The 72,089-nt window shown below is 45.1% G+C and overlaps 1 protein-coding gene across 1 annotated transcript; it reads right to left on the reverse strand.

Annotated features, from left to right (window-relative positions):
* Positions 1-17,574: 17,574 nt before the first annotated feature.
* LOC137536203 (membrane-spanning 4-domains subfamily A member 8-like) lies at positions 17,575-54,005 on the reverse strand. Its single transcript, XM_068258301.1, has 6 exons — positions 53,683-54,005; positions 51,176-51,289; positions 49,530-49,586; positions 44,287-44,415; positions 33,495-33,617; positions 17,575-17,831 (listed from the first exon to the last, which is right to left on the reverse strand). Exons 1-6 carry the CDS (start codon positions 53,998-54,000, stop codon positions 17,724-17,726), a joined length of 849 nt encoding a protein of 282 aa, XP_068114402.1. The 5' UTR covers positions 54,001-54,005; the 3' UTR covers positions 17,575-17,723.
* Between the last annotated feature and the right edge of the window lie 18,084 nt (positions 54,006-72,089).

The following is a 72,089-nucleotide window of genomic DNA, read 5'->3' on the forward strand; positions in this document are numbered from 1 at the left end:
AATTGGGGTTTAGACTCCTTAATCGAGGGTACCCTCTCCCTCTTCTCATTGAGGCCTTCAATAAGGCTGATGGGAGGAGTCGGGAGGATATCCTGAAAAGAGGTAGAGGTAGAAGGAATAGAAATGTTTCATCTGGTGATCCCGATTTTTCCCGGACAGATTTAATCAAAAAGACCAATGCCGCTTTTGTTTTCGACTTCTCGCCAATGGCAGATAGAATCCGGAGTGCTATCTCCAGGAACTGGGTTGAACTGCGCAGTCGCCCAAATTGGGAGAAACGACTGGCGGAAAAAGCAATGGTAACATTTCGTCGAGCACCCACGATCGGTGACAAATTGGTAAGGAGCGAGTTTGGGGATCCTGGTGAACCTGACTGGCTAACCAATGCTAGACCCAATGGTAATTATCGTTGCCACAACTGCTGCCATTGCAATCAATTCTGGCCTTGTAAGAATATACAGCTGGGTGGATATACAATTCAGAGTAAAGACTGTATACACTGTGGGACTGATTTTTGTGTGTACGTTGTGTTCTGCCCATGTATGAGGTTTTATATCGGCAAAACCACTCGGCCCATTAAAACCCGATTCCAGGAACATTATAAATCGGTTGAAACCGGGAAAGGGGCCGGCAGACTTATTGCTCACGTTAGAGATGTCCATGCAGGAGAAGCGGATTGCCTCAGGTTCTGCGGCCTTAAAACGGTCCCATGTCCACATAGGGGGGGTTCCAGGAACCAATCACTGAAAAGGGCAGAAGCTAGACTAATCTCCCTGACAGATGCTTGTGGTAGAATGGACCTTAATAAAAGAAATGAACTTTGGTGTTTTCTGGATAAATATTGATTTATGTACAGCAGTCTACTCTCCTCCCATGATTACCATCTGTGTTCTATTAAGTCCTTTCTTTTATATATGCTGATATGGCCAGACGGTTGCGAGTGAATTCCGTCATTAACCCTTTCATTACAGGTCATTACGGTTTTTCTAGCAGCCTGCAGTAGATGGCTATATGAATTGAGTATTGCAATGCCAGCTGCAGGAGTATGTTAAATTGCCTGATTATTATATTGTTTGCATGCCTTCATCAATGATACTTAATAATCACTGTGCGTTTTTATATGTTTTTTAATCTCTCTATTTTTGTATTTCAGGTCCCCCGAAGCGTGCCTAGATTGCTAGGCAACGCTGTGCGGCGATTCCTCGTCCTCCACTGATACCGGCAGCCAATCCTAAATAGGAGGAAGTGATGTAAGCGGATTGCGTAACGTGTTTTGCGTGATGCTTGGGGAAACCCCATTGCACGCTCCCCGACAAGGGGGCGTGCCTCCTCCCATAGGCGGACTGAACGGCTCGGGGCGGCGCCAGATACTGGCGCGCGCTCGCCAGTGGGGGCTGATCGCAGCGTGGGGTAAGACCTATTGTCTTTATATACTATATATATCGTGTGTAGTTTCTTAAACTTTGTATTTGCTGCCTCTGAAGAAGCAGGTCATCCTGCGAAACGGCTGTTAGGCTGATGCATGTATGTCTTGAAGGTGTTGGGAGCATAGAATAAAGGTGACTTCTTTATGCACACTGGTGCCCGGAAGTTTTTCCTCCTCTTTTCAACATATGAGGAGGAGGAGGAGGAAAATTACTGGCAGTGGCACCTTTATTCTGTTGTGCTGTGACATCACCCTTTAACGAACTGTAAAGCATACTTGCCAGCTTGTTGTGCAAGTGCTGCATCCTTTCTGCCTTCTGGTAATTTGGTAACATATTCACCACTTTGTGCCTATACCGAGGGTCTAGTAGCGTTGCCACCCAGTACAGGTCATTCTCTCTGAATTTTTTTATACGGGGGTCAACAGGCTGGACAGCATGAAAGACCCCATCTGCACAAAGTTGGATGCCGACCTACTATCCATCTCCTCTTGCTCTTCCTCGGTGATGTCAGGTAAGTTCTCCTCCTCCCCCCAGCCAAGAACAATACCACGGGAAATGTGAGCAGCACAAGCCCCCTGCAACGCCTGCTGCGGTTGCTCTTCCACCTCTTCCTCAAAAAAACAAACACCTTCCTCATCTGACTCCTCTTCCCCAGACGACAACTCCTCCTCCTCCCACCTCCTGCCGCAGTGTTGATGACAAATCTGGTTCTGGTTGTGATGTTTCCAACAACTCTTCCTCCTGTTCCTGTTCATGCTCCTCTACAGCTTGATCCACCACTCTACGCATGGCATGCTCCAGGAAGAAAGCAAATGGGGTCAAGTTGCTGATGGCGCCTTCACTGTAACTCACCAGGTTTTCCACCTCCTCAAATGGACGCATGAGCCTGCAGGCATTACGCTTGAGTGTCCAGTACTTCGGCCAGAAAATGCCCGGCTCCCCAGACCTTGACCTTTGAGCGTAGCTGCACAGATAGTCATTGACAGCTTTCAGCTGTTGTAGCAGGAGGTCAAACATGAGGAGCATTGAATTCCAGCGAGTCGGGCTATCTCAAATCAAGCGCCTCACTGGCAAGTTGTTTCTCTGCTGAATATTGGCCAAGCACGCCATGGCCGTGTAGGAATGCCTGAAATGCCCACACACCTTCCTGGACTGCTTCAGGACATCCTGTAAGCCTGGGTACTTACACACAAAACTTTGGATTATTAGATGTGCCATGCAGGGTTGAGCAGAAACTACGCCTATGCGAATCTACGCATTATAGTTTCCGAAATACGCATCGCCGTACAATTTCGTATGTAGAAAACTACGCGTAGTAAAATACGCATAGTCATTCCGCCGAACTTTGCAGCTACATTTGCTATGCGTACTTACCTTGTATTATGCATAGCTTCGCACGAATAGTTTTTCTTGCGTAGTAACGCATAGACACATGCCGCTGGGCGTAAACTACGCGTACTTCGCACATTACGCTCTCCAACGTAGTTGAGTTGGCAAGCGTAGTTTCCGCAACAAGCGTAGCTTACCCCTATGCGTATTTTTGTACGCGTAGTTTCTTCAGTAATGATTCATTCGATTCAATACAAAAAGAACTGGTTACTATAGCTTAGAATGCATCCTGTGCGGACGTATAGCGCCGGCTCCCGCTGTCTCTCCCCACCTGCCTGCACCTGTCACCCCTCACCTAGGTTGACACCCGGTGCACCCATGGGTGTACCAGGTGCCAGGCTAGGTGAGGGTGACAGGCGAGGAGGTGGGGAGGACAGTGGGAGCCGGCGCTATGCGTCGGCAGGACGCATTCTAAGGTATAAAAACAAGGAACACCAAGAGCCCCAATAGTGTAATATGTACTGGTAAATGGTTACTAGATAGAGTAAATATTAATACTCACAAACCAGGGTTACCATTAGGCAACCACTGTAAAGGCAGGTGGGGAGATTTTCCTGACCCCACTCAGGAATAAGAAGCCGCTTTCTGTAGATGAGAAAAAGGGGGTTCAACCCTCCACCCAGGGTGGACTCAATATTATGCAGGAGAACAGAGGCGCCAAAAGGATAAAAGGAAGCTAAATGAGCTTAAAAACCAAATTCTTGGTAAATAGAGGAGGTAGTGGTGGACTTACCTCCTCCAAGTAGACACACAATGACTGTAGTAAAGACAGTCAATATATTTTATTTATGAACTCCAAATATGCAATGCGTTTCACAGGTTTGATCCCGCTTCATCAGGCAATAACAATGGAGCAATAGCTGTAAACAGAGATAATTGGCTCATAACCCATGTGTAGTCGTACAGTCATTAAATTGTATAAAAATAAAATATATATAAAAACTATAAATAAATATCAAACATCAGAAATAGGTATTAAAAAGTGGCGGTGATTGGGATAAAGACAGTGGAAAAGGTAATTGTGAACAGTGATGAGCAAAACTGTTAATATTCTTTTAACATAAAATCTTACAATAATAATGTTTAATTCAAATTTCAAGTAAAAAATTTTTGGAAAAAAATCCCGTTAACTTGCACGGTTTTTGCGTACATTGCACATATCCATGAAAAAAACACCGATCTTTTGGGCTAGAATAAAAATTATTGTTTTAGACGTTTTGCGTTAAAATATAGTTCTATACGTTTTCACAATAAAATATTGATCTTGTGTATTTTTGCGCTAAAAGCAAAGCGCAAAAATACACAAGATCAATATTTTATTGTGAAAACGTATAGAACTAAGCATTCTAAGGTACAGTATAGTTTTTTGCCGTGGGAGATCTTCAATCATCTTAATTGAAGATCGCAAGATTGGAACATACTGTATACGTTGGATCATTTACCAAGGATATGGGCGTAGGAACATTTTTTTTAAAGGTACAGGTAAGTATTTCTGGTTAATTTAGAATAATAAAATACTTTTCTCGTGGTTGTGTTTTTATTTCATTTAACCCTATGTGGAAATGGGTACTCATTTCTCCTGGGAGGGGGGTGGGCATCTGGGGTCCCCTTCTTAAAGGGGACTCCCAGATGCCACCATGAACCCCCCAGGGAGTCATCGCCCCACCTCCTCCTGGGGCACTGGAGGTGGGGAAGAGCCCCTTGTCCATGGATTGGACAAGGGCTCCGGGGGGAGGGGGAGGTTTGTCCGCCCCTCCCCGCCAGAGCCCCCCCCCCCCCCATACCATGGACCATGCGGGCTGGTATAGCTCAGGGTGCAAAGCCCAAGTCGGCCGGGGCTCTGCATTCTGGATATCCCAGCCTGCATGGGGGACAAGGGGTTACAAAGGCTCGGGAGGGGGGACCCCACGCCATTTTTTTCTAAATTTCCCACACTCAGAACATTCCTCCCCCCCCAAATTTTTTTTATTTTTTTTTAACCTCTTGAGGACTGCAGGGCTAAACCCCCCTAGTGACCAGGCCATTTTTAGTCAAATTGGCCACTGCAGCTTTAAGGCCAAGCTGCAGGGCCACACAACACACAGCACACAAGTGATCCCCCCCCCCCCCTTTTCTCCCCACCAACAGAGTTCTCTGTTGGTGGGGTCTGATCGCTCCCCCCATGTTTATTTTTTTTGTCATAAATATTATTGTTGCTGTATTTAAATAAAAAAACCCTGTTTCTTTAAATGCCCACCCTCCCTCCCTCCCTCCCCCCAGCCAGCCAATCATAGCGATCAGCTCTCATAGGCTTCACCCTATGAGAGCCGATCGCTCTCTTGTCCCCCAGGGGGACAGCCGTGTCACACGGGTGTCCCCAGTGCAGCGGTGCTGCTGATCGCAGCGCTGCACCATACAAATAGACGGCGATCACGCCATCTAACAGTCTCCCGAGCGGCAATAGCCGCTCGGAGACTGAAAGCGTGGCGGAGCTCCGCCCCCCAAGCAGGAGATGCGCGCGCAGCCTGCGCCCGATCTCCTGCAAAACAGAGCCCCAGGACTTTACGCCATTAGGCGGTCCTGGGGCTGCTGCCGCGGCCACGCCCATCAGTGTATTGAATTTTACTGTTGCTTATTGTTTAAAAAAAAGTACTTTCAGTGCCAGCTGTGAACAGTTGTGCCCATAAAAAAACACAGTTTATTGAATTTTACTGTTGCTTATTGTTTAAAAAACCCCCAGTACTTTCAGTGCCAGCTGGGAAAACTTGTGCCCATAAAAAACACAGTGTATTGAATTTTACTGTTGCTTATTGTTTAAAAAAACAGTACTTCCAGTGCCAGTTGTGAACAGTTGTAGTGTTGGGCGAACAGTGTTCGCCACTGTTCGGGTTCTGCAGAACATCACCCTGTTCGGGTGATGTTCGAGTTCGGCCGAACACCTGGTGGTGTTCGGCCAAACTGTTCGGGGTTCGCCCGAACTGCAGAATGCATGGCCGAACATGGCCGAACAGGGCCCCTGTTCGGCCGAACAGGGCCCTGTTCGGCCGAATACTGCCCCCCTATGCCCCCTATGGGGTCGCAGGCATAAGGGGGGAGCATGCCCCGATCGCGGGGGGGGTCGGAAATTCCCCCCACCCCCTCCGCTAGCGCTCCCCCCTCTGCCCGCTTCCCCATACAAAAAGTTTTAAACAAGTTCAATAGTACCTGGCTGGTGGCACTGGCTGGCAGTGGAGTGAGGAGGAGTCCGAGTAGCAGAGTGACGTTGAGGCCGGGCAGCGGGCGGTTCAGCGCTAGTACCCTTGTGGTACTTCCGCCCTTTCTCTGACCTCACGTCCTCTGCATACGAGGGTACGCATCACGCGTACCCTCGTATGCGTCATCACGCAGAGGACGTGAGGTCAGAGAAAGGGCGGAAGTACCACAAGGGTACTAGCGCTGAACCGCCCGCTGCCCGGCCTCAACGTCACTCTGCTACTCGGACTCCTCCTCCTCCTCACTCCACTGCCAGCCAGTGCCACCAGCCAGGTACTATTGAACTTGTTTCAAACTTTTTGTATGGAGAAGCGGGCAGAGGGGGGAGCGCTAGCGGAGGGGGTGGGGGGAATTTCCGACCCCCCCCGCGACCGGGGCATGCTCCCCCCTTATGCCTGCGACCCCATAGGGCCCCCAAAATGGGCATGTTCGGGGGTCCCATTGACTCCCATTGAGTTCGGCGTTCGGGCCGAACATGCCGAACATCTGGCCCATGTTCGGCCTGTTCGGCCCGAACCCGAACATCCAGGTGTTCGCCCAACACTAAACAGTTGTTCCCATAAAAACACAGTTTATTGAATTTTACTGTTGCTTATTGTTTAAAAAAAAGTACTTTCAGTGCTAGCTGGGAACAGTTGTGCACATAAAAAAACACAGTTTATTGAATTTTACTGTTGCTTATTGTTTAAAAAAAATTACTTTCAGTGCCAGCTGTGAACAGTTGTGCCCATTAAAAAACAGAGTTTATTGAATTTTACTGTTGCTCATTGTTTAAAATTTTTTTACTTTCAGTGCCAGCTGGGAACTGTTGTGCCCATAAAAAAACACAGTTTATTTAATTTCACTGTTATCATAAACAAGATAAAAAAACATAGTATGGTTCACCCCCGATATTTTGAAACCCAGCACTTCCACACAAAACAATACAATGGGGCTTTTTTGAACCAAAGTCCTTGTAATTTATTCTTTCTTTACAGTCTCTTCATATCGCATGACAAGATTCATGGGTACAAAGACCGAAATTCCACTTCACATACAAAGACTGCCTAACACGTGTTTTGCGGCTATCAGCCGCTTTCTCAGAGGCACATCGTATACAAACATTTATCTTACCCGAAAATTTGCAGTAGATGTCACAGCGATCTGAAGTTTCAAGAGGAGGCTGCACTCATGGACGATTAGACACCGCCACAGAGTGCAGCCTCCTCTTGAAACTTCAGATCGCTGTGACATTTACTGCAAATTTTCGGGTAAGATAAATGTTTGTATACGATGTGCCTCTGAGGAAGCGGCTGAAACACATGTCAGGCAGTCTTTGTATGTGAAGGGGAATTTCGGTCTTTGTACCCATGAATCTCCATAAATTACAAGAACTTTGGTTCAAAAAAGCCCCATTGTATTGTTTTGTGTGGAAGTGCTTAATTTTACTGTTGCTTATTGCTTAAAAAAAACCCAATACTTTCAGTGCCAGCTGGGAAAACTTGTGCTAATAAAAAAAATAGTTTATTGAATTTTACTGTTGCTTATTGTTAAAAAAAAAACAGTACTTTCAGTGCCAGCTGGGAAAACTTGTTCCCATAAAAAAAAGTTGATTTAATTTTTCTTTGTGACAAGTAACAACTACTATGAAGAAATCCAGTGAAAGAGGGAGGGGCAAAGTGGTGTTTCCCCTGACGGTTCACATAGAGGCCATGTTTGCGCACCAAAGAAGAAAACCTACTCAATACCACCCATCTTGTACTGGCAAAAAACAACCTTCAGTAACCCACAAGAATAGGACCAGGTAGTGAATTGGTTGACCTTTCAAGCGTCCAGCAGTGGGTTAAGCACCAGCCCATCCTTGTCAGGCACGAGGTCCTCTGCCAGTTACAAGGAGCCAGTGGGCACAAACGTGACACAACCGGCAGCTACACCATGCACACAATGGCCACATACCGACTCCGAGTCTGATCAGTTGTTCCACGACACAATGGGATATTTGCAGGAGCTATTCTGCCACCCAGATGTGCAACCTTGCATCTGTGAAAGGTCAATGGAACAGCCACAAATCTTGTGCCTGGATTCACAAGCAGTGGATGCTGAAAATGCACCAATTATTACTGAAAGGCAAAGCGAGGACGAAGACACCCAAATCTCGCAATGTGCGCAGGAATTTGAACCCCAGGAGGTCTGCCAAGATGAGGAAGAGATGGGATTGAGGTGAGCAGAGGTTGTTCTGAGGAGCTCTAGTCCAGTGCACACACATGAGATGGAAGAGGAGGTTACGGACGATGAGTTCACAGACCCAACATGGGAAGCAGGCCATCGCCGTTGGGAAAGTACTACAGAGGAGTCATCTGAAGAACCCACTGCTGCAAGAGTTTGCGTTGCGCCACAAAGTATTCAGGGAATATCGACCACAACAAGTGCACAAGTGAGACGCAAAAGAGGCATGCGCCAAACTCCCCAGCAAAGCAGTAGGTCTTTGAAAGTCTGGCCTTTTTTTGACGACAGCAGGGAGGATGTAACCTAGGTGTGCAGGACCACAATGAGCAGGGGAAAAATGTCAACAACCTCACCACCACCAGCATGCGCCGGCACATGGAAGCCAAACATCGCAATCTGTGGGCAGATCCAGCCCCCAGCAACACTGCCTCCGTTTTGGACACCAGACCCTCCTCAGCAGACCACCCATTACGTGTTGGACAACCATCAGTACTCAATGTCAGTCGCAGCAGTAGTGCTCTTGACTGTTCCCAGTCATCGACGTCAACAACCAACTGCCCTTCAGTGTGCGAGCCTACTGTTCAGTTGTCTGTCCCGGAGATGTTGGAGCACAGGAGAAAATGGCACTAACATCCAGCATTGCCAAATTCCTGGCCTGCGAAATGCTGGCATATAGAGTGGTGGAGACAGAGAGCTTCAAATCCATGATGTCGACGGCCATACCACGTTACGTGGTTCCCAGCTGCCACTACTTTGCGTGCTGTGCCGTGCCAGCATTACGGGAGCACGTGTTCGCAAACATCACCCGAAGCCTGAAAAATGCAGTTGCCTGCAAGGTTCACCTCACCATTGACACGTGGACGAGTGCGTTTGGCCAGGGTCGCTACATCTCCCTTACGGCGCACTTGGCGTACCTTGTGGAGCCTGGGACCGACTCCTCACCCGCTATGGCACAGGTTTTGCCAACACCTCCTCAAATAGCCGGACCTGAGTCCCTACGAGTTGATGACAGCACCTGGCTCCTTCTCCTCCACCGCCTCTCCAAACTCTACTTCATCCAACAGCGCTACCTCAGCAATAGGTGCGTGGAAGCGGTGCAGCACAGCTGTTGCCATGCATCAGCAGGCCTTATTAAAGCTGATCTGCCTTGGAGATAAGCAGCACACAGGTGCTGAAATTTGGAAGGGAATACAGGAACAGACCCAGTTGTGGCTGGCACCGCTGGACCTGGAACCAGGCCTGGTTGTGTGTGATAATGGGAGCAATCTCATTAGCTTGTTACAGTTGGTAAAGCTGAGACACATCCCTTGCCTGGCCCACGTTCTGAACCTAGTGGTTCAGTGGTACATTATTGTCAGAAACAACTGATCTGCTGCATGCTTGTTCAGGGTCTATCCCTGAACGTATTAGAGGCAGAGCATCTGCAGGACAACCAGGCAACTGGTATTGCTTAAAAGGAAATAAATATGGCAGCCTCCATGTCACTCTCACCTTGGGTTCTCTTTAAGCCTGCATTTTGTCCTCATGCAAGGCCTGGGTTGTGTCACAAAGCATGGCCTTGCTCTCCTGTACCTCCTCTTCCATCCTGTGTGCTGGGTTAGCGTTGCCGGTCCCATTGGTAGGACTGCTTTTCAGGAATATCTCATTTCCATTATATTTATCAATGCCTGGCGACAAAATGCATTGCTTTAAGCCTGCATTTTGTCCTTATGCAAGGCCTGGGTTGTGTCACAAAACGTGGCCTTGCTCTCCTGTACCTCTTCCTCCATCCTGTGTGCTGGATTAGCGTTGCCGGTCCCACTGGTACTAGGACAGCTTTTCATGATCTCATTTCTATAAAATGTATAAATGCATGGCGATAAACTGCATTGGCCTTAAGTGTGCAGTTTTTCCCCATACACGTATGCCTTTTTTGGGGAGTTTTATTTGCTGAAGTTTCCCTCATTTTGCAAGTTTTTTCAGGCCTGCAAAGCAGGCATGCTCAGGCCCCAATTGACTTCAATTAGGCTCGGTATTCGGCCGAATTTCCCGAACATCCGGACCATGTTCGGCCGAGCCGACCCGAGCCCGAATATCTGGGTGTTCAATCAACACTATTACAGACCTGTTAGCAATCAATCTCAGTAAACGGGGCATTTGGTCTGTCTGTCAGTGTGAAGTGGGCATAACCCTTACACTTACCTGATCCACGTGTACACACTCCAGACATTTTAAAGCAGCACTTTATTCCACAAATGTAGGAATGTAATGTGGTTTCTGCCCTTTATCGATTAAAACACGACTCTGCGCCAACTATGTAATTTTTGGTGGGACTTTTGCCATGGATCCCCCTCCGGAATGCCACAGTCCAGGTGTTAGGACCCTTGAAACACCTTTTCCATCATTTTTGTGGCCAGAAACTGTCCGTGTTGGTTTTAGAATCTGCCTGGCCATTAAAGTCTACGGAGGTTTACTGTTTCTTCTATTGCCCAAGGGGGAAGATGCTACTGTGCCTGCGCTGGATACTAAAAGTAAATATAGCCAGGTGCTGCAGGCACTACTGCGTCTGCGTGAATCTGATGACAAGCTGTTCGGGAAGCCAGCGCTGGATCGGGGCTGCACAGAAGGATCGGGGAAGTCTCATTAGGATCCAGGGGCTTCCCCCTCCCAAGGTAAGTGCCTTCCAGGGGCACTTTTTTTTAATTACAAATTCTCTTTAAAGTAACAGCCATGTGATGTATCTTCAGAGCTAAATGTAATGATTTTCCAGAAACCGCCGAACAGAATGCCACATGTGGCCGGAATTACAGACACTTTGATCACTATCAAAGCTGTATGCAACTTGGAACTGGCAAATCAAAATCAGCTGAAAGAAAATTCAATTGGCCAAATTCCAAGCTGCTTAGAATGTGCATTATATTTGCATGGAATGATTAGCATCTCACTGACCATCTCTAGTGAGTACATACCATTGCTATTTTACTAACATTTAACCTCTCTGGCAGTAACCCCAAGCTACGCTTGGGCTATGCGCCGGGAGCTCAATGCAGAGCAATGAAGCGCAGTGGGCATTTTTACTCACCTCCTGGGGGATCCAGATGCAGGCAGCCATTGTACTTCCTCTCCAAGGAGGCTCTGAATCACTATGGTGTGATCGCCGTCAGTGATCTCATTACAGAATTACAGCACCACCTGGAGGATGGAGGGAAAATTACAGTGTTGGAGCCCAGGGAGGTGAGCAAGTGCTGGGGCTGCTGCAGGCATTCTGGCGGCATGTAAAAGGATCTAAACAAAGATGTCAGCCTGCCCCCACTCATTTGTACACGATTTTGGCAGCTGGACTGAGCAACAGTGCATTTGTAAAGAAATAAATAACTGAGAACCCCCCATGAGGAGAAGTACTAGTCCAAAACCTGACAGATCTTTCAGATTGTCACTACCTAGTGTGACTTCAGCATAGGAAGAATAAAATAATGTCCTTTAACCACTACCCCTCCCGTGGGACAAGGTTCTATGTCCCTGAAAATCTCACCTGAGCTCCCAGGGACATAGATCCTCATCCTTGTCTGTGCACATCCCCCCCCCCCCCGGCTTGCAGTCTAAGTTGGCCACACACCATACAATTTTCATGAAATCTGGCTGTACAATCAATCATCAAGTGCTGTTATACTGCATGGATGTTGGCAAGATTGTATAAAAATTGTACAGGAAGATTACATGAAAATTGTATGGTGTGTGGCCACTTTTAGTGTTTACAAGCAACACAATAATTTCCTTGTAAAAATGACACTACCTGCCATTTCCTGTAGGCTGGAACACAGCCTTAGCTGCATTCTAACCAGACAGTAAAATGTGGGGAGACATCTAGGGGCCAAAAAAAAAAAAAAATATTACAATAAAAAAATAAATAGACATTTCCTATCCCTATAAAAAGCCCATTAACTAATTATGCTCCCTCTCTGCCCCCAAATACAGACAATTAAAAAAATAAATAAATAAAGAGACAGAATTTAAAAGACAATGCATAAATTCTTACGTAAGGTGTTCTACTGTTATTTTTTGAAAATAAGGGCTTACATTATTGTTAAAGTACCCAAAATCACATAATGGAAAAAATACACCTTTATTTCAAAGGACAAATGGGCAAATCAAAATCATGGGTTTTAATTAATTAATTTTTTCCATTTTTTGTATTATTCCCATTTCATTAAACAGACAGACAAGTGACAGCGCTCAAGGATGCACCTGAAATGTAAGCCAACAGAGGCAATGCAGAGCCCCTCTGGAACTAAATATAGTTGTGTAATTTAGTCCAGTTATTGGAGCTCTGCACATCAATGCAAATAAACCATTCAGGTATACATTTTGTTTGAAAGCGCTGCCATGTCTCCCACTGTGCATATTGAACGTAAGTATACTAGTGGCTAGCTGCACTCACTGCTTCACATTTACTTCCACATTTTTCGATTAGAATTAGCACATAATTTGCATCTGATTTGCAGTCAAGGCATGTATTTAGTTCCAGAGGGGCTCTGCATTGCCTCTGTTGGCTTACATTTCAGGTGCATCCTTGAGCACTGTCACTTGTTTGTCTGTTAGTTTTATGGAATGTGAATACCATTTATGATAAGCAGCACGAGGAATATTATGTTTTTATTATTAGATTAGTGTTAGGTCTTCTCCGAGGGGTACATCACCGCCGTGGGGAAGTCTATTAGGTAATAATTTGTGCACACATTATCACTGAAGCTAACACTCCCCTTTGCCTGTAGTGAGTGCTAGTTGTGTAATGTAGTTCAGTTATTGGAGCTCTGCACATCAATGCAAATAAGCCATTCACGTATATGTTTTGTTTGAAAGCGCTGCCATGTCTCCCACTGTGTATTATTCCCATTAAAATGCGTTTAGAAAAAAATAATTTTTAGCAAAAATTACCACCCATAGAAAGCCTAATTTGTGGGGAAAAAAAGTGTATAGATTATTTCAGTGTGATAAGTAGTGATAAATGTATTGGCAAATGAATGGACGCAGTGCTGAAATTTGAAAATTGCTCTGGTGTTTAAGGGGAAAAACCCTTAGAGGTGAAGTTGTTAAGCGAGTTGTTAAGCGTCTCACTATTTTCTGATATGCCCAAAAATCTTCGCGCTTAAGAGCAGACGGTTTATACATATTTCAGGGCAGATTAACTGCACAATTTATACTCAGAGCTGTTCATCCACCTCACCTAAGTTAACCAATGTCATAGTGAGGACATTGGTGATGAACTGCCTTAGAAATGTTACAGTAAAACGCTAGAACCAATCCAGTCTCTAAGTGAAGCTGACCTAGGAGATAGTTTGGTACTTTACTGGCATATAATCCCTGAACATTCTGACACTTGCACTTGTGCTGAAAATATTATATTTGTACACATTAAGTAGATCTGTACAGAGGGAAGGCTCTAGAACCCCATAAAGCTTTCTCATTCCTCTCTCCATGCCCACATTCTACCTCTGTCCCTCTGTTGAAAATATTTGAGGAGCAGTCCAAATACGTCTGGGCTTGCACATGTGCATTACGAATGTGTGTGCCCTTCTTCAGAACAGCCCAGTCCCTGAGTCCAAAGTCACACTGGACCCATTTTATGCTTTTATATATGTGTATTTATTCATTTATTTATTTGTGGATATGGCAACAGCTAAGTTTCTCAATCTCCCCCCCCCCCTCTTTTTTCCCTTCCACTCCAACCCTTCCCTCTCCCTACCTTATGTGTTTTGATGTATATTTGTGTGTGTATATGTATACATGTATATGTATACACACATGATAAGAATTTGTTTACCTATACCCCAGTATATTAACACTTAAGTAATACCACCATTATTATTATGTTTACCTTTGTATCCCTCCCATATCCTTTGAACTTTAAAGAGGAACTGCAGTGAAAATAATGTAATAAAAAAAGTGCTTAATTTTTACAATTATTATGTATAAATGATTTAGTCAGTGTTTGCTCATTGTAAAATCTTTCCTCTCCCAGATTCACATTCTGACATTTATTACATGGTGACATTGTTACTGTGGGCAGGTTATGTAGCTGTTTCTAGCTGTTCTGGCTGTTACAGACAGCTGTAAACAGCCATTTCCTGTCTGTGAACATTGTTACATTGTGGCAGTTTGCCCAGAGTACTGCGGTATTCAGAGCTTCTTGTGGGAGGGGTTTCAGCACAAAATCAGTCACACAGCGCCCCCTGATGGTCTGTTTGTTAAATGCATTCTATTTCTCATGTAAAAGGGGGTATCAGCTACTGATTGGGATAAAGTTCAATTCTTTGTTGGAGTTTCTCTTTAATACCATGCTATACACAGATCTATAGCACTATTACGGATGTAATGAATTATCTATTTATTTATACTAGGAATTTTATATTTGTGTGTATTGAATTCTTGTTGTTTCATATATGAGAGCATTGCCTGAGCCCTGAGCGTCTTGTACTCAAAGTTTTTAGGCACTGGCCTGAGACCCACGAAATGCATTGCCAAGTGCACATTAAAGTTCTTTGTATTATCTGCCTTTGTCATCATTGAGGTAAGCCAACTTACCCTTTCTATTTTAACTGTTTTTATGCAGTTTTATCATTGTCTGGGTGCCTCTTACCCCCCTTTGTGTCACACACCCTTCTTCAGGAGGGGTAGTCTTTTTGGTTAGGGCTTTCTACCTCTATGACCATCTAGAGCTATTTTGCACTGGACACCTGAGTGGAGTTGGGTTCGTGCATCTCCATCCACCTACAGTGGTTGGTTAACCGTCTGCAACCTCCCTTTGTAAGTACCCATTCTTCTTAACCATTTGCTTCAACTGTTTGGCATACTATTGGGGCTCCCGGTGTCTCTGTGTTTTTTGTTTTCACTCCAGGGTGCTCTCAGATCACCCTATATACCCCTTCTTCAGAAGCACTTCTGGACGCAAGTGCTTACAAAGCCTTTTGAGGAGCCCAGAAGGTGTGTAATTTGAACAGGGACAGCAGTGGAATAAGCGGATGGAGGGAGGACAGGTAAGGCTCTGTGGGACCAGAGCATCATCTCTATTTAAGTATCTAGCCTGAAACAAACAAGTAGGGATACTCATTTGGATTCCGCGGAATTGAAATTTCCATGTTTCGCTCAGAAATCTGCATTTTTGATTGGAACTCAGAAATTGGAAAAAGGAAATTGGAATTCTGCAGAAATCTAATTTACTGCAATTTTAACCCAATCACAGAAATTTTAGCATTAGACCCAGGGTCGGAATGGGACACTGGGGGCCCACCAAATAAATTTCAACCTGGGGCCCACACATCCCATGATTGCGGTGAAAGAAGGGCATGACCATGCGCCAGAAGGTGGGCATGGTCATGATGTATTATGGACAGGGCCAAATGTACATGATCTTAGCAGCATTGTAAATCAGAGACACTGCCGCCCAGCAAAACTTTGCATAGAGTCCCCTCCTTCAATATAAAGCAATGTCCTACTTTGCAGAGGTTGCGACTGCAGAGGTTGCGACCACATCAGGGCCCTTAGGCCAAAGGGGCCCCGGAGGGTCCTCCCTCAACTACAGTATTAGCTCTCTATTGGTCCTGTGCTGGTAATAATCACTTCTATAGATACTTTGAATAGTGGTAATCATTAACAAACTGTTCCCCATCCTCTTCTTGCACCTCTGACACTGTGGTTGTCCTTGGCAGGTTTTGGTGCACTGTATCAATTGTTATGTATAGAGTGCTTAGGGGGCCCCATTGTAAAACTTGCACCGGGGCCCACAGCTCCTTAGCTATGCAACTGCTCTCAGCATGAGTGATTACAGCACTGAGAAGAGAATTTTTGTGCTGCAGGCAGCAATTGGAGCTCTGTCAGACAGGGAGGGGGGGGCCCACCAGAGACCTGGAGGGGGGGCCCACCGAGGGAAAAACTGTACTACTGTGGCCCAGTCCAACCCTGATTAGACCAATCAGAGATTTTTTTCTGCAAAAAAACAGATTACCACGGTAATTTTAGACCAATCACAAGATTATGTTATTTCCGATTCTCCAATTTACGGAGGTTTTTTTTGTCATTTTTGCATTCTCTAATGCAAAAAAATGACAAATAAAATACTCTTTGGAAATCAGAAAGATTGAAAATCGGAAAACAAGATATCAGAAATTGGCATTGGCGGAAATCTGAATTTCCGCGTAATAGGAAATGGGCATTTTGGACCATCCCTAGAAATTAGTTTCCTAACTTCAGGTTTGCTTGAAGCATCAACTTAAGCCCTAAACCATGCACAGCTTAAAGATAAGCTGTGCTCTAAAATTCTTACAATGAAAAGCATACCATTCTATTCATTATGTTCTCCTGGGCCCCTCTGTGCTGTTTCTGCCACTCCCTGCTGCAATCCTGGCTTGTAATTGCGAGTTTTAGGCAGTGTTTACAAACAAAAGACATGGCTGCTAACCAGCATGTGATAGGCTCAGAGCAGCTCAGTCTGTGACTCATACAGAGCCTGGAGGGGGCTTGGAGAGGGTGTGTATAACTTCTATCCTATCACAAGCAGAGCAGCACATTCCTGCCTGAGACGACAAAGCTGACAAAGGAAAGAAGATTAGATTATGTAATAGAGATAATAAGCCACTGTGCAACTAGGAAAGGCTGCAGTAAGACAGACCACATTAGAACAGGTATAGGAACTTATAGGATAGAAGAAATAAGGCTGGACATTTTGTTACAGAGTCTCTTTAATATGAAAAAATATTTTTTTTTAATGTCCAAGGATAAGTTCACAATTTGTTAGACTGCAGCATTAACCATCCGTGATACAGGATCTGGCTAGGGTTACGGATCAAGTGCTATTAAAATAATTTATTTAATATAAGGATTAGGGTTGGTCATACCGAGTAGCTACGAGTACGTACCTACTCGGAATCAATATTTAAATGAGATTGTGCTGCTTGCGGCAGGGGGAGGGTTTAACTCACCCAATGCGAACGCCTTAGAAGATGCTCTCAATTTGCCTCCCACATCACATTCCCACATCACTCCCAAGCTTCCTTCTTCAACTCTAAAGAAGAAAGCATGGGAGGAACATGGGACAAGAATTGAGTGCATCCTCTAAGGCGGACACATTGGGTCAGTTAACCCCCCCCCCCCCCCCTCGACCATGGGCAGCCCGATCTCATTTAAATTTCTATTCCGAGTAGCTACATACTAGTAGCTACTCAGTATGATCAACCCTCCTGAGGATACTGAGGAGCATCTTAGCAAGCTCTGCCGCACAGGGCTATAGAACAATGATTGCCTGAAGTTGTGCATTACGTTTTTTTCTATAGCATGAACAACATGTTTTTTCCCCCAATGTTTTTTGAACATTATAATTGTACATGTGTTATTGTGATGCAATTATTATTATTATTATTAATTTGACACATAAGCTTTCATTTCAGGCAGGATTTATTATTTCCTTGTATGCTGTCAGCTTTTCCAGTTTTCTTCCTTCTACTTCCTCTCTCCTTGGACCACATAAGCAGGAGGCTGATTGGAAGCTGCTGGGAAAGCTTGGGGAGGAACTTGCAGCACCACATCATTCTGAATCACCATAATTTGCTAAAATATAATAGATAAGACAAAAAAATATATATTATAAAAATGTAACACAAGCCTTAAAGAGAATCTGTATTGTTAAAATCGCACAAAAGTAAGCATACCAGTGCGTTAGGGGACATCTCCTATTACCCTCTGTCACAATTTTGCCGCTCCCCGCCGCATTAAAAGTGGTTAAAAACAGTTTTAAAAAGTTTGTTTATAAACAAACAAAATGGCCACCAAAACAGGAAGTAGGTTGATGTACAGTATGTCCACACATAGAAAATACATCCATACACAAGCAGGCTGTATACAGCCTTCCTTTTGAATCTCAAGAGATCATTTGTGTGTTTCTTCCCCCCTGCATCATGCACTGAAGTTTCAGGCTGCTCTTTTCTTCCTGCAAACAGCTTTGCCCTTGTCTGTAATTCCTCACTATGTGAAAGCCCAGCCAGCTCAGAGGACGATTTATCCAGCTTGTAAAAGATAAGAGAGAAGCTGCTCTAATCTAAATAACACACAGGCAGTGTGCATAGAGGGGCCTGGAAGGGGGAGTTCACGGCAGAACCACAACACTGAAGAACTTGGCAGCCTTCCAGACACAGGCTGACAAGTCTGACAAGAGAGAGATAAGTTGATTTATTACAGAGATGGTGATAGTAGAACGTGCTGCAGTAAGCCAGAACACATTAGAATAGCTTTTGGAACTTGTAGGATGATAAAAAAACAGGATGCAATTTTTGTTACGGAGTCTCTTTAAAGAAAATCTGTAATGAAAAAACTTCCCCTGAGGGATACTCACCTTGGGTGGGAGAAGCCTCTAAATCCTATTGAGGCAAAAATCCTCCCAGAGTGGCGGCGATGTAAATATTTACCTCCGTGGCTCCAGCGCAGGTGCAGTATCCGCTCTCTGCACGGAGATAGGTGAAAAAAGCCGATCTCCGTCGGGCCGCTCTACTGCACAGGCGCAGTAGAGCGGACCCGATGGAGATTGGATATTTTCACCTATCTCCATGGGAAGAGCCACAACAGCGCCCTCGCTGGAGCCAGAAAAGGTAAATATTGTCGCCTGTGCGTTCCCTGGGCTGGAGTGAGACCACCGTGGGACAGAGGAGGATGGGGGAAGCCTCGACAGGGTCCAGAGGCTTCCCACTACTGAGGTGAGTACCCCCCCAGGGGAATTTTTTTTCAGTACAGGTTTTCTTTAAAGAGACTCAGAGAAGAGGAATTAGTTGTTTTTTTTTTTTACTTAACCATGGCTTCCTCCAGCCCCCATAAGAATGTATGTGCCCCTCGCTGTCCTCCTGCTGCCCTTTGTTCAGTCGCGGTGAGCCCTGGTAATTTGTGAGGAGCAGAAACTACGCCAGTGCAAATTTACGCATCGTAGTTCACATCTACGCATCGTAGTTCGTAGGTGAATTTTCAAAACTACGCTTACGAATTTACGCGTAGCAAAGTACCGCTGTAGCTTACACCCACTATGCGTAGTTAACATGTGTATTGTGTAGTGAACTACTAATGCGTTACTCGCATCTAATTTTCCGCATGCGATTGTATGCTTACAAATTTACACATTGGAAAGGGGAATGTACGCATAGAAGAGTTCCCAATAAAAGCATTTAAAGAGAACCAGAGACAAATAAATATCCTGTTTATACATACCTGGGGCTTCCTCCAGCTCCATAAGCCTGGATTGCTCCCACGCCGCCATCCACCGCTGCCTCTGTCCGCCGGTACCGGGTCCCGTCTTTTTGGCCAATCGACGCAAGCGCAGTGCGCTCCCTCCGTACTGTGCAGGTCAGGCACGTGCACAGGGGGGTGCTCTGGGTGCCCAGGCACCCCCCTTTTTTAAAATCCTCAAAAAAGGCCCCTCTCGACGCGTAAAATAAGCTCAGCCCCCGACCGTGATAAGCCCCGCCCACCCGTGGGAAGCTCTGCCCCCGTCTGGGGCACTTTCAAGTGAAGAGGCCCAGACAGGAATCCTAGTGTGGCATACTGACCTCTCCCTCCACCTAGGACCCATACTGACCTCTACCTCCCACAGCACCCATAGTGACCTCTCCCTCCACCTAGTACCCAGTGACCACTCCCTCCCCTTGCACTCACAGTGACCTCTCCCTCCACCTAGGACCCATACTGACCTCTCCCTACCCAGTACCCACAGTGATCTCTCCCTCCCCCAGCACCCACAGTGACCTCTCCCTCCACCTAGCACCCACAGAGACCTCTCCCTCCACCTAGCACCCACAGTGACCTCTCTGTTACCCAGCACCCACAGTGACCTCTCCCTCCATCTAGCACCCACAGTGACCTCTCCCTCCACCCAGCACCCACAGTGACCTCTCCCTTCACCTGGGACCCATAGTGACCTCTCCCTCCCCAGCACCCACAGTGACCTCTCCCTCCCCCAGCACCCACAGTGACCTCTCCCTCTACCTAGCACCCACAGTGACCTCTCCCTCCCCAGCTCTAACAGTGATCCTGCCCAGAGCCGGGACAAGGTCCTCCAGCACCCAAGGCTGAGACACCAAAGTGCGCCCCTCCATCCCTGCCACCCGAGCCATCAAACACTGATTGCTATTAGACTAAGAGGCACCACAGGGCCCACAACCTCCCCAACACCTTAATCTCTAGATATCTGGCTTGCAATCACTGCCATGTATCCCCTTTTCTTATTTCTTTCTGCTTCAAACACAATTAGGAATGACAGCTGAATGAATTCTGCGCCCCCTCCTACACTGCGCCCTGAGGCTGGAGCCTCTCCAGCCTATGCCTCAGCCCGGCCCTGATTCCTGCCTACGCCAGCACCCACACTGACCTATCCCTCCCCCAGCACCCACAGTGATTTTTCCCTCCCCCAGTGGCTACCCTCCTGTCCCCTGCAGCACCCACAGGGACCTCCCATCCCAAAAGCAGCACCTACAGTGACCTCTCCCATTGCCAGCGCCCACAGTGGCTTCTCCCAACACCCAGCATCCACTCCTTCCTCCAGTAACCACACTGACTTCTCCCAGCACCCACAGTGGCCTACCCTTCCCCCAGCACCCACACTGACCTTTACCTCCCTTAGCAGCAACTATGCCATTCATAGCAGCACCCATAGTGACCTCCCACCCCCTGCACCCACAATGACCTCTACCTCCCGAGACCCACAGTGATCTCCCTTTCCTCCAGCACCCATACTGACCTCTACTTTCCACAGCACCCACAGTTACTTCTCCCCCCATCACCCACAGTGACCTACCCTTCCCCCATCAACCACACTGACCTCGACCTCCCCTAGCAGCAACTATGCCATTCATAGCAGTACCCACAGTGACCTCCCACCCCCTGCACCCACAGCAATCCCACCAATATTCAGCACCCACATTACACTCAACCAGTAACCCCCACTATAGCAAGCACCCAGTACTTGCACCAAGCACCCTGCACCCAATACTCACATCTGGCCTCAATATTGCACTTAGTACTTGCATCAAACAGCCACATGACACCCAAAACCTGCACCCCTTCACCCTACAGCTGGCACCCAGTACTAACACCTACATGGCACAGTACTTGCACCCAGCTCTGACATGTCACTCACTACTCACACCTGCACACAGCCTCCAAATGGCACCCACTCACATAACCAGTACTAGCACCCGATGTACCTGCACTCAGAACCCACGTGACACACAACACCCACCCAGAGCTAGCACCCAGTGCAGGCATGGCACCAAGTATTTGCACCTATGTGATACCCAGTACCTGCACCCAACACCCACATGTTTCATCTGCAGTAGTTCCAGTTGCACTAAGCCTCCACTTAGTGCCCAGCACCCACACCAAGCGCTCACATATGACATCCAGTACTTGCACCCAGAACTCAAAAGGGACTGAGTACCTGCAATCAACACATGATGGTTGATACACACCCATACAGCCAGAATCCACATGACACCCTGTGCCAGCACCCAGAACCCACATGGCACCCAGGATCTGTCTTTAGCGCCCACATGACAACAAATATCCCACTAGCCAGCACCCATCACCCATATGCCACCATGTACTCACTCCCAGTACCCACTTGGCAGTCAGTATTTGCACCTAAGACCCACATACACCCATAATCAACACCCACATGGCATAGTACTCACACGTCACCAAGTTCCAAAGTCATTATATGCACCTAGTACCCGTCCATGGCCAGCAACCAAATAGCACCCAGTACCTATCCTTGGTCCAAACCCATATGAGACACAGTACTCTCCCATGGCACACATCCAGACCACGCATGGCACTCCCTACTCGCTCATGTCCAACACTCAAATGGCTCCCTGTACCAATTAGCACTCACATGGCACCCACTATTGTTTATCACCATCTGCTACTCATTCAGCACCCAATACTGCATAGCACCCACTGCAAATAAACACCCAATACAAACTGGACCTTGATACCCAAAGCAGCTTGACACAGACTTTACGTTGGCATCTCAGCACCCACTGCAACTTACCACAAAGTGAACCTTTGCGTCTTACCATCCACTGCATCTGGGCACCCACTGCACCTTGGCACATACTGCAGTTTTATCATCTACTAATGCTTAGCAGCCACTGCATATTGGTAACCACTTCTTTGCCTGAAAAGAGGCTTGGGTGCTGATCAAGAGGGACAGAGGTCCCAGTAATGAAAGATGAGTCCGTGCCTCTACAGTGGGCTCCACTGTGCCCACTCTAACCCACAGTGAGCACCTATCACTGCTGATTTGAGGGTGGTAGCACCAAAAGAGTTTAAAGGGGACACACAGTCTTCCTGATACTGCTATAAAGGTGTGTGTGTGTGTGGGGGGGGGGGGGGGGGGGCTGGGATAAGACTGTCTTATGCTTTATGGAGAGGGGGTGATACATACACAATTTAGCACAATTTATCGATGTCAAATTTGAGCACCACACCCTTGAGGATCCTCTGCATGGCCCTGCCCCTTCCTGCAGCACCCACACTGACCTCTACTTTTCCCATCAGCCACCCCTTCCCCTCATAGCTGGCACCCAGTACTCACACTCACATGACACGAAGTATCTGCACCCAGGCCTAAAATTGCACCCAGTACTCACACCTGCACACAGCTTCCACATGGTACCCACTATCTGCACCAAGTATCCACTTAACCCGTAACCGCACCCAAAGTACCTGCATTCAAAACCCATGTGATGCCCAAAGCCCACCCATAGCCAGCACCCAGTACAGGCATGGCGCCAAGTATTCGCACCCATATCACACCACCCGGTACCTGCACCCAGCACCCACATGACATCCAGTACATGCACCCAGATCTTACATGGCACTAAGTCTTGCAATCAACACCCACATGACACTCGATACCCAACTATAGCCAGAACCCACATGCCACCCATCATCTGCATTCAGCAGCATGACAATTAATACCCCCCTAGCCAGAAACGAGGAGGGGGGGCATGCGGGGGAAGGCATTGCCAGGCCCCTTTTTTAAATTTGAGCACCCCCCACTTAAGGACCCTCTGCACGGCCCTGGTGCAGGTGCATGCGTACAAAGCCAGAGGGAGCCCCTGCGCATGCGTACAACTGGTCGCGTCCAGTGGAAGTGATGGGACCCGGTACCGGCGATAGAGGCAGCGGAGAATGGCGGCGTGGGAGCGATCCAGGCTTATGGGGCTGGAGGAAGCCCCAGGTATGTATAACATCTTTTCTCATTTTTTACCCAGGCTTCGTCTCTGGTTCCCTTTAAAATTTACAGCATATGGGCATAAGCATCCGCATAAACTATGCTTTGCACTACGCATAATTGCGTATTTTAATGCGTAGTCTACGAAATGCATATGAAAGATATTTGATTTAGAATCTAGTGACATCAAATAGTAAAATTATACCTACACCTTACACCCCATTAAATAAAAAAACATAAAATACCCAATTAATTTACCCCATACCTCCCCTCCCATAGTTACTAAAATAAAACACTTTCATTAAAAAAAAAATTGACATTTAAAAAAAAATTGCGTAATAACTGGGACAAATGGGCAAATAAAATATGTGGGTTTTAATTATAGTATCATGTATTATTTTAAAACTAGATTAGCTGATAACTGAAAAATAATTATTTTTCCCATTTGTTCCCATGAAAATGCATTTAGAATAAAATAATTCTTAGCTAAATGTTCCACCACAAAAAAAGCCTAAGTGGTGGCAAAAAAACAAGATACAGATCATTTTGTTGTGACAAGTAGTGATAAAGTTATTGGCGAATGAAAGGGAGGAATGCTGAAATGTGAAAATTGCTGTGGTCCACAAGGGGAAAAACTCCTTAGTAGTGAACTTGTTGAAAGGCATTTTATTGGTAAGGTGGAAAAAATATAACCTTAGGAGCAAACTCAGGAGAAAAACTCAATTGCATATGGACCTACGGCCCTTATTCAATTCTCTTTTTCTCCTATGTTTGGTCCTAGGAGATACGTTTTCAGCTTCTATTTAAATTAATTTGTAGTACTATGCAACTAAAAAAGTACCAAAAAGAAGACAAAAAAGTATTCTCAAAATTATCATGAGTATTGTATTGTCTTGCTTGCTGGTGCCTTAAAATGCATTTTATTGATAAGGTATGAAAATATCACCTGGGAGAAAACTTAGGAGGGTAAGTTCAACTCATTTTCCCCCGACCCCCCCTACAGTAGTCCTTTAAATGCACGGAATTGAGCTGTTATTTTCTTCAATTTACTTTTGTGTCCACACTTTTTCTCCTAAGTTTTCTCCCAGGTGATATTTTCATACCTGATCAATAAAATGCATTTTAACCACTTGAGGACCCACCCTTTACCCCCCCCTTAAGGACCAGCGCTGGTTTAGGTGATCTGTGCTGGGTGGGCTGTGCAGCCCCCAGCACAGATCAAAGGGCACTCAGAGCGATCAGATCGCCCCCCTTTTTTCCCCACTAGGGGGATGATGTGCAGGGGGGGTCTGATCGCTCCTCCTGGCTGGCATTTTGCGGGGGGGGCACCTCAAAGCCCCCCTCCGCGGCGAAATCCTCCCCCTCCCTCTCCTACCTGCTCCCCCGGGAGATCTGGGCTGCACAGGACGCTATCCGTCCTGTGCAGCCAGTGACAGGACGTCCCCTGTCACATGGAGGCGATCCCCGGCCGCTGATTGGCCGGGGATCGCCGATCTGCCTTACGGCGCTGCTGCGCAGCAGCGCCGTACAAATGTAAACAAAGCGGATTATTTCCGCTTGTGTTTACATCTAGCCTGCGAGCCGCCATCGGCGGCCCGCAGGCTATTCACGGAGCCCCCCGCCGTGAATTGACAGGAAGCAGCCGCTCGTACGAGCGGCTGCTTCCTGATTAATTAGGCTGCAGCTGGCGACGCAGTACTGCGTCGCTGGTCCTGCAGCTGCCACTTTGCCGACGCACGTTATGAGTGTGCGGTCGGCAAGTGGTTAAGACACCAGCAAGCAAGACAATACAATACTCATGATAATTTTGAGAATACTTTTTTGCCTTCTTTTTGGTACTTTTTCAGTTGCATAGTACTACAAATTAATTTAAACAGAAACTGAAAATGTATCTCCTAGGAGAAAACTTAGGAGAAAAAGTGAATTGAATAAGGGCCTTAGGCCAATATACAATTGAGTTTTTCTCCTGAGTTTGCTCCTAAGGTTATATTTTTTTTTCAGTAGTCCTTTAAAGAATGTTAAAGTGGATCCGAGATAAAAGGCTCGTACACACGCTGTACTACAGGGAACGATGGGTCCATCAGACCCTCCCGCTGGGCAGGCGTTCCAGCGACAGTACTGCGTGTGTACAGTCTGTCAGGCAGACTGATAAGGCTGTTTCTGAACGATCCGTGCAGCGGATCGTTCAGAAACAGCCGTATCAGTCTGCAGACAGACTGTACACACGCTGTACTGTCACTGGAACGCCCGCCCAGCGGGAGAGTCTGACAGACCCGTCGTTCCAGCAAATCAAGCGTGTGTATGAGGCTTAACTTTTACTCATTGCATAATTGTGTTCCTTTCATTCCTCAAGCCAAATACTTTTTTGTTTTTGTTTTAATACTCTAATTCCCAATAAACTAAACAAGCCTCGCCCACAGCTTTTCAGAGTGCCTTAGCATTTTCATACAGTAGCAAGGGCTTACAGGAGCTCAGTTTGGGCAGGAGGAGGGGGGGGGTGTAACAATGTGACAAACAGAACATGGCTGCCCTCATTGTATAACAGGAATAAATAATCATAAACTTTTGAAACTTTTGCAGATAGATATGCTGTGTAAACTATCTAAACTTTAGATAACATATATTGACAAGTTAATTATTATAGTTAGGGTTTTTCATCTCAGATCCTCTTTAAACATAAATTATAGCTTGTTTTGTGCTCTAAATCTAGTACACATGGCAATGAATCATAGCACAGGAAGTGGACTCTCAGTGGCCTAATGTGCAACTGATTTGTCTGTTCTAGGAGAGTCCTCTGAATAAATTATTCTACAATCATTAATTGGGATGGTCAATGACATGCAAACTAGTTTTAGTTGATACAGGATTATGCAAATGTTGGATGTTAATTTGTGCAGTTTGAAAATGGACCTTGGTGGAATTTGCTTGTTAGATATTCAAGCTGCATAAATTTGTATACATCATTTGCATAACCACCTCAGAATTATTTGCATCCATCCCTAATGACTAACCAATCTCTACCAATATTAGGCAAATACTGCATACCTACCACAAATATGAATTTCTTCTAGGTTCCTTTCCATTGTTTTTTTATTAGTGCTCAGTTAGGCGTGACTTATCCTCCCCATGTGACTGTGATTTCACTCAGGCCCCTCCCCCAACCTTTGTTGCTTAAGGGCAAATATTTTTTAAACCTTGGCCAGGTTAGTGGGATTATTTCAATTCGCCAATATATTGCAGAGTATCCCAGCCACGGAGAACCTTTATAATTCAGGACAGCGATGTTGTGCACATGATGATTTTCTTTGACATATTTTTTTTTTAAATCCTAAATTATTAATATATCTATTTAAAATCAAAATTGATTTAAGAAACAACAAATGCAACAAAGCAGTGTGGGCAAAGGAGTGAATCCACTCAGTGGCGGACACAGCCAGCAGTGGGCCCCTGTGCAAAATTGTAATTGTGGGCCCCCTATGACCTGCGGCGCCGCGGCAAAATATGGTCGTGGCTACAACCTGCGGCGCGCAAAGCGCGCCGCGGCAAAAATTAGTGGATAGAACCTGCGGCGCGTAGCGCCGCGGCAAAAAAAATGGGCGTGGCAATGACCGGATGAGGGCGGAGCTAACTGTAACTTAAAGCGAACCCGGGGTGAGGGTTTATTTCCTTTTAAACAATACTAGTTGCCTGGCGGCCCTGCTGATCTATTTGGCTGCAGTAATAAACTGAATTACACCAGCAACAAGCATGCAGCTAATCTTCTCAGTTCTGACAATATTGTCAGAAACCCCTGACCTGCTGCATGCTTGTTCAGGGTCTATGGTTGAAAGAATAAGAGGCAGAGGACCAGCACGGCAGCCAGGCAACTGGTATTGCTTAAAAGGAGAGAAATATGGCAGCCTCAATATTATTCTCACCTCAGGTTCCCTTGAAAAGTGCAACGCAAAGACAGTGGGCCCAAGTTTTGGTGACCCTTTCCCCAGAAAATTCACATAATTGTGCAGGTTTTCTCAAGAAAATACACATATATGCCCAGAAAATACGTGCAATCATGTCGGCAGATATGCCCAGAAAATACGTGCAATCATGTCGGCAGATATGCCCAGAAAACATGTGCAATCAAGTCGGCAGATATGCCCAGAAAATACGTGCAATCAAGTCGGCAGATATGCCCAGAAAATACGTGCAATGAAGTCGGCAGATATGCCCAGAAAATACGTGCAAACAAGTCGGCGGATATGCCCAGAAAATACATGCAATCAAGTCGGCAGATATGCCCAGAAAATACGTGCAAACAAGTCGGCAGATATGCCCAGAAAATACGTGCAATCATGTCGGCAGATATGCCCAGAAAATACATGCAATCATGTCGGCAGATTTGCGAAGAAAATACATGCAATCATGTGGCAGACCTGCCCAGAACATACACCTGCTAATATAAATAAAACAAAAACATTTACTCACCTGCAGCAGCAGACCTCCTGTCCCAGCCTCCATCCGGCGCGCAGCTCCCATGGGTGGTTGGGTGGATAGGTAGCCTAGTGGGTGGGTGAGTGGGTGGGTGGGTTGGTAGCCTGGTGGGTGGGTGGGTGAGTGGGTGGGTTGGTAGCCTGGTGGGTGGGTGGGTAGGTAGCCTGGTGGGTGGGTGGGTAGGTAGCCGGGTGGGTAGGTAGCCTGGTGGGTGGGTGGGTAACTAGCCCGGTAGGTAGGTAGGTAGCCCGGTGGGTGGGTAGGTAGGTAGCCTGGTGGGTGCGTGGGTAGCCGGGTGGGTGGGTTGGTAACTAGCCCGGTAGGTAGCCGGGTGGGTGGTTAGGTAGGTAGCCGGGTGGGTGGTTAGGTAGGAAGCCTGGTGGGTGGGTAGCCGGGTGGGTGGGTAGGTAGGTAGCTGGGTGGGTGGTTAGGTAGGTAGCCGGGTGGGTAGGTAGGAAGCCTGGTGGGTGGGTAGGTAGCCGGGTGGGTAGGTAGGTAGCCGGGTGGGTAGGTAGGAAGCCTGGTGGGTGGGTAGGTAGCCTGGTGGGTGGGTAGGTAGGTAGCCTGGTGGGTGGGTAGGTAGCCTGGTGGGTAGGTAGGTAGCCGGGTGGGTAGGTAGGAAGCCTGGTGGGTGGGTAGGTAGCCTGGTGGGTGGGTAGGTAGGTAGCCTGGTGGGTGGGTAGGTAGCCTGGTGGGTGGGTTGGTAACTAGCCCGGTAGGTAGCCGGGTGGGTGGTTAGGTAGGTAGCCAGGTGGGTGGTTAGGTAGGTAGCCGGGTGGGTGGTTAGGTAGGTAGCCGGGTAGCCGGGTGGGTGGGTAGGTAGCCTGGTGGGTGGGTTGGTAACTAGCCCGGTAGGTAGCCGGGTGGGTGGTTAGGTAGGTAGCCGGGTGGGTGGTTAGGTAGGTAGCCGGGTGGGTGGTTAGGTAGGTAGCCGGGTAGGTAGGTAGGTAGCCGGGTGGGTAGGTAGCCGGGTGGGTAGGTAGCCGGGTGGGTGGTTAGGTAGTTGGGTGGGTGGTTAGGTAGGAAGCCTGGTGGGTGGGTAGGTAGCCGGGTGGGTAGGTAGCCGGGTGGGTGGTTAGGTAGTTGGGTGGGTGGTTAGGTAGGAAGCCTGGTGGGTGGGTAGGTAGCCGGGTGGGTAGGTAGGAAGCCTGGTGGGTGGTTAGGTAGTCGGGTGGGTAGGTAGGAAGCCTGGTGGGTGGGTAGGTAGGTAGCCGGGTGGGTAGGTGGTTAGGTAGCCGGGTGGGTAGCTATCCGGGTGGGGGGCCCGACTCCTATCCTCCCTCCCTCCCTTCCTTCCTCACCTCGGGGGGCCCCCTCCCGATATGCGCGGCGGGAGAGCGAGCGGCAAATGCAGGAAGTCTTCAGGGCTCTCCAGGCATCCGCTAGAGGCCCAGCCGCTGAGTCTCCAATATGTCTCCAACTGGAGACATATTGGAGACCAAGCGGCTGGGCCTCTAGCGGATGCCTGGAGAGCCCTTCCTGCATTTGCCGCTCGCTCGCTCTCCCGCCGCGCATATCGGGAGGGGGCCCCCCGAGGTGAGGGAGGGAGGAAGGATAGGAGTCGGGGGGCCCCCCGGGAATAAAATAATAAAAAAAAAAAATATATAAAAAAAAAAAAAAAATACTTAATGGGCCCCTGAAGAAAACGGAACTTCAGGGGCCCTCGTGCGGCGGCACGGCCTGCACGGCCGTATGTCCGCCCCTGAATCCACTACATCGCTTTCTCCAGTCACTTCAATAGTGATCTGTGGCAAATTTTAGAAAGCTGTAAATTAACTGTTACTGTAAATGGGCACTAGAGGGCACTACCAATACAACAATAGTGTATTTATTCTGATAGCAATTGAATGAGTTGAATTCTTTTCAATTAGGTATTCCAATTTTTTTTTTTAGGAAACCAACTGAAACAGCCCAAATAATCAGAAACAAACGCTAAGGGCTTGTTCACACCTAGAGCGTTTTGCATTTTTTTTTTCAGCGCCGGCGATTTTGAAAATCGGCATAAAAGCGCTTGTGCAATGATTCCTTATGGGAAAGTTCATATCAGCATGTTTTGTCTGCTTTCTGCTCAGCAAAGTACCATTTTGGGGGCGATTTTGCTACAATGGAAGTTATAGGAATAGCAAAAAACATTCACAAATTGCTTTATCTGGCGATTGCATTCGCATTTTTATGAATAAATACAGTATTTATTAATTTCTGGGTGGAGGAGTTCACTTCCTGACTGACGTCAGGAAGTGAAAAAATGGAATCACTCTACAAAAGAGCTTACAAAAACGCTTTGTACAAAATCGTAGTGCACAGTGGACTGCTGGGAGGGTAAAAAAAAGTGCACTAAAAATCGAAAATCTCTGATATCAGCGATTTCAATTTTACATGTGAACAAAGCCTAAAAGTATGAACTTCATTAGGGATTAATGTATTAATGTTGTAAAATTTTGCAGTGACTCTTAGGAAACCAACAACATTATGAAACCAACAGTTTAAAGCGGATCTGAGATGAAAAACTAACTATAACAAGTAACTTGTCTATATATCTTATCTAAAGTTTAGATAGTTTACACAGCAAATCTAGTGTGTAACAACTTTACTTCTCATGGCGGGTCCCGCGACGTCCCTCACGGCGTCTCTAGCGGGACTCGCTCACGTAGGGGATCTTCAAAGTCATCTTCTCCGACTGGCGTCTCCGGCATCACGGCAGGGGTGAATCAGGAAGCGGGCATGCACAGTATGCCCAGACGCACGAGCGAGCCAGAGCGGCTCTTACAAACTAAGGAGGTGTGTCTGATGGTAAGACCGTCCTCCTGTGGGCTGGTGCGATTCCCTTTCTCAGGTATATTAGGCCAAGCGAGTCATTCACTCGCTGGCCTTGATACTAATCAGAATACTGGTTCCTGGCCTAGCTAGCTAGCTAATTTGAGCTACATTGATATATTGTGTAGACGCACAATATATACGTACTCCAGTTAGTTAGTCATGTCTATTGTAGTTATATCTTGTAATTTTTTCGTAATATTCTAGTAATATTATTGAAGTAACATCTATTGTATATTTATCTGTGTACCTTCTGCCTGCCACTTGACCTTGCTCTTGCTTAGTCCTTCTGTACCATTGTCATCTGATACTCATGCTCAACTTGGCCTGTCCCTGACTACGTTTTTGCCTCATCCTTACAATACGACTGACATCTAATTTGTGTAAATGACCCTGCCTGTTAATTGACTACGATCTCGCATTGCTACTCTGTACCTCGATATCTCTGACTCTGTGTTTGACTATGGCCTGGTCCTGACTTCTCTTACGTACCATTTCGTGTATTATATTGTACGTTACCGCATCACGTATCAGCGTGACATTATGATTATTTATTCCTGTGATACAATGAGGGCAGCCATGTTCTGTTTGTTACATTTACACACAGGCAAGCTGATCTGTATCTCCAGCCCTCCGCCTGTGAAAACTTCACTCCCCTCTCTTCTTCCCACCTCCCCTCTGCCTCTGAAATCTCTGACTAGTAACATCCTCCCACTGTGGGAGAGGCTTGTTTAGTTTATAGGGAATTAGAGTATTAAAACAAAAACAAAAAAGTATTTGGCTTGAGGAATGCCCTATAAACTATATGAAAGGAACACAATTATGCAATGAGTAAAAGTTTATCTCGGATCCACTGTAATCACCAGAATAAAAAACAAAACAAAAAACAAAACAAATCAAAACAAAGTAGTCCCAAGTAGTTCTAAAACTATGTATTATACCCTTATTTGCAATAGTATTCTACTGAATCATCTATAGCTCATTTATTTTGTAAAGCAGGCAATGGAGCTAATTTATAGTGCCAGGTAAGATTTTCCTCTTGGGGGTGACCAGGAACAGATATAACATGCAATTAGTTGGCCAACCCAGATGAAGTCCAGGAGCATTAATATGAATAAGCAGAAACAGGCTATATTTCTCAAAATGTTTCATACATCAACTTGGTGGGCTAAAAAAAGTGTAGGAAAAAGGAAAGGAGAAAGAAACGTAGAGGAAGATGGAAAAGCAAAGGAGATGATTTTGTGGGTGGGAATGGAGTAGGGATGGAGAATGGAGGAGGAAGAAGAGAGGGGTGAGGATGGCTGGGGGAGGAAGATAGGGTTTACTGAATTTGTGCTTTTTGGTATTTGATTTCTTTGGTTTGACCCGGCATCCTTGACCTTGTATTCTGTTTCCTGTTTAAAGTCTGAATACCTGGTTGTATATTGTATACAGTATCTGTATATATTGTTACCTACGTTTTTTGTTATATTACACAAGTTAGTTAGGTTTTGGTCACATTGTTTATGCTCCCCTAGTTAATAGTGATGATCGTATCCTGCGGATTACAATTACGTAAAATGTCATGTAAACTTTTTTCATTACGGCCATACATAATTACATTTTAGAAATTCAGTTGATGGTGCGTAATTAGTAATTTTGCATTATTTTGTACCAAATTTAGAGGTAAATGGTAAAGCATAAATACCATTGTCACCAACATTTCTATGCATGTTAAGATTTCATGTTATTTGTTAATTTCACAAAAACTTTTTTCAAAGGAAAAAATTGTTTCAAAACCCAGCAGAAAAGAAACATTCCTTTAAATTGTTAGAAATCCATTTTCTCAAAAACTTTTTTGAAAAAAAATTATATTTTTTACATGTTGACACTATTTCCCTTAACATACATATCAATTTTGTATGAGGGCTTTGCTTTTAACCTCTAAAGTTGGCGCAAAATAACGTTTAATCGTGAAAATTATGATTACGGTTACAAGCAAAATTGATTATAATTGATGCAAAATTATGATTATTCGAAATTCGTGCTCATCACTACTGGTCACCTTTTTTTTTGTATATACACTACTGAAAGTAAATATTATTTTTGTACTAGTCTGGTATGTAGTCCTCTCGGTACTTGATGCAAAAGTGGTCACCTGCTGGTTGCTTGGGTAGCTCCATAACATGGTCCATACCTTCAGTTTTTAAATTTAGCTCTGTTATAGACATACAAGATTTACACCTACATTAACTGTCTCCAGAGCCGGGACAAGGTCCTCCAGCACCCAAGGCTGAGACACCAAAGTGCGCCATTCCATCCCTCCCACCCCAGCCGTCACACTCTGATTGCTATTAGACTAAGAGGCACCCCAGGGCCCCCAACAACTTAATCTCTAGTTATCTGGCTTGTAGTCACTTCCATGTATCTCCTTTTCTTATTTCTTTCTGCTTCAAACACAATTAGGAATGACAGCTAAATGAATTGTGCTCCCCCTCCTACACTGCACCCTGAGGCTGGAGCCTCTCCAGCCTATGCCTCGGCCCGGCCCTGAGTGTCTCTTCCCTTGCAAGGAGTTGGGGAATCTATTTCATCTACTAAGTTTTACAGAAGGTGCCTTCTATGGGCAATGCTGAAGAAAATCCCACCATATATATAATTTAATTTAATCACAAATGGTTTACTTAGCCTTTAAAAGTTTTGAGATCTCAAGATCTCCTTTCTTATACTCTTACCGGAGCAGCAGTTGATGGACTCTTTTCCACAGCGCGGCATCCAAATACCGACACAGAAACCGAGATACAAAACACAAGGAGGTTCATGACAAGAAGGAAGGAGATAACAGTGAATCCGGCAGACTGCAAAAGAAAAGATAATCACAGTTTAATAACTATCTGTATTGTGATAGCAATAAAGATCATGGGCAAAATCCAATTCACTTTTCTCCTACGTTTTTTTACCTGGGTGATATTTTTCACATCCTATAAATATAATGCCATTCAAGCCATCAGCTTGAGGGATGGTCAGAAATGCTCATTTCCGATTTGCAAAAATTCAGATTTTCCATATTTTTTAGATTTCCGTTTTTTCCGATTTTCCGTTTTTATGATTTCTGACTTTAGAGGAACTTTTTATTAGTCTTTTTTTTTTTTTGCATCAGAGAATCAAAAAGAAAAATTGGAAACACTAAGTCTTGTGATTGATCTAAAATGACTGGAATGATCTGATATTTGCAGAAACATTTGGCATTCTTTGATTGGTCCAATGCTTCCAAGTTCTGTGAATCATTTTGACTGTGCTCTTCACCTACTTTTTGGTACTTCTTCAAATACAGAGTGCTGAAAAGTTATATTAAACAAAAGATGAGAAATGTTATCCTAGAAGAAAACTTAGGAGAGAAGGTGAATTGCATCGGGCCCATGATGTCTTTCAATACGTAAGCAATAGCATAGAGTAGAACACTTTACCCAACCTGAAAAGCACACCAAAAACTCTTAGCACCTTATAGAAGAAATAAAATTCTACAATCCCATGTAAAAATTGACTAGGTTTATATTGGTGGAGAATGAGTAACATGTGCCCATTAGCCAGGGTTGCGGTGCTACTTTGACTTCTTTATCATCATCACCTTTGCTTCTTCATTATAATCAGTGTTGCGCTCCACGGCCTCGTGATCACGAGCCCTTTTTCCTGAATCCGACATCGCGATTGAAATCCGTGATTGGACCGCGATCCCGGATTTCAAACACGGATTTGGCCTATATTACGGAAATGCAACTCGTGATCACGGCCGTGATCATGGTCAGAAATCCATGATTGGGGAAATTACATCACTGGGCCAATCAGAGGCCCCCAGTGTAGGCCCTAGCAACCAATCATAGGAGGGGAGGCTCTGCCCTCCCCTCCTGTATATAAAGCAGTGTTCCTGTTTTTCTTCAGGCTGGCCTGGGACTGTAAGTGCTTCCTCCAAACGTGGAGGGCACAGAGGACAAGACCAGTTGCTGTCACTGCGGGCAGGGGTGTAACAATAGACCCTGCAAGGGATGCAGCCACAGGAGGCCCAGAAGCAACAAGGGGCCTCATCCTGAGAGACTGACAACTAAGGGCAAGGAGAGAAAAAACGTTCTGCTCTCTGCACAATTGCTCTAATGACTGCATCTGCTCAACCACTGATAACGAATCATACAAAGTTTTGTAGACAAAGATTTGTAGACAGTCCCTATTCAGTGTGCAGGGGGAGGGGGCCCCATCCAAAGTGTTGCAGGGGGGGGCACAGTGATTTCTAGCTATGCCCCTGACTGTGGGGGTATACCTGTCGGCAGGGGGAGGCTTTGTCTTTGGCTGGGGTCTAGGCGGACTTCTGCTCCCTGTGATAGGATAAATTTCTGAAGCTGCTGATGAATCCCCCTCCGCCAGAACAACTTCTTCCTGGTCTTCTTCTCCTTCTGCCCCTGCTTCCCTGATGTACTCACACCTGAAGGGGAAGTGGGGTGGAAGCGAAGCGGCGGCTGGCTGCGAGATTGTGCAGGGAAGGGAGAAAAGCGGAAGGGAGGCAGAGGGTGGTAATTGGAGGAGGGGAGCGCCTGTCCCACATAAGGCGCCTGTAGACTAGGCATGTGCCTACAGTGTCTTATGGTAAATCCTGTTACTAGCTGTAACTAGTGATCATTGAGGGGCTGAAACAACACTGATTAAAGTCAAGGATCACTTGATCCCTTGCACCAATCACTGCTGCCACAGGCACTCAGGAGCTCATCTTTGCATGCTCACGATCTAGCCCGGCAGTAATGAAAACTTTTTTAGGGCTGTTTCAGACGGACGCTTGCGGAGCGTTTACCGCAAGCGTTCGGAACGTCGGAACGTCGCCATTCAAATGAATGGGAGCGTTTACACCGAGCTTTTGCACGCTTTTACCCGAATGCGGCGTTCGGGTCCCGATTTTCGTTCGCGTTCGAGCTGCCCCTGGAAGCGACATGTAGCTTCTAGGGAGCGGCCAACCGCGACGGCTAATGTTCCCCTAGGGGGAAAAAAACCGCGACGCATCGGAACGCGACCGAAGGCTACTGAAAGCCTGACCGCGCAGCCGCCGCAACGCCCCCAGACGCGACGCCACGCAGACGTCCGTCTGAACCAGCCCTTATTTACTTTTTTATTTACTTTTTTTTACTTTTTTTTAACCATTGAGGTTAAAATAGCACCAATTGGTTCAGGGATCACATGACCTTACCCCCTGATGTCATAAGTGGTTCAAATCATACACATACAGTTTTAGCATTAGACTTTTTTGGCACATTAGAATTCAGATATAATGAATATCTCATCCAGATTATTCTTATCAACTAATGCATTTCATTTGCACTGAAAAACTGGATTTTTGCTTATGCTCTAATCTTGCTTTAAAGAGAACCAGAGATGAAGCACCCTCTTGTATTTTACCTTATAAATCAGTGGGAACATGACAGTAAACACCTAATCTGCTCTTTGTTTCATTGTTCTCTGTTTAATCTGACTGTGATCACCTCTGATAAGAATCCCGGACTGAGCACTCAGAAAGATTATAGCTGAGTCTGTCTTCTCTGGTGTCTTTTCAAGCCCAAGCCTGCCCCCTTGTGGCTCTGCTATAATGACTCAGCTATAATTATTCCCTGCAAAGCCAGACTGAATGCTCAGTCCGGGATTCTTATCACAGCTGATAACAGACACTTTTAGCAGTGAGGATGAAACAGAGAGCATGGTAAGTGTTTTCTCTAATGTTCTTACTGATATATATGGTAAAATACACACGGGTGCTTCGTCTCTGGTTCCCTTTAAAGGGAACCTGAAATGAGAGGTATATATAGGCTACCGTATTTATTTCCTTTTAAACATTATCAGTTGCCTGGCAGTCCTGTTGATATTCCTGGCATTGGTAGTGCCTGAATCACACATCTAAAACAAGCATGTAGCTAATCTGGTCAGACTTCAGTCAGAGCACCTTATCTGCTTGGTAGCTTCAAAATATTTTAGCCATAGACACTAAACAGAGGATCAGCAGGACAGCCAGACCATTTCCATTGGTAAAAGTGGACCTGAACTCTTGCACAGGACAAAAGGAAAATAGACATGCACCCTGTATGTATTTAGAGAGTTTAGCCTGCCCTATCCCCCCTCACTTGTGTCTAATCACAAGTTATAATTTGATCTCTCTCCTGTGTCACCTGACTGCCATGGCAGATCAGGCAGATAAGTTCATTTGAAATCACAGGATGTTAACAATATGTCTTCCATGAAAGCAGGAAGAAGAAACAGTGCAGATGTATTTCAGGATTAGTATCAGCTGCGACAAAGAAATGTCTGCTTTAAAGTTTATTATGCTGTTGCGTATCTTTTAGAACAGAGAGACAGTTCTAAGCTCAGGTCTACTTTAAAAGGAAACACATAGGTGTTAGCCTCTATATCCCTTTCACCTCAGCTTTCCTTCAAAGCACTCATATTTGACATGAACCATAATTATATCCTCCCAGACTACATTCATTTTCTGTTTATACCCTGTGAGCTGAGCATTTCTTGTTTGTAAGCAAACTATTTCGGAGGCGCCTCGTTTAATAAAACACTTTAAAAATACAGGGTGGGCCAGTTATATGGATACACCCCATATACCACACCATACCATCAATGTTTTTGTTCCAGCAGTCTTGGGGGGATATATCTAATGTGGGTTGGTGTCAAACCAATAGCAGTGGTTTTGTTTGTTAACTTCACCATTCACATAAAATGGTGTATCTCTATAAATGGCCATATTAAGGTGTATCCATATAAATGGCCCACCCTGTAGCTTTAAAAATGAGAGAAGCCTTTCCCCGCCATGGAGCTTTACACTGGACCCTGAAGATGCACACATAGGCCTATGTGTGCATCTTCAGGGTCCAGTGTAAAGCTCCATGGCATAAAAGGCTGTGTAAAAAAAATCTATTTAAACATGAACTTCTTAAGGACCATAGGCATACACCCTAATAGTGACCAGGCTATTTTTTTACAATTCAGTGCCCTGCAGCTTTAATAGCTTGCTGCAGAGCCATACAATGCAACACACAAACCGCCCCACCCCCTTTTCTGCCCATAAACAGAGGTTTATGTTGGTGGGCTCTGATCGCTACTGCAGGCTTTTTTTGATTATTATTAATCATTTGTACTTTTTTTTTTTTATAAAATTGCTTATTTTTTTATTTACTTTTCCATCCCCCCGATGGCCAATCACAGCGATCCTTTCTCATAGGCATTAGCCTATGAGAGGGGATTGCTTTTGGAGCCTCTCCAGGGGACAGCCGAGTGACAGGGCTGTGCCCAGTACAGCGCTGTACAATGTAAATAGACGGCGGTTTCACCGTCTAACAGTCTGCTAGCGGTGATCGCCACTGTCAGACTGTTGACGGAGCTGAGTTGCGTCACTTAAGCGGGGAGGCGCGCATTGGCGCGCGCGATCCCCTGCAAAACACTCCCCCAGCCCAGGACTTGACACCAATCAGCATTAGATGGGCCCGGGGAGCCACCTTGCAGTCACCAATCAGCATTAGGTGGTTGTAAGGTGGTTAAAATACTGCATTCAGTATTTTAGACTTTTGTGTGTTAATTCATAAACATTTTCACAGGTGCGGTAGAAGTTCGGTAATTTACCGAAGCCCATTTACAAAAACCTGTTCGGTAGAAGCAGAGCAGTGTGGAGTTGTCTCTGTTTTGTTACAAGCTGTTCCGTGCAGTGAGGGCATTAGAATAGTAAGAGGCATCCCGACATCCCTTTAGAACGTCGTTTGTTATACTGCCTCTGCTCACTCTGAATCTGTCTATTAGTCTTTCTTAACATTTTAATTATTTGTCACAGCTTAGAAGAATTTCCAGGAGACATTGCACATGCCATGCTTAGGTTATTTCCCTCTAGCTCCTCTGCATCTTCAAACAGGAACCTAAGGGGTTAAACGGCCCAAGGACTCCAGGGGAAAGCAATTTTGTTTAGTTCTCTCTGCTCACTACCTTGGTAGTAGAAAAGCTTGTTTCACCTAAGAAACCTTTGCAACCTATCAACATCTGATCAACGCCACTTGCAGAAGACAGGGGCTGTTTCTATTGGCTCTGTGTAACGTTTGCGGAATCGTTTTCGTGGTCAGCGCACGAGATGCGCACTGACACAGTGAAAACCTTCCACAAGCGTATAATTGGGTGAACCCAGGCTAGGTGCAATGCACCAGCAGAGGGCAATTCCCACCGGCAGATGGGGCAGTGGAGTGCAGACGAGTACAATCGCTGCACGGCCACAGATGCCAGATGGGGATTGTACAGATCAAGACAATGCGGGGCTGAACAGCCCATAAAGAGAAAGAGCACAGGGACAGGACGAATGTGTGTTCACCAATCTAGTCGCCACCCTGCGACGGTGAACACACATCAGCAGAAACAAAAGTAGGAACGCGATCGCGAGGAAGGCGATCGCCAGAAGTGACACAAGACAGACTAGAACAGAACACAAGAGGAGCAAAGGCACAGCAAATAATATAATGAGAATGATAAAGAAAATAACAAACGCTAACTAAACGCGAACACCGCACTCATTCGCAACAGTGCACGCGTTTATGCGCGGTCTCCGCATGATAAGTACAACAGAGACAAGCACGCCTAACTAACCACCGACAGACAAACACGAAACAAAGAACGTGAACGTTTGCTTAACGGTTACCTCACCAAGCCTACAGCAAGCACCCGTATCAGATAAGACAGACAACCGAGAAACAGGAACTAGGCAGAAAGGATCCACCGCTCTTCCGCCAGAGCAAGTGTGATCCAAGCAGGAACACAGATCAGAAAGATCCACAGCCGCTAACGCTAGCGGCTAGTGCGATCTAAACAAGACAGATCAGATGAGGTAGCCAGAAGCAACCGCAGCTCCAGCTTACACTCCAGAAACTAGATCAGAAGGATCCATAGCCACTAACGCTAGAGGCTATTGTGATCCAGGCAAGACAGATTAGACGAGGTAGCCAGAAGCGATCGCAGCTCCAGCTTACACTCCAGAAACTAGATCAGAAGGATCCACAGCCACTACCGCTAGAGGCTATTGCGATCCAGACAAGACAGATCAGAAGGGGCTACCAGTAACTACCGCAGTGCCAGTTAGCACCCCAGACAAACAGAACGATTTCCTGTCGACCATCGCCGGGACAGGACAATCGCAACAGACAAACAAACAGATATGCAATCCTAACTGCACTAGGGAATCTGCCTTACTACAAACGCTGAAGGAATGACCAGCAAAGGACTGTGGGTAATCCCAACCTTTATACTGCCAGTCATCACAGGAGGCAGGTAGGGGATTTGCATAACGAATGTATGCAAATTCTTTGGCAGCAGAACAGACCAGAAACTTGCAATGGAAAGACAGGTCTCTCTTCCAGAGACCTGCAGCCCACAGACTAGAGGAATGGTCAAACAGCTGTCTGCAGTGCAGCCAGCTGAGCAGATCATCACACTCTGCTCCTGTCAGTCATAGCTCTCTCTGCTTTTGCTTCTGTGAGTCATGGCAGGCTCCCCACAGTCCCGCACAGTCTCTGCACTGTTTACACCACACCAGAGGTGCCAGTAATATTTCTGGACTTAAAGAGAGTCTGAAGCGAGAATAGATCTCGCTTCAGACCTCATAGCTAGCAGGGGCATGCGTGCCCCTGCTAAAACGCCACTATAGCGCGGCTTAACGGGGGTCCATGTCCCCCCAAACCCCTTCCGTGCAGCGGGGGAGCGCTTCCTGGTTGGGGCAGGGCTAACCGCCGCAGCCCTGCCCCATGCGCGTCTGTCAGACGCGTATCTCCGCCTCTCCCCCGCCCCTCTCAGTCTTCCTTCACTGAGAGGGGCGGGGGAGAGGCGGCGATGCGCGTCTGATAGACGCGCTGGGAGGCAGGGCTGCAGCCGTTAGCCCTGCCTCCAGGAAGAAGATTACCATTTTACGACCAACTTTTGCGGGGGGTGGGTTGGGGGTGAAGGGACCCCCGTTAAGCTGCGTGATAGCGGCGTTTTAGCAGGGGCACACGTGCCCCTGCTATATATAAGACCTGAAGCGAGATTATTTAGTCTCGCTTCAGTGTCTCTTTAAAGGGAATCGGAAGTGAAAATAAACTTATGATATAAGAATTTGTATGTGTAGTACAAATAAGAAATAAAACATTAGCAGCAGAGACATAAAGTCTAATATTGTTTCCTGTACAGGGAGCGTTAAAAAACTCCAGTTGTTATCTATGCAAAAAAAACACTAATCTCTCGACTTTCAAAGTTGCAGAGAGCTCTGTCTTCTGAAGCTTACTATCTCAAGTGTCTGTCACTGTATTTTGTTTTTTACTGCAGAGGAAAGTTCAAACATTCACTATCCTCCTCTGTGAAAACATTTAGAATGCTGAGTGTAATGTGTATACTGCAAATATTAGAAAATGATGCAATGATATAAAAAAAACAAAAAACTATATAATTGAAATTAAAAATATGATATTTTCTTTGCTACTAATGTTCTAGTAATTATCCGTACTACACAACCAATTAATTATATCATTATTTTTTTATTTGCTTCAGTGTCACTTTAACCCCATGTTGTAGTCTTTATGAATTGACATTCACTGACATTTACTAACATGTGTTGAGGTATTTATCACACAAGTCGGTAATTTGCCTCACTGCTCGGTAATTTCAGCTTTTCATGCAGTAACAGTCTTTATGAATTGACATTTTCCTACGTGCTCTGTTAAGTCTTTATGAATGGAGGCCATAGTGTGAAACAATTGTCGACCGGACAGACTGTATGCACAGTGTACGAAGGGCGACGTATATGTATTGTGCTTGCAATACTTGTGATACTCTGCTACACTTTTGTGATTAAAACCATTTTGCCTTTTACTGGTGACCAATGCACATGTGATTCTTTGATTTTTGCATTGAGTTTGCATTGAGTTGCTTGGTCTGCCTATGCACAGGAAGGCACAGTATTTGAAGCAGCTGTTTTTTAAAGTGTATGCATTTGGTTCAACTGACCTGAGTGTGAAAACTTGTAAGACAAAATTCGTGAGAGAGAACCGAAAGCCCAATATAGTGTAATATGTTGTGATCAAATTAAATGGTTCGAGCAAGAGTAATACTCACAAAGGGTGGGTTACCACAAAGGCCACCACTGAAGTAACAGATGAGGATCATGACCCTTTCCCCGCTCAGGTTAAAAAGCAGCTTTCTGCAGTTGGAGAATATTTGTAGATACACCCAGGCCCGGATTTACAACACAGGAGCCTATAGGCACAGATGTCCTGGCACCTCAGACTTCACCCTCCATGAACCTACAAGCCCCCCCCCCCCCAAAACTGCACTGCAAGTGTGCTGGCTGTCCCAGCTGTCACTTCTCCATTACTTCACCTGCATCTACAGGTGCGCCTTAGTATTAGGTAGCCAGAGGTAACCTCAATATTAAAGGGGCACTACAGTGAAAAACTGTAGAACTGAAAATATGTGCAAACAAATACAAATAAGTACTTTTTTTCCCAAAGTAAAATGAGCCATAAACTACTTTTCTCCTATAATGCTGTCACTTACAGTAGGTTGCAGAAATCTGACAGAAGTGACAGGTTTTGGACTAGTCCATCTCTTTATAGGGGATTCTCAGGGATATATTTATATTTAAAAGCACTTAGTGAATGGCAGTTGCCCTGTCCAACTGCCAAAAAAACAGTGTAGCGAGCAGGGAAGCTGTCCAGCATCATTGTTTAAATCATTTTTAGGAGATATCTTTATAAAGAATAAAAGCCTTGCTGAGAATCCCCTATGAAGAGATGGACTAGTCCAAAACCTGTCACTTCTGTCAGACTTACTACCTACCGTGACAGCAACATAGGAGAAAAGTAATTTATGGCTCATTTTACTCTGGAAGAAATCTACTTCTTATTTGTATATGTTTGCACATGTTTTACATTTTACAGTTTTTTGCTGTAGTGCCCCTTTAAGTAGCTAGAGGTGCCACAGACTGAAGGGAGATCTCTAGAGCAGGGTGAGGTTTGAGTAACCTCATTTACAATCTCATCAGAACTGTACCTGGGGAAGGAGGAATGCACTCTGGGAGGGGAGTGAGCCACCTTTCCATCATCAGGCGCCTGTAGGCAAGTGCCTACAGTGCCTTATGGTAAATCCGGCCCTGGATACACCCCTCCACATGGGGTGGATAGCAGTAGATATAAACATAATTATAGATATATAGTAGATATAAACATAAGTAGAGTAGATACTGTAGTAGATATAAACACAATAAACAGAGGCTCCAAAACCGAGTAAAATGCATTAAAAACCATTTAAAAGGGAGGCAGTGGTGGACTTACCTTCTGGTAGTCGGGCACTCAAAGTCTATTTTCAAAAGCAGGTTTGGATGTACAGATACTCCACTTATTTTGCCTGAGGAAGCAGGTATGAACACGAAACACATCACAGTGGAGTTTGTGTTGATGTCACCCAACAGGCTCAGATGGTAGTTGCAGGCTTGCAACCTAACCTTGTGAGTATATAATTAATCTCAGTGTTGTGAGTCCCAAAAATCAGACTTACTGTACCATTGACTCCTGGTCTCCTTTTCATTCCCCATTGGATCCTTAAACCTTTCTGGAAAAACCTGTAAACATTTTTGCTTGACTGCAGGGCTGTTTTTAGGCAAAGACATTCCAGACCACTGTCTGGAGTGCCATTGGTTTTAGGGGGCGCCATGCCCCTGGATTAAGCCTCACCCCAAACTAAGCTCCACCCACTGGCTAAGCCCCATCCTCCACGGGTGTTCTATCATCTGCTTCTGCTGCATCTGTGTGGTGTCCTGAGGAGGAGCAGCATCACAGGTCCCTGGAGAGCAGACATCGCAAGCTCTGGAAAGTGTAAGCTGCAGGCAGCCTCCACTGTGTCCCTCTGTGCCACACCCCCCCCCAGACCTCCTTCTGTTCCCCTTTGTTCATCCTTCTGTCAACCTTGTGCTGCTTCCTCCTGTGACTCCATCTGTCTTCCTGTGCCTCCTTCTGTCCTCCTGTGTAAATGCAGAGTACCGCGCAGCATAAGCTTTGCTCGCACTTCCCGCCAGAGTCCAGTGCTGTGCCTGTGCGACCATCCTGTCTGTCTCCTGCTCCCTCTAGTGCTGGCACCTCACTCTCCTCATGTCGCATATAATCACGCTACATGCAGTAGGAGTTTCTGGACACTAAGCCGAGCGGCAAGCAGATGGAAGCACAGCACTGGATTCCAGTGGAGAGGCAAGAGCATAGCTTTTGCTGCACTATACTCTGCATTAACACACTAAGCCGGGGGAGTGCAAAAAGTGAGTGTGCAACAAAATGCGATCGGCGGGTTGTTTATGTTTCGTGGACTCCCTGTATTAAGCATCCATCATATATGCCACATGGTTCATATTCTCTAGTGTGCGTGGACAGGACTTCTTTCCTGGAGTGACATACAGGCTAGAACTGTATTACTTGTCTACAGGCTGCTAACAGTGAAAGCACTTACCCCATGTTCATCTGAGCAGTACTGATAATATTCGTCACACCGTATTACGGAGTAATCTATGATACCCAAAATTATTCCAAGCATGCTGCAGATAGATGATATGATGTTTAAGGCAAGTGATCCTTTGATCTGCATAATACAAAAAAAAGATAAAATAATTTATAAATTTGGGAAGTATTGGGAAAGATTAAAAGGCGAAAAGTATAAGTATATACTAGGAATAATTGCAAATAGGTAGATTGCTAGAGATAAGTAGTCAACAATTATCGCAAAGCTGCTACTAATAGCGAAATGATTCTGCCTTTACTCACCTATCACTCTAGAATTTTACTAGAATTGGAAAATTCTTTTACAGATATTCACAGCATTGCCTGCACTGCACATAAGATATCACAGTATCCTGTGCTTCAACATGATGCACATCATGGAATAAGTCTCGAAGTGTGGAGGAAAGGATGTATGGTGTTGGATGTGAGGCAGAGTGACGCTTGCAGAGGTAGTGTATTTTATCAATGGTTCGATTGATTTATTTGGTACAGCGGAAAGGTGGGAGAATGCTAGGAACTTGCTTGTTGGTTCACTGAGAGGAGATGGTTTGGGGGTTAGAGAGAACCTATTCATATTTAGAACCTGGAACTTCAGAGATCTAGTGAATACAAAGACAAGACACAGAACATTTATATTGTGTTTTTGTCCTGGCGGACTCAAAGTGCTGCAGCCACAAGGGCGCGCTCAGTCTAGCTCAAGTACTCCTTACTAAATAGGTGCTGGCTTTCTCAGCTGAGATTTGAACCCAGGTCTCCTGTGCGGTAGTTAGTTAAGTAGTTTTTCCACTGTATATAAGCATTCAGGAATCTACCACCTCAGAGTTATGCAATACAAACTGTTTCTTCCTTCACCAAACTTATGTAAAACCCACCAGATGGAAGAGGCTGAAGAACAGCCTACAATGGGGTTGATTCATTATGGGTAACGCACTGAAACAGTGTGAGTAGGTTCACCTGTGTGCGCTAGTGAAAGTAGCGCGACTCAATGATATTACGGGGATTAATTAATGGAGAAGCAGGCATGCTAGTGAAGTATTGCGGTAGCGATACATCACTATCACGTGGTACTGGATGGATAGTGTAATGGTTAAGGGCTCTGCCTCTGACACAGGAGACCTGGGTTCAAATCTCGGCTCTGCCTGTTCAGTAAGCCAGCACCTATTTCAGTAAGGAGTTTCTTGGGCAAGTCTCCTTAACACTGCTACTGCCTACTGAGTGCGCTCTAGTTGCTGCCTCACAAGCGCTTTGAGTCCGACAGGAGAAAGGCGCTATACAAATACTGCCATTATTATTATTATTATTATTATTACTTACAAGGAACGGCCATTGCTAAGCAACTCATGCTACACTGCCAGTAACAAATGCGCACAACTTCAGCCAAAGTTGCCAGGCTACTGGGGCCGCCAGCGGGACCACGGAGGGGACCTGAAGGACGACAAGGGACCTTGCGGGCAATGAGGGGCTGGAGAAAACAGCAGGTAAGTGCTGATTTTCATTTTAAAGCTCTGCTCAGGGTCCCGTTAAGTTGAGTTAGTTTCATTAGTGTGCATGAGGAGAGTTAACTCGCGCTGTTCCAGCACGTTACCCATAAAAAGTCATCCTCAATGTGCATTGGCATTACAAAAGCAAATGCCAATGTCAACTCTCTAACTCAAGTGGTCTTAGGGTTCAGACACAAGTGTAGTAAAAAAGGGAACTCCTAATTGAGAAAAACTGCCAATTTTATTGGTAAATACACAGTTCAAAAAAACAAATAGGCTGTTCAGATTAGGTACAGTGCTGCCCATAATTATTCATACCCCTGCAAATTTTAACTTAACCTCCTTGCCGTTTATCCCAAACTCAGTTCGGGGTAACCTGCGCAGGAGGATTGCTCAGGCCCCGCTGGGCCGATTTGCATAATTTTTTTTTGTTACAAGCAGCTAGCACTTTGCTAGCTGCTTGTAACTTCCGATCGCCGCCGATCTGCCGCAATCCGCCGCGCCGAGCCGCTCCCCCCCGCCCCAGACCCCTGTGCTGCCTGGCCAATCAGTGCCAGGCAGCGTTGAGGGGCGGATCGGGATTCCCCATGACGTCCCGACGTCCATGACATCGGTGACGTCATCCCGCCCCGTCGCCATGGCGACCGGGGAAGCCCTGCAGGAAATCCCATTCTCAACAGGATTTCCTGCATACTCTGATCGTCGAAGGCGATCGGAGTGGGTGGGGGGATGCCGCCGCTCAGCGGCTATCATATAGCGAGCCCTCGGCTCGCTACATGATTTAAAAAAAAAAAAAAAAAAACTCCTGCGCTGCCTCCTTGCCGGAGGAATTGAACCGGCAAGGAGGTTAAATTACTTTTATTCAACCAGCAAGTCATTTTTTGACGGGAAATTACGTAGGTGTTTCCCAAAAGATAATGAAACGATGTACAAGAGGAATTATTGCGGAAAAAAAAATTTCTCAGCTTTACATTTGAGCAAAAAAGTGTCCAGTCCAAAATTATTCATACCCTTCTTAATACTAAATAGAAAAGCCTATTACAGCAATCAAATGCTTCCCATAATCTCAGACCAGCATTTTGCATGTCTCCACAGGTATTTTTGCCCATTCATCCTTAGCCATAATCTCCAAATCTTTCAGGTTGGAGGGTCTTCTTGCCCTCACCCTGATCTTTAGGTGCCTCCACAGATTCTTAATTGGATTCAAGTCAGAACTCTGGCTGGGCCACACCAAAATGTTAATGTTGTTGTCTGCTAACCATTTCTTCACCACTTTTGCTGTGTGTTTTGGGTCATTGTAATGCTGAAATGTCCACTAGTGCCCAAGGCCAAGTTTCTCTGCAGACTGCCTGATGTTGTCATTGAAAATCCTAATGTATTGCTTTTTTCATGGTGCAGTTTACTGTGATTAGGTTCCCTGGTCCATTGGCTGAAAAACACCCCCAAAGCATTAGGTTCCCACCACCATGTTTGACAGTAGGAATGGTGTTCTTTGGGTTGAAGACTTCTCCTTTTTTACACCTAATGAAGAAAACATCATTGTGACCAAGCAATTCACTTTTTGCTTCATCTGACCACAACACATAAGACCAGAAGTCTTCTTCTTTGTCCAGATGAGCATTTGCAAAGGCTAAGTGAGCTTGTGTGTGCCTTATCTGGAGAAGTGGCATCCTCCTTGTTCTGCATCCGTGGAACCCAGCAGTGTGCAGTGTCTATTGGATTGTCTGCCTTGAGACATTGCCACCAGCAGAGCCCAGATTCACCAGGATGACCTTGGTGGTGATCCTTGAATTCTTTTCCAGCTCTCTCACAATCCTCCTGGCCAGCACAAGTGTCCCTTTTGGCTTCCGACCACATCCTCTGAGATTTCCCACAGTGTGGAACATCTTGTATTTGTTAATAACAATTTGCACTGTGGCCACTGGAACTTGAAAACATTTAGAAATGGCCTTGTAGCCCTTTCCTGACTTGTGAGCAGCCACAATGCACAGCCGCAGGTCCTCACTGAGCTCCCTATTCTTAACCATGGCAGTCCACAAACCAACTGCAGAGAGCTGCTTTTTTCACCTGTTGAGTTGATTAAAACAGCTGTTCCCAATTAATCAGGGTAATTAGAATGCTTTAGAACAGCTTGGACTATTTGGAATGGTATAGAACTTTAGATTTTCCCACAGACTGTAACAATTTGGGAAGGGTATGAATAATTTTTGGACTAGACACTTTTTGCCCAAATGTAAATGAAAGCTGAGAATTTTTATTTCCCACAATAATGCCTCTTGTACATCGTCTTATTATATTTTGGGAGACACCTATGTCATTTCCCATCAAAAAATGTATTCCTATTTCCTAGTTGAATAAAAGTAACTTTAAGTCAAAATTTGCCAGGGGTATGAATAATTATGGGCAGCACTGTATGTTCAGCAGAGCGTATGTGATGCAGAGTGCTGTGAAGTGTACATATAGCTACCTCTCCTCATGGAGCCAACTTACCGTCTTCCCTTGCTGCTCTGTACTTGCTGCAGATCCAGGCTTCTCGTCACCCTTGCAGCTTTGTACCCGTGGCTGACATCTAGTGGCCGAGTACAGAACAGCAAGGGGAACAGAAGTAGCTCCCAGGGACAAGAAGAAACTGAAACCTGGAAATCTAGCAAGTAGAGCTGTACAGGAAACGCTGCCAGGAATGAGGAGAGCTAACTAACTCCACACACCCCCACACATGACTCACATACAGCTATGCCACTCGAATTCGTGATTAAAATATGGCATAATTGCCTCAGGTGGGCAGCTGGGAGAGAGGGGGTTACTTACCCATAAGTCTGGTGTCTTCTATGCATTCCAAACGTCATGCACGCATCCTAAAGAACGCGTTGCAAGACTCACTACCGCGCACTTCCTCCTTCAAGCCCATCGCTACTCACGTATACACCAACTCAAACCCCCCCCCCCCCCCCCAAGTTTCGGGACACTTTTTTTGTCCCAAGAATCTGACTTATATGCGAGCATTTGCGGTAATTGTTCTCAGAAAGGTTTTTCTTTTTACTGCTATCCCCAAAAAATTATGCGGAAAACACAAATGCAATCTAAGAGTACTGGGAAATGCCCTTAAAATGACAAGGTCAAGTGCATTTCCTGCCAAAGCTACTTCTTAAAGTGGATCCGAGATGAAAAACTAACTAACAAGTAACTTGTCTATATATCTATAGTTTACACAGCATATCTATCTGCAAACAGCTTCAACAGTTTATGATTATTTATTCCTGTGATACAATGAAGGCAGCCATGTTCTGTTTGTCACATTGTCACAGGCTGAGGGCTGGAGATGCTATCAGCTTGTCTGTGTGTAAATTCAGTCCCCTCTCCTCCTCCCTCCTTCCTTCTGCCTCTGAAATAAATGGCAGGTAACCTCCTCCTCCTCCTGCCCAGACTGAGCTCCTATAAGCCCTTGCTACATGGATCTGAGAGTGCCAAGGCACTGTGAAAAGCTGTGGGCGAGGCTTGTTTAGTTTATAGGGAATTAGAGTATTAAAACAAAACAAAAAAGTATTTGGCTTGAGGAATGCCCTATAAACTATATGAAAGGAACACAATTATGCAATGAGTAAAAGGTTATCTCGGATCCACTTTAATCGATAAAACAAAGTCACATCTTCAGTTCAATACATTTTAAAGATCAATCAATTTCCTGCAAACAAAGTCATTTCTTGAATTATCTCACCTTACAGATGTCAGGAGTTTTATGGCCACAAATTGACAAAGATCCAGCAATGATATACTGTTAAAAAATACATATATTTGTTAGCTGTAACAGTAATTTCAAAATTTTCAAATCGGTCTAAGTTACTATCGTGTTTTTGAGCAAAAGGTCATTGAAGAATATGTTATATTTCAACTCTTTCTTGGAATATGCAACCATCAGCTTGAATATATCAAACCATTGATAGGGCTCAGAAAACGTACGCGATCGCTGTAAATTTTACGTGATTTTTTCCAGCAATTTTAATGAAAGTGAATGGGAGCGATTTTTAAAAAGTGAATCAATCACAAGTGTTCAAAAAAAGTGCCTGTAGTGTGTCTGAGCCCCTGAAAGATTAATAAATCAGCAGTTAAACTGCCCCCAATGCTGTGCCCCCTAAAGTAAATGTCCCTCCGGTGCACCGTGTAAAGGATTCATTACCTGTCCTTGGCCTGTGCTTGTCCTGTGCTTGTCCCCCGCTGCCTCCAGGATATCTCCTCTCCATACACGCAGTCCCCACATGGTTTTCTAGTAGGGGCGCATGTGTATGACATCACATGCGTGCCTTTACTAGGAAACCAAGTGGGGCATGTGTGTATGGAGAGGGGAATGCGCCTGGAAGCCAGCAGAGGGACAAGCGCAGGCTGCAGACAGGTAATGTATCCTTTTCAGGGGGGGGGGCTGAACATTTACATTAGGGGGGACAGCATCGGGGGTTTCGTCACACTCGTTGATCATCAGGAAATTGCACGTTACCGACAAGCGCCCGATCGAGCAGCATTCGCGATCGAGAATGTGACCAATTTTTGGCACAAAATTTGTCACATTGGCGGTCGGGCATGCACTTGGCGGCACTGATTTTCATCCAGTTCGATTATAATTATCAAATTGTATGGTCAATCCGCTGTCAAGTCGTCTGATGTATAGCCAAGTACTGTCTGTTATATTTTCTTTATACCTCCAAATAAAAATTATAAAAAAAAAAAAAATGAAAAAGAAATGGGTTGCTAGCATATATTATTGACCCACCGCTGATGTAACTGACTGATGCCAGAAATGTGACATTACCAACTGCTTCTGTTAACCCTTACTGCTGCTGACGTTTACAAACATCGTAACACGGTCAGCTGCAGATGCCTTGGTTTAATGCTCCAGCTAGTTATCCTCAGATTGATGTGTGGCATTTATGAGGCCAATTAGGACATCTTCGGCGATTTTCACCGAATAGTGCTTGCCGGCAAACTATTTGGGCCATCTGTACTGACATCCACAACCTAAAGTCCTGCTGCCTTGGCCTAATGTTAGTTAGTACTTATATTTACATTTATGGGTGGCACTGATGTTATCTGAGGTCATGCTGTGACCTAGCAATTGGACTTCCATCCTTGCTGCTTCTATGAGGCCAGACTTTTGCTGCTGTGCTGATGTCCACAGCTCCTGGTTCTGCTCCTTTGAGTAATATTTCTGCTACTTCAACCAATGATGTCATCACCCCTTAGTTATGTGCCACTCATCATCCCCCACTTGGGCATAACTAGAAATCACAAGCAACCCTGCAAAATGTTTGAAAGAATGTCATTAATGTGCAGTAATTAATTCTGAAATGGTAATGCAATTTCCATACTTACAAACAATGGTCCCCAAAAATAGATACCACTGATGAAGGAGACGGAGGGGTAGACAAGAAAAGACAATGCAATGGCAAAGCCAATTTGCAGGATGGACATCACAATCAGCACAATCTGAAGACGTAAGGAAATTAAATGTTAGGTTCCAGTTTCAAGATTAATGAAGCACCTTTTACATCAAACATAAATTTGCTTCTTAGGATGTCTGAAGCCTCCCAGACTTCCTATATAGAGGGAAGTCCTCACTCATCCCATCATCCCTGCACCCACCTCCATGGAAGCTACATATCCTTTTAGCTCTTCGGCACTGCTCCTGCAACCTTCAGGATTGCATATGTGCATAGCTTGTGCTTAGCTGAGCTTCAGGAGTGGATGAATGATAACTGGCTAAATCCTGACAAAACTGAGGTTCTTGTTATCAAAGGTCAGCACTCGACAGCAAAGCAGCTCCAGTCTCAGCCAGCATCACTAAGGATAGGGAGCTCACACATTATAAACTCAGACTTTGTGCGCAGCCTGGATGTACTGATTGATGGGGAATTAAGCTTCATGTATCAAATCTCAGCTGTTGTGAAACATTTCTTCTTTCACCTAATACACGGTGTGTTTCTTTCTTATCAATTGAGCTGCTGATGGGCTCGATTGATAATATCCAACAGGTCCGATCACAAATGGATCGATCCCCGCGGGTGGACAATGGCGGGAAATCGAGTGGAAGATAAGCAGCGCCGGCGGGGACGAGCGGCAATCGATTCGGGCGCAGGAGCGGACGCGCGGGGACGCGGCGGGAGTCGATCCGGCGGCTAATCGAGCCACCGGATCGCACCGTGTATGCCCAGCATAAGGAATATTGCAATAATTAAGCACCTCATACCTCCAGCAGATCTTCCAATCCTAGTTCATGCCATCACTTCATCATTGTTGGACTACTGCAATGTTCTCTGTACAGGCCTTATACAAAGACCTTTCTTTCTTACACATCATTTTTCAGGTACTTTTTTTAACCCTTGATCATCATAAAATATTTCTGATGCCCTGGATCTTCTTTATTATAACTCCCAGTCTCCCCCGCTTATGTTTCACGCCTATGCACTGTAAAAAGTAACTTTTTATTATTTTTTATAATTTTCTTTCCCTACAGTAAACAGCCCTCCTCAGGCATATTTCCAGGACCCCTCCCCCCTTCTCCTTTTATCCTAAAGCGCCGCTGCACAGTGCACACATCGCCGTTCAATCATAATACATTAGGATTACATGCCCTCACACTTAATAAAAATGGCTCTCATCATCTACCTGTAATGCGCATGATGTCAGAACCAGGCGCAGCTCACGCCAAACAGCATCTCGGCCCCGCACTATGACAAGCGGCTTTCCCCATTGGCCAGCTGGCTGCCGGGTACCTATTTAAAGTGCACAGCAGTACCTTAATGGTACAGGGGCGCTCAACACGAACCTGGAAGGTGTTAGGTAAGATTTGGAAAGAATTTGTTCTTTTGCTCCTCCTTTTGTTGCCCACTAAGCACACTCTTCACCATTTATTTCCACCACGATCCGCTTTTGATCCCCATGTGCCATATGCCACTTTTTACATGACAAAAAATACTCTTCCCACCCCTGCCCTCACTACAACACACATAGTTTTTACTCTACTATTTTTACTAATTTTTACCAGTATTTACCCCAGCCATCCCTGTCCCCACTACCTTGCACATAGCTCCTTAGTGCATTAACCCTTACTTTACGCAAAAAGTTTCAAGCAGAAACACAACCCCCCCCCATCTTTTTCTTCTGTTCCTTACACCAATACTTACTCCCCCCCCCCCATATTCAACCCCCATAAATAGCCCTTATGACCCATGTGCTCTTTATTTTATTTTATTTCAATTTGCTTTCACAATACCCTGTCAACGATTTTCTGTATATTGAATTGTCACAGCATCTAAGTCCATTGTCTCTTTTTAACAGCTGTATACTCCTTTCTACTGTCTGATGAAGCAGGGTCAAACCTGCAAAACGCATTGCAAATTTATGTGGATTGTATAAATACATTTTCTTTGTTCTAACGTCACTACGTTTATGGCATGTCCTTTGGAGTAGGTAAGTCCAGCACTACCTCTCCTAGTTTTAAGACTTTCAGCTGTTTTTATTCTGCTGGTGCCTCTGTTCTTTATCTTGTTTAAGTCCAGCCCTAGTGGAGGGATGTTTTACCCCACCCTCTTCTTCCAGTCTACAGAAAGTGACTTCTTAATCCTGTGTGGGAACAGGTCTAATCTTCCCACCTGCCTTTACAGTGGTTGCCTCAGTGGTAACCCACGTTTGTGAGTATAATGATACTTGCTTAACTAATTACCTCCTTACCAATACATACTACACTATATTGCGCTCTCAGTGCCCTCGTTTTGTCTGTCACAAAACAATGTTCAGGTTGGTTGCATCGCCTGGTTCATATGTATAGCCAACTGTAGTCTTTCTCTGAAGACAAATATAACATTATTAACTACACTCACCCCTAGAGCATATGGTTTCCCTTTCAGAAATATCTGGTGTGCGGCTGCCAGCTGTGGATTCTGAGGCACAATGGGAGTAGTGACATATGCTGGAGGAGCAGGCTGGATGTTCCACTGACCACCATTCGGGAGGATTATACTGGATGCAGGAGGTTGCACATTCCACATCGGAGATCCTGGATATCCATTTGGGCCGGTAGCCATTGGATTGGCATTCCATTGAACAGTCATGGGAAAATTTGGCTGTTGAGGGTGAACCACTGGAGTTTGAACAAAGCCATAGTTGGGTATACCAGCTGGTTTATCAGGGGCCGACATACTGAAGAGCTACTGCATCAAAAAGAGAAATGGAAATAGCTAAGAAATAAAAAATAAAACAATACTATTACACTGCACTACAGGTTATTAGAACATAATTACCCTAATAATTGGGCTGTGAGAGCTTTGTTTCAGCTTGTTAGATCAAAGCTTTATGAAGTGTGAGATGCTATTCCCAAAAGATACCCCAGCGCAAATATAAATTTAAAAGGGGGGGCGAGTAAGCACGTGTAGTGGGTTCTCCTCAATCCTCCTGTCCTCTGCTCCCCCCCTATTCTCCTCCATCCCCATCCGTTACTCTGCACCCCACAAACTTACCTCCTGGTCAGGAGAGTCAGTGCAGACTGTGCAGGCGCTGCCCGGTAATGTGGGTCCTTAATGATATCGAGCTGGAGCGCTCTGCGCATACGCACTACTACAGGCATGTGCAGAGCTCTCCCAGCTGCAGGTGCACAATCAGTGAGGCGCTTCATTGGGCAGCATCTGCGCAGTCCGCACAGACCCTCCCGACCAGGGAGTACATTCGGGGTTGGTGCAGAGTAACAGAGAGGCGGATGGAGGAGAACGGGTGGAGCGGTGGGCATTAGGAAAGTCCACTACACATGCCTGCTCCCCCCAATTTTGTTTTTATGTTTGCCCTAAGGTAATATTTAAAGGAGATTTTTTTTTTGTCAATGGTCTTAATTATGGAACTACTGCACATAAATAATGTAATTCGCCTGAAAGGTAGGTGTAAAGAGCAATTACTTAAGGCTTGTACACACTTCCAATTTTGACTGGTAAATGATTGGTCAACCGATCTTGAATACTATGAACATTGTGTAGGTAAGTTCTCATGCTACATGGAAGTCATAATATTGGCCAATAAAATTGGATTTCATTGGCCAATGACTAGTGATGGGCGAACACCTGGATGTTCGGGTTCGGGAAAGTTCGCCGAACATGGCCGAGATGTTCGGCATGTTCGGGCCGAACCCCGAACTTTCCGAACATCCAGCTTTTGGGGGCCATATGGGGTCGCAGGCATAAGGGGGGAGCATGCCCCGATCGCGGGGGGGGTCGGAAATTCCCCCCACCCCCTCCGCTAGCGCTCCCCCCTCTGCCCGCTTCCCCATTCAAAAGTTTAAGCAAAGTACCTGTAGTGGATGGCCTGGCAGTGGGCGGCACTGTGGAGTGAGGAGGAGGAGTCCGGAGAGTGACGAGTTGAGGGAGGCCGGGCAGCGGGCGGTTCAGCGGAAGTACCCTTGTGGTACTTCCACCCTTTCTCTGACCTCACGCCCGCTGCCCGGCCTCCCTCAACTTGTCACTCTCCGGACTCCTCCTCCTCACTCCACAGTGCCGCCCACTGCCAGGCCATCCACTACAGGTACTTTGCTTAAACTTTTGAATGGGGAAGCGGGCAGAGGGGGGAGCGCTAGCGGAGGGGGTGGGGGGAATTTCCGACCCCCTCCCGCGATCGGGGCATGCTCCCCCCTTATGCCTGCGACCCCATAGGGGGGCAGTATTCGGCCGAACAGGGCCCTGTTCGGCCGAACAGGGGCCCTGTTCGGCCCTGTTCGGCGGCCATTAGAAGTTCGGGGCGAACCCGAACTTAAAAGGCCGAACACCATCAGGTGTTCGGCCGAACGCGAACATCACCCGAACAGGGTGATGTTCTGCAGAACCCCGAACAGTGGCGAACACTGTTCGCCCAACACTACCAATGACCATCCAATTTTACCACTTCCATGCTGTATGAAATACATATTTTGAATACTATAAATAGATTGTGCATGTAAGCTCTCATACTACATGGAACTGATAAGAGTGGTCATTGCGGTGTTTAATAGGCTGTAGAATAAGAATAACAATAATTAAAAAATGCATTATATTGCACTTTTCAGGCATTATAGTTGTTTTAGTAGTAGTTTTTTTTTAACTTGCGACTGTAAATAAAACCCACACATTTTATTTGCCCATTTATCCCAGTTATTATAATGTTTAAATTGTGTCTCTAGTACAATGTATGGTGACACTTTATTTAAAAATAAAGGTGTATCTTGTGACTTTGTATTTCTTATTGTACTGTATCAATAATTGTTGTATTGTATCAATAATTACAAGCCCTTATTTAAAAAAAATAGCTATAATATACCCTTATGTTATGACATACCTGTACAAAAAGTTAAGACCCTAATGTAACAATTTGTGTATTCCCTTTCAAATTCTGAAAATATTTTGTTTTACAATTATAAGTTATTTATTTTGGTAACTATGAGGGCAGGCTAGGGAACAAAAGGGTTGAGGGGTTTTTATTCTTTTCTTTTTGCAATGCTGTAATATTAAATGTGGCCATTAGATGTCACCTGCTAAAGCATTTTAAGCAAAACAACACAAAGTAAAGGATTTTTTTTTTACTTGTTCTCATTGAATGATCGTGGTGTTCGTGACAGCACTGATCATTCATGATTCGCGCTGCGGTCTTGAGAAAGCCCGCTGGGCGAAACGATCGTCGACCATCCTCCTCCCCTCCATACTGCTGCCTGTGTCCGATAAGTATTGTGTACCTTTTTATCACTGTTGATTGCTGCAAGCATTTTTAACTACCAACTGGCCGCATCATGCCAGTGGGCTTGAATGCGGTGACTCCCCCAGGACCGCCCAACGCCGACTGGCGTCAAGTCCTGGCTATGTAGCAGCATCGCACTGCATATAATGGAAACGGGCCCTTAGTTAGCTTTCAAATAACACTGTATACCTGATTTCCTAGTGGGTGCTATTTGAGAAAGAGAACAACAGGAGCACAAGAGACAGACTTAACCACTTAACGACCAGCTAACGCCAAGTGGATTTCCATGGAAACGGTCGCTCAGTTCACGGCAGGGGGCTCCGTGAACAGCCTGCGAGCCTCTGATCGTGGCTCGCAGGCTAAATGTAAACACCCGGGGAAGAAATCCCCAGTGTTTACATCATACGGCACTGCTGTCACAGCAGCGCCGTAAAGGAGATCGTCGATCCCCGGCCTCTGATTGGCCGGGGATCGCTGCCGTCTGATAGGCTGAAGCCTATCTGAGGCGGTACAGGACGGATCGCCATCCTGTACCGCCCATAATGAGGAGCAGAGGGAGGGAAGGAGAGGGAGGGCGGAATAGCACTGCGGAGGGGGGCTTTGAGGAGCCTCCCCCCGCAAGGCACAAGGCAGCGGCGGCGATCAGACCCCCCCAGCAGGACATCCCCCTAGTGGGAAAAAAGGGGGGAAGTCTGATCGCCCTGCCTAAAACCTGATCTGTGCTGCGGGCTGAAGAGCCCACGCAGCACAGATCAATCAAAAAGGGGCCGATCCTTAATTAATGTGGCCACACACCATACAATTTTTTTAATTTCTGTTCAATTCAAAATTACCAATCAATTTTTCTGACTGATTGTAACATTTCAGAAATCTGATAAATGCACCAAACGCATGTGTTCACATGTTTTTCAATTATGATAAAAAAAATGATTGGAAACTGTGAGAAAATTGCATGGGTGTAAATATTAATAAATTGACAATCTACCACACACCATTCAATTTTCATAAAATTTGATCAGAAAAATCCACTATTCCCAATTGACTTTTATTGAATAAAGATGGGAAATCCAATCATATTTCTTGCTCAAATAAAAAAAAAAAGTTTTAGATTTTTTGGGAAATCCGATCTTTTCAAATTTTTTTTCAAATTGCCGTATAATCAGATCATTTTATTGTATTTATCGAATTGACGTATAATCATTTTATTTAATTGTGTGTGATCAACTTAACTGAGATGTACCAGTAGATGCACCATGTTAACATGATTTTGAAAATACTGTACGTGGAACCAAGAGCCCTCATGCAATAAACTCCGATAATATTGCCATGTGCAGGTAACAGTAATGTGCTGTTGCTATGGTAATGTGTGTTACATGGTGTGTTACCATAGCAATATGTGTGTTAGCCCGGTAACGCACTTGGCGCTAAGGGTTGATGGTCGGTCCTCACCCTGCTCTAGTAACAGTAAAATTACCATGCGCTCCCTGTACAAAACAACTTTACTGGAGTTAACTACATCAGGCCCTATGTGTTTTATTTTTATATTAGAGACAGAAATGTGTCTCCTTTTGCCTACTTTGATTATGCTATGGTATAATCACACAGTTTTCATCTTTCATTAGCTGACCAGTCCTACTTTACAGGACTCCGCAAGCCAGATGCTGTGTGATTTAAGGGCTTGTTGTTGTTTTCTTGTTTGGTTTTTTTGTATAATTGTGTGTTCTACCTTAAAAAACTAAAAATCCACAAATGTAAAACTACAGTTTTTGTAAAATAAGAGCAATGTTACACAAAAGTCCTGTGTTTTATGAGATCTCTATCACAGGCGTGTGTAACTAACCACTTCACTCCACAGGCTTTTTACCCTTTAGACCAAAAACAATTTTCACCTGTCAGTGCTCCTCTCATTCGTTTGGCCATAACTTTCTCACTGCTTATCACACGTAAATAATATTTATCTTGTTTTTCGCTCCACAACCACAAATTGTCCTTTTTGGGGGTGAAATTTGTTTATAGTAATTACTTTATTTTTGTATGCATTTTAAAAGGAAAAAATGAAAAAAAGAAACTGTTCCTCAAATCCCATCCCTTGTAGCTTTAAAATAAACAATGCTATTGTAGATAAAACCCGCACATTGTAATTTCCCCTTTGTCTCAGCTATCACATTTAAACTATGATCCTAGTACAATGCACGGTGACAATATATTATTTGGAAATAAAGGTGTATATGTTCTGCTATGTCCACACCCTATCAATAATTACAAACTCTTGTTTGATAAAACAACAGTAAAATACCCTCATGACATACATATTAAAAAGCTGAGTCCCTAAGGTAACTATTTATGTATTTTTAAGTGTTTATTATGGTAACTAATGGGGGTGGGGGTTCATTTATTTTTATTTACTATTATTATTGCTTTATAAAGTGCCAACATATTCCCTGGTGCTGTACAACATAAGAAACAAACGTGGAGTACAAAATAGTACAGACAGTGGAATACATCAACCTACTATCCCGTGTGGTATGATAGAGTACAGGTAATATACAACAAATAGTAATAGCGTAGTCAGGATCAGGCTAAGGTCGTTCTCCAGTCAGAGATATCAAGGTACAGAGTAGCTAGGCTAAAATGTAGTCAAATATCGAGCAGAGTCATACACAGGTCAGATGTCAGTCGTATTGTAAGGATTCGGCAATAACGTAGTCAGGGACAGGCCGAGTCCGTAACGAATATCAGATGGCAGTGGTACAGGAGGACTAGACAGGAGCGAGGTCAAGAGGCAGGCAAAAGTAGGTACACAGATAATATACAATAAGATGTTACAATAATAATATTACAAGAATATATACGAAAATAATAAAGACTGACTAACTTGAGTACATATATATTTTGCGTCTACACAATATATCAATGTAGCTCAGAGTAGCTAGCTAGACTTAGAACCAGCGAACTGATTAGTATCAAGGTCAGCAAGCATTGAATGCTCTGGCCTTATATACACAATTACTCAAACAGTAGCCACTCCCATTTGGTGATGTCACCTAGTGACATCACCTGCAGTCATCCCTAACCCACCTCCTGAGCCTATATGGCTCACTCGAGGTGGGGAAGCCAGGGATGCCACCAGAGGATTCCATCGTGGCAGTCCCGCCACTTGCCCGAACCACGCCAGAGATGTCGTGGGACCTGCCGCTGGAAGGTAAGTTCATCACACATACGAAACAAAGAGTGGGTACAAGATACGTAACTGGTAAAAATACAAAATTGGTAATTACAGTGACAAAATTAATATGAATAGATGTGTAACAAATTACAAGACACAAATCTTACAATCTACAGGAATTTAAAGCAATGTAAACTGCAGTGTAATATGTGTATTTGTAATGTCTTTTTTCTGCTAAAAGTCCCCCCACATTAGTAGGCAGTGTTTGATACAGGAATTATCATAGGCTTTTCGCTGAAGAGGTTATCCTTCCCTTAAAAGCACCTTGATTGGCTCAGGGAACACATGCTCCCATTCACCAGCCACATCTCTTCAAGTCTCGGTGGGTATACATGGCGGGAGGGGGCGAGTGCATGACGGCGGCAGCCCCGAGCGATTAATTCGAGCTTCCTTTGCAGCTAAGAGGGGCAAATAGGATGGTTTAATTCATCCAGTTTGCAAGAACTAGTGAAATTCCAAAATTGTGACTGTCAATGCCTAAGATGAAGTCTTGTCTGTTTTTTTAAATGGACATAGCAACAGTCTGTTCAGCCAGTATAGGTACCATGCCAGACCATGCCAGTAAAACTGACTTACCCACTTCACTCCCAAGGGATTCTACCCTAACGGACCAGAGCAATTTTCACCAGTCAGCGCTCCTCACTTTCATTCACCAATAACCTTATCACTATTTATCACACCAAAATGTTCTATACCTTGTTTTTTGCCCTAAATTAGGCTTTTTGAGGTAAAATTTGTTTTCAGTAATTACTTTTTTTCTATTCAATTTAAAGGGAAAACTTGGGGGGAAATGAGAAATAATACTTAATTTCTCCAATTCCATCCTCTATCATTTTAAAATAAACAATGCTACTGTAAATAAAACTCACACATTGTATTTGCCCATTTGTCTTGGTTATTACAACATTTACATTTTGTCCCTAGTACAATGTATGGTGACAATATATTATTTTGAAATAAAGGTGTATTTGTTCTGCTTTGAGTTTTTTTGTACTGGATCAATAATTAAAGCCCTTAATCATGAGCAAAAAGAAATGGTCCGCACTTGTCAATGAAGGTTTCCTTTATTGTTGGACATATCCAAAACATCTGAGGCAAGATAATAATTAAAGCCCTTAATTGCAAAAAAAAAAAAAAAGAAGTAATATACCTTCATGCCGTACATAGTAAAAAAGTGGAATCCCTAATGTAACTATTTAAGTATATTTTTTCTAAATGCGATCCTGTTTTATTTTGGTAACTATTTTTATGTAATGTAAAAAGTGTAAAATGTTGTGTAAAATGTATTTTTACATATTATTTTTTTTTACCACTAGATGTCCCCACACATCCTCATTGAAACCATGATCTTTCCCTTACAGTCATTTTGATTGGTCCAGGGAACACTTGTTCCCTTTCACCAAATGCGGCTCTCCAAGTTCCGACAGGTTCGTGCGGCGGGCTCGTGCTAGGCAGCGGCGGTGTAGGATGTTTTAAAATGTCTGTTGGTCTGTTAAGAGGGACCAACAGGACATTTTAAAATGACATGAATGGAAAATACTATGTTTGCGACATCTCTATTGGCTATGTGAAGCACAATATGCTACTATTTTAATTTGTGTCTTGTAATGCTTGTAGAGATATTAATTCATTCTGGCCACAACTGTACCCACCTAAAAGCAAAAATATGATGCAGCCAGTTGCTGTTTCAAATACTAGGATCAGTTGCACAGGATAGATGTCTAAAAAATATTAAGGTACCCACAGATTTAAGTTATGTTTCTGCAGATGGTACTCATATAATCTTATCAGTGATAAAAAATACTCTAATAACAAGAGCATTTAGCCTGCAAGAGATATTTTTGATTTATTTGGCGCAATACAATTTACTTTTCTCCAAAGTTTTCTCCCAGGTGATATTTTCACATCTTATTAATAAACTGCCTTCTAAACCACCAGGCAAGCAATACAATATTTAATATAATTTAGACAGTACTTTATCATAAATTTTTAGTACTTTTTCAGTTGCAGTTAAAGGGACCCTGAGCAGTAACCTAAACTAAAAGATTTCACTTATCTGGGGCTTCCTCCAGCCCGCCGTAGGCTGCAAGGTCCCCCGGCATCCTCCTGGCTCCTCTCCGTGTCCCGTTAGCGGCTCCCGTTACCAGCGACACCTGGGCTGGGTGTCGGCCGACTCTTCCTGGATCCTTATGCTCGTCGTCATCACCCTGGCCACAACGCATCATCACAGCGGCCAGCGTGACAGGTCTCTGTACGTGCGGTTTAGAGTTAGAAAACCGCGGTTTAGAGTCAGAAAATCGCACATGTCACGCTGTCCTGTCACGCTGGCCGGCGTGATGATGCGTAGTGGCCAGTGTGATGACGAAGAGCGTCAGGATCCAGGAAGAGTCGGCCCGAAACTTGGCTCGGGTGTCGCCAGTAACAGGAACCACCGGCGGGACACAGAGAGGATCCAGGAAGACGCCGGGGGACCTCATGGCCTACGGTGGGCTGAAGGAAGCCCCAGGTAAGTGAAATCTTTTAATTTAGGTTACTGCTCAGTGTCCCTTTAAACAGAAGAAGATAAAAAATTATCTCCTGTGAGAAAACTTAGGAGAAAAAGTGAATTAAAGTTAGCTCATTGAATCTCAATGACCAATTGCAAAAAATAATGTTTTCAGGATTCTCATCTTTGATTGTATTTTTATAAAATTGTACAGAATTTTATAAAATTATTAATTCATAACAGACTGCCTGAGACATCTACTCAAAATAATTATTTGAATGATCAAATTAAAATCTATGTATGGCTAATTTTAAATTTAAAATCAGCCATGTATCTCAGGCTATATTGTGACTAAACACAGGAAACCTACAAGCACATTTGTTTTGTATCAATCCTGTCTGTTATGACTGTATCTAATTGATTGGTTGTTGATTGATTACACACAAGCAGTGATGGTGCGAACTGGACATAGGCGAACATTTCGCTGCGAACATTCACAAAGTTCACGTTCGGCCCCATGTTAAAGAATGGGGCGAACGCTAGCTTCATGTACCATTCGCTGTTGGTCGCCTATGAACAGTTTGCGCCATCACTACATACAAGACTTTGTAGGTGATATTTAACAGATAAGTGATCATAAAAACAGTTTAGGTACCACAGTTTTCTTTTATTTTACATGAAGTATCAGGAAAGACAGAGAGATCATCAGAAAACCTAAATGGCTAGGATTAATCATATTGTACTGTACCTTCCTATGTCTGATTGTTGTCACTCTGAGGACTCTTGTTACTCTGATGCTCTCTAATCTTGTCTTTCAATATTTATTGGTACCTCACATGACCATTGCTAGCTGCATCAGGCAAGTTTATTGCTAATAGCACACACGCACACACACTCAGTAAAAAAAAAAGTATGGAAAGCAGCAACCTTTGGAAGGCAATTCACTTGCTAAAAATAAATAGAGAGGAGATAAGACTGCACATGATCAGAACCACAGGGCAATCAGTGTCCCCTGAGGATGCCAATGGTAGTTCAATATAAATAAGATTCAGAAAAAAAAAAACAGTTAGTGAAGAGGGATTTTGTTACATATAAACATTTCCATCTTTAAATATGGGTTTAAGCAAATTATTTAGCTGAAGCCGTTATCTAATGCTACTTTTCTGCAACCAAATTTATAAATTGTCAATCACACCAGTTACACTTGAAAAGATAATGACTATATTGGGGCTCTCTGTTCTCTACTTTACAAATGCAAAATAGTACAGGAAAATGCTTTGTATTCCTATTCTTTGACTTCAGGTGACACTGCACCACTGGGTATTGGTGAAAGGAAAAAGCTTAAATAGGAATGGTACCAAAAGATAGAAGTAGGGGGAAAAAAAAACAATCAAACACTGAGATTTTATGGTCGCAAATAGATTCGTAAAGGTTAATGCAAACGTTTGCAAACCGATCGTCCGCGGCGAGCCCCCTTTGACTTTAATGGTGGTTGAACTTCTGAAACCTTTATGGCATCTTTGCAAACACAATTTCTTTAAGAAAGTTGTAGAAAGGGTACTAAAACCCGGGCAGTGGCATGGCGGAGGTGGATTAAGGGTGAAATATTCTGAAAAATGTACTATATTGCGCAGAGGCTTTTTTTCATGCATAGATGCAAAAAACAAAAAAAAAATCACATAGAGTTACTAGGTCTTTTAAATAAGTGTCCTTAGTATGGCCACTGCAGTTATCTGCTTAAAGGGAACCTTAACCATAGAGAAAAAAAAAGTTTCACTTACCTGGGGCTTTCCCAAGCCTCCTGCAGCCGTCCAGTGCCCACGCAGCTCCTCCAGTGTCCTCCGGTCCCTCGCTGCGGCTTAGTTTCGTTTTCGGCCGACTGCCAGTCGTCCTCCTGCAACACATCCTATTCTTCCGCATTCCCCGACGTAAAGTGCCATAAAGGGTCATTTAAATGCAGTAAATGACAGTTACTGTAGCAAACCTAGCGGTAGTGTAAATTTACTAATATCAAAAGAAAAGGCCAAGTGCAAGTGCCATGTGCCAAGTGCAAACTGCCAAGTGCAAAGGGCCAAGTGCCAAGTGCAAAGTGCAAAGTGTCAAATTCAAAGTGCAACGTGCCAAGTGCAATTGCAAAGGGCCAAGTGCAAGGGCCAAGTGCAAAGGGCCAAGTGCAAGTGCAAAGGGCAAAGTGCAAAGGGCCAAGTGCAAAGGGTCAAGTGCCAAGTGCAAGTGCAAAGGGCCAAGTGCAAAGGGCCAAGTGCAAAGGGCCAAGTGCAAAGTGCCATGCAAAGTGCAAAGTGCCAAGTGCAAAGTGCCATGCAAAGTGCCAAGTGCAAAATGCAAAGTGCCAAATGCAAAGTGCAAAGTGCCAAGTGCAAAGTGCCATGCAAAGTGCAAAATGCAAAGTGCCAAGTGGCAAATGCAAAGACACTTTGCACTTTGCACTTGGCCCTTTGCACTTGCACTTGGCACTTTGCACTTTGCATTTTACACTTGGGCCTTTGCACTTGGCACTTGCACTTGGCCCTTTGCACTTGCACTTGGCCCTTTGCACTTGGCACTTGCACGCAATTGCACTTGGCCCTTTGCACTTGGCACTTGACCCTTTGCACTTGGCCCTTTGCACTTGGCACTTGCACTTGACCCTTTGCACTTGCACGCAATTGCACTTGGCCCTTTGCACTTGGCACTTGCACTTGGCCCTTTGCACTTGGCACTTTGCACTTTGCATTTGACACTTTTCATTTGACACTTTGCACTTGGCCCTTGGCCCTTTGCACTTGGCACTTGGCCCTTGGCCCTTTGCACTTGCACATGGCCCTTTACACTTGGCATTTGCATTTGTCCCTTGCACTTGGCCCTTTGCACTTGGCCCTTTGCACTTGGCACTTGCACTTGGCCCTTTGCACTTGGCACTTGCACTTGGCCCTTTGCACTTGGCCCTTTACACTTGCACTTGGCACTTTGAATTTGACACTTTGCACTTTGCACTTGCCACTTGTCACTTGGCCCTTTGCACTTGGCACTTGGCCCTTTGCACTTGGCAGTTTGCACATGGCACTTGGCCCATGGCACTTGCACTTGGCCCTTTCTTTTGATATTAGTAAATTTACACTACCGCTAGGTTTGCTACAGTAACTGTCATTTAAATATACATTTTTCCTTTGAAACTTTAAAATCGATTTTCTCAAAAACTATAAGGTGATTCTAGCTTGTAAGGGGGGCTTAGATATTAAACGTGAAAAAACGGACGTTAGGCGAAAATTAATGCTAAAAAAATTGTTTTCCTCTTGTACACACATATCTCCTTAATATACCCTGCAAATTTGGTGATTCTAGCTTGTAAGGGGGCTTAGATATTAAACATGAAAAAAACGGACGTTAGGCGAAAATTAATGCTAAAATATTCGGGCGAATTTTCGCCTTTCGAAACTAAAATAGTACTTATTTTTGCGAAAATTCGGCAAAAAGAATATTTGCATTTTCGCTCATCACTGCTGGCAACCTCACCTGCCACTTCCTGTCCCCTACATCTGGTCCCATCTGATTCTCTCCGCCCACATTTTTCTGATCTGGCCCCTGTCCTCACCCACCTGTTTAACCTCTCCTTCTCCACTGGCATCTTCCCCTCCGTATTCAAACAGGCCACTGTGCTTCCCCTGAAGAAACCTTCACTTGACCCTGCACTGCCATCCAACTACCGCCCAATCTCCCTCCTCCCTTTTGCCTCCAAATTCTTGAACGCCTGGCCCACCAACACCTGACGAACTTCTTCAATTCCTACTCCCTTCTCGATCCCCTGCAATCTGGTTTTCGTACAGCCCATTCTACAGAAACAGCTCTCACCAAAGTGGTCAATGACCTTGCCCTTGCCAAAGCCAAAGGTAAATACTCCATCCTGCTCCTCCTGGACCTCTCCTCGGCATTTGACACTGTCGACCACTCCCTCTTCCTCCACTCCCTGCAATCAATGGGCATTCAGGACCTAGCCTTAGCCTGGATCTTCTCCTACCTCTCCAACCGCTCCTTCACAACATTTTTCAATGGCTCCTCATCCACTCCTACACCCCTCTCAGTTGGTGTTCCTCAAGGTTCCGTCCTAGGACCACTACTGTTCTCACTCTATACTGCCTCCATTGGCAAAATCATCTCCTCCATGGGCTTCAACTACCACCTGTATGCCGATGACACCCAGATATACCGTACCTCCACACCCCAGATATCTCCTCCTCTACCATGGACAAAGTCTCCGCCAAAGTCTCCGCCAGCCTCACATCCATTTCCTGCAGGATTGCCGCCAGGTACCTGAAGCAAGACTGAGCTTCTAATATTCCCACTCCGCACTGCTGCATCCCACCCAGATCTGCACATCACTATCGAAAATACTACCATCCGCCTTACCTCCCAAGCCCGCTGTCTAGGTGTTACCCTGGACTCTGAACTTTCCTTTACCCCCCACATCCAAAGTATTGCTTGATCCTGCAACTTCCCCCTCTGCAACATCTCCAAGAACTGTTTCTACCTGTCCCCTGACGCCACTAAACCCCTAATCCACGCCCTTGTCATCTCCCGCCTAGACTACTGCAATTCTCTTTTGTCTGGCCTCCCCTCTAACCGTACTGCACCACTTCAATCGGTAATGAATGTGGCAGCCAGACTGATACATTCTTCTCATTGCAGCGCCTCTACGACTCCGCTCTGTAAAGCCCTACACTGGCTCCCCATCAGCTTTAGGATCAATTTCAAAATCCTGTGCTTGGCCTACAAATCAGTTCACAAGACCTGCCTGACCTACATCTCTGATCTGGTCCACAGGCACATACCAGCCCGCCCCCTCCGATCCTCCAATGACCTGCGCCTAGTCGCACCACACATATTTCAGTCCCATGCACGATTGCAGGACTTCACCAGGGCTGCCCGCAATTTCTAGAACTCGCTCCCACCAGCCATCAGACTTGCCCCCACCTTTAATACCTTCAAACAAGCTCTCAAGACTCACCTTTTCATGCTCGCATACCCCCATACACCAGCACCATAATACATTCTGTTAGACACCCTCTCAACAGATGCACCTATTGTCTCCACCCCCACCCTTTAGATTGTAAGCCTCTGGCAGGGCCCTCCTCCCTAGTGTTTCCAGCTTGATTATGCAATCTTACTGTCAATCACCCCTCTTGTGGACTTGAACAGTCTCTATTTTGACATATGACACTGTACTGTTATTAAATCCTTTGCGTGATCTTGTTTTGTTGAGTTTCCTGTATGTCCTACTTTGTATGTACCCATTTATCTATTGTAAGTTTTAGGTATGGAGTCGCACTCACTCGGCATCCATCACTCTCAGATGGTTAGGTGTGCAGATCAAATAGTCCCGGACACCATGGGACTTAAGGAATAGCAAGAACAAGGAATGATCCGCACCACCTTCAAAGAAAGCTTGTTCTGTTTATTTGGATAGAAACATACAAAATTTAAAAAGAACTATAAGGCAGGACAGTCCACTGTTTCGGGCTCCTGCCCATCATCATGCTGCCTAGTTATTAATAATAAGCATTGTTAGTTGCCTCCACTGAAGTAGAGGCCGGAAATATCAGGCATTGTATGTACAAACATTTAAATTTGTTTAATTTTAATTTTTATTTATTGTTTAAATTTTGAATATTTTAAAAGTTTTTCTCTTGTGAGTCGGGTGTCTGGTTGTCTCTGCTCCTATTGTTGTTTCTCTCCTGCTTAGACAGGTGGCATCCCGCTGGATTATGGGAGATTCCAGGAATCTCTTCTTTGTATTCAGTTATGTCTGTGACACGGTATTTTTAATGTAATTAATGACATTTAAAAAAGAATTACATTTCTGGCAGGCACCAGGCACACAATGTGGCACACCCCAATCTTAGTAGGTACAAATGACACGCTAAGTGCTGAAGGTGGGGTGCAGGATAGCTGTCCCAGTGGCCAAGGTGGGCATGAGGCCTAGTGTAACAGGCCAAGTTTTTAGATCTAATTGAATTAATGACATTAATTATTATTATTTAGTACTTATATATCACCGACATCTTCCGCAGCGCTGTAGAGTATACTGTCTTGTCACTTAACTGTCCCTCAGAGGGGCTCACAATCTAATCCCTATGAAATCCTCACAAGTTTGCCTCTGGCAGGAAAAAGTCTAGAATTAGCTCTAAATGCACATAGCATGAAAGGGCACTTTACAAACACATCTCAGTTAAAACTAGTGTGTAAAATAAATGCCATTGAATACCAGTTACTTACTATTCACCTGTGTCACTCCTTCCTGTATTTCCCTGCAAGCTCTGTCCATGCCATGTGCTACATAATTTCTGAAATTCATTAGGTTCTACAACCTGATACCTGTATAAAAAAGACAACTTGTGAGTGAGACTATGCCTTCTGCAAAGCACATTTTCAATAAAAAATTAATTAACATTAAAACTAAATAATCTAAGTCAGTGCTGTCTATAGATAAATTCCTACCATATGCCGTCACTAGTCACATGAAGTCCTGGTATATTGCAGCACTTGATCAATACGATAAGGTAGGATGGTAAATTATATACTAGTATGGACGTGGGAGAGTTTCAGAGTCCCTGAGTAAAGTTCAGGGAGTGGCAGCAGTCATATACCTGATGAACAGTATGCAAGCACACCGATTACGTTTTGCTAATGCAGCTAATCGAATTATGAAATATCTATCACCCACTGCATGCAATAAATTGAGTTCAGTCCCAACCTACACTTATAGTTGTAAGGTACAGAGCAAACCTCTCTTGAGTTCTGCTACGACTTTGAAGGAAATGGTCCTGGACTCCTGGATAGCGAATGTTGTTGCAAGTTAGAAAAACCACTATCATGCAGATTTGTTTGGAATCCATGATTGGTGTGTATTGGGAGAAGGGTTGGCCTTACATACCAATCCTCCAAGTCCATGCCTGAGTCTGGCAGAGAGAGGGTTAGGGCCCTTTTCCACAAGCAGCTGAACTGTGCACTCAGTGAGCATGGCACAATCCGCATCTGCTGATGACATTATGAACTGCATGAACTTCCTCCATTTCATCAGCAGATGTCCTTGCTCTCCTCAGGGATCTTGTAACTAGAGATGGGCCGAACGGTTAGCCGGCGAACGGTTTCAGGCAAACTTTGGGTGGTTCACCTTCGCAAGCGAAGGCGAACTTTGCCTGAAGTTCGATTCTCCATTAGGGTCAACTTTGACCCACTACATCACAGTCAGCAGGCACATTGTAGCCAATCAGGCTACACTCAGTCCTGGAGCCACTCCCCCCTGTATATAAGGCAGGCTCTGCCGGCAATTACACTCACTCATGTGCCTGCTATAGTGAGAGTAGGGCGAGGTGCTGCAGACTTTTTCTCCTAGGGAAAGATTAGTTAGGCTCTTGGCTTGTTAGCTTGCTCCTGGCTGATTCCTATTGCTATAATAGCACCCCACAACAGCTCTTTTGAGAGCTAATCCTGTTCTTGTGAATTTTTTTTTTTTCTGTGTGTCACTGACACTTGTGTTGCATTATAGACAGCCTTGATAATTCATACTGTGTTTGTGCCAGCCCAGGCCCAGCACAATCAGACAGTGAGTCAGTGACTAGTGACACTGACTACCTGTGTCAGTCACCTGCACATTGTGTAATACCCATTATTACTGCACTTGTGTTGCGGCGACAGCTTTTGTAATTCATACTGTGTGCAGTGTCACTGCCAGGCAGCCAGGCCCACCACATTCAGTGACTAACTGTATCAGCTGTACATTGTGTAATACCCATTATTACTGCACTTGTGTTGCGGCGACAGCTTTTGTAATTCATACTGTGTGCAGTGCCACTGCCAGCCAGGCCCAGCACATTCAGACAGCCAGTGACTACCTGTGTCAGTCAGCTGCACATTGTGTAATACCCATTACTGCACTTGTGTTGCAGCGACAGCTTTTGTAATTCATACTGTGCAGTGCCACTGCCAGCCCAGGCCCAGCACATTCAGTGACTACTGTACCTGTGTGTGTGATAGGCAGCTGCACATTGTAATACCCATTACTGCATATACCTACCTAGCTGTTGGGTTCAGTGAACCCACCTACCTACGTGAGCGCACGCAGTGTGATATACCACTCCGTGCATACCTGTTAACTGCTGCACCTGTGTGACTGCACATTGTATTAATCAAATCAGTGCATACCTTTCACTTCATCCCCCCCCCCGATATGGACAAAACGGACAAACCAGGTCACGGAAGAGGTAGCGGCAGACCCAGAGGAAGGCCACCTGGCAGGTGTGTGCGTGGTCGTGTTGATGTGATTTCGTGTGGCCCTGGCCCAAAGTACAGTGCTCAGAAGAAGGCACGTGCCATCACCTCCCAAAATTGTAAGGACATGGTTGACTATTTAACACAGAACACCTCATCTCCCGCAGCCACCAGCGCTACTACAAGCACCACATCCGCTGAATTTGACACTTTGCAGGATTTATTTGGTGTTGAAATCACTGATTCACACCCACTACTGCTACAACATTATGAAGGCGCTAAGCAAGTTACACCACCTCATATGTGTGAGTTAGGCGACAATATGGACGTAATGGAGGAGGATGATGATGATGAAGTACCTGCTGTTGGTGCAGTTTTGCAGGTGTCTGAGGAAAGCGAAGCTGGGCAGGATGATTATGATGACGATTATACGGATGCCACGTATGTTCCCAATAAAAGGGATGACCAGGGGGACAGTTCGGAGGGGAAGTCAGAGAGGAGTAGGAGGAGACGAGTTCCTGAAAGAAGCAGCGGTAGCTCGTCCTCAGAAACAACTGGTGGCAGGGTCCGGCGCCATGTATCGCTAGCTATGGACAGCCAGCCAACAATGCCCTTCAACGTCAGCTGCTGACTCTGAGGCCACAATAGTGCCATCACCCCAGGGTGGCTCAGCGGTGTGGAAATTTTTTGATGTGTCTGCCTTAGTAAAGCCATCTGTTCTCTCTGTCTCCAAAAATTGAGCCATGGAAAGGCCAACACTCACGTAGGGACAAGTGCCTTATCGAAGGCACTTGGAGAAAAGGCAAAAACAGCAATGGGAAGAACCCCTGAGCAAAACCACACAAAAGAAAAGCCACCCTCCTTCTCCTCTTCTTCCTTCAGGTGCAGCATCTTCAGCCACTTTCTCCCTTGCATCTTCACAGCCACCCTCCTCCACTCCGCCTCTGCCCTTGAGCGGTTCCTGCTCCTCTGCCCACAACAGCCAGGTGTCTGTGAAGGAAATGTTTGAGCAGAAGAAGCCAATTTCTGCCAGTCACCCCCTTGCCGGCCGTCTGACAGCTGGCGTGGTGGAAGTATTAGCTCGCCAGCTATTACCATACAAGCTGGCGGACTCTTTCCGTAAATTTGTGGCCATTGGGACACTGCAGTGGAAGATACCAGGCCGCACTTATTTTTCTAGAAACGCGAACAGCGTTGGGTCAAGGGTCCACCTGACCACGGATGCCTGGTCTGCCAAGCACGGTCAGGGCAGGTACAGCATGGGTCTCAGGCTCCCACTTCGGACCGGAATCGAAACCTTGATTCCCCGGCCATTACCCGTGGTGACAATGGCAGACTTGCCCTCCATAACAGATTCTCGTTGCAGGTACTGAACAGCAAGTAGAAAATGTAATTTAAAAAAGAAATAGATGTAAGCTAAGCTTTAACAATGGTAGAAAAAGAACCATCGAAAGTTGATAAGGCAGTCAGACATTACCTGATATCACTGAGGAAGAGCAATCTCGCCATGTTGCGCACCAAAGCCAGATGACCACACATACATACACATCTGAAGTACACAGCTG

Source organism: Hyperolius riggenbachi, chromosome 10, assembly GCF_040937935.1.
Source record: "Hyperolius riggenbachi isolate aHypRig1 chromosome 10, aHypRig1.pri, whole genome shotgun sequence".
NCBI lineage: Eukaryota > Metazoa > Chordata > Amphibia > Anura > Hyperoliidae > Hyperolius > Hyperolius riggenbachi.

Excerpts from the sequence above, each read along its gene's own strand:
- LOC137536203 (XM_068258301.1), bottom strand. The coding sequence starts at position 54,000 with ATGTCGGCCCCTGATAAACCAGCTGGTATACCCAACTATGGCTTTGTT. Across the intron at positions 51,290-53,682 it reads GGAAACCATATGCTCTAGGG|ATTGTGCTGATTGTGATGTC; the intron begins GTGAGTGTAGTT and ends TTACGTCTTCAG. Across the intron at positions 49,587-51,175 it reads ATTTTTGGGGACCATTGTTT|TATATCATTGCTGGATCTTT; the intron begins GTAAGTATGGAA and ends ATTTTTTAACAG.